This window comes from Patagioenas fasciata, chromosome 1 (assembly GCF_037038585.1).
Source record: "Patagioenas fasciata isolate bPatFas1 chromosome 1, bPatFas1.hap1, whole genome shotgun sequence".
NCBI classification, from domain to species: domain Eukaryota; kingdom Metazoa; phylum Chordata; class Aves; order Columbiformes; family Columbidae; genus Patagioenas; species Patagioenas fasciata.
In genome coordinates this window covers 101,648,558-101,720,646 of record NC_092520.1, presented here as the reverse complement: position 1 = coordinate 101,720,646, position 72,089 = coordinate 101,648,558, and the positions used below count along the sequence as shown (strand labels likewise).

Genomic DNA, 72,089 nt, shown 5'->3' with positions numbered 1-72,089 from the left:
CTTAAGCTATCAGGTAACAGCACTGCTATTTTAACAGTACAAGTGGTTTGGAATAGCCAACCCTCATCCTTCTGAATATAGGAACTGACAAGTCTAATACATACACTTTGACTTTTCCTGCAGAGAAATGAAACACCTTGTCCAAGGTCCCACAGAAATCTTTTGCTTTAATGTTTGAGAAATACTCTGAAGAAAGCTTAAATTTCTTGTGGCATGTGTAAAACATTGATCACCCCCTATTTCAGTGTCTGAGGAAACTTTGGTAAACTTTTAGAATGTTCATCTATGAAAAAAAGTTATTTTTAATAAATATTACAGCTAGGGAACTCCAGTGACACATCTCCAACAGGTTGCTTACTGGAAGGGCTCTGGTGATAACTTTTGGGTTTATTAGGACTCTGGCCTGATTTTAATGCAAAACTTTTTTCTTTTTTTAAAGTGTTAGGAAGTTGAATGGCAGACAGGAAACTCATTCAGCTACTGTGTAATGTAGGATGCACTCCTCACACGTGATAATGAATCACTTGGGGGAAGAACAGCTGCATATGACTTGACTCCTCTAGCATAATAAACCAAGCGCTCCTCAATTCCAGGTGCAACAATTTACAATGATAATATGCAATAGAACAGAGAGTTGATTTTGATTATCAAGGATTCTCTGAATTGCCTAGGAGAAGAAGAAGTGGCAACAGAATTGAAAATTTATTTTTTAAACCAGCTGACCAAGGAAGTTCAGATTGCTCTGTAAATTACATGGTTTCCCAGACAGAAAGGGAATGCTCTATGTGTAATCACCTAGTTTACTAAACATGCACCAAGGCCTTCCTTTTAATCTTGTGCTCAGTGAGTATGGAGCTAAAATGTTTTCCATCTGCTCCTATTTTCCTCAGATAACACCACTGAAGTTTCACAGATGGAGGTGCAGACATCAGGCAAAAGTTACTTAAGCAAAATAAAGCCAACCCTTCACAAACAAGTTTGAGAGAAACAATGGTAGAATAACCACAAATATAATTTTATGGTTTCTTAGTTCAGATGCTAGCAGTCACTGTAAGATATCATTATATTTGTTTTCCATCAATACATTTTATAGTGTTTTGGTTTTTTTGTTTTTTTGTTTTTTTTTTTTTTTTCTGGCTAGTTTTTCGTTTCCTTGAAAGTAATTCTGAATGCTTATGAAACAAACATGCTGGGGTCAAAGGCAGTGAACTTGATGTGAGAAGATGTACATCATTCATGTGACCATTTGAACAATTTACCTTCAGTTTTCCTTTAACGTGAAATATCAAAGGAAGTAAAAATGAATCATTGCTTAAGAACAAATACTGCCAGCAGTAATTGCTGAAAGAACTGCAGGTCAGGCAAACAGTGTCCAAGCCTCTTGGGAGCAACTGAAGCTGGATTTAAAATAAAAGAGTGTTCAAAAGATACCAAGTGATTCTTGATTGGATATTCAGATGTTCACCTCCAGACACGCTAGAAGGTTGGCAATGGTTTTTGGATTCTCACGTAATTCCCCTAGCCACAGATAGACTTTCTCTCCTACCATGGCTTGACGTCTGGAAGAAGATGTGACTGTGCAAACAGACGTTGACATGTTTAGCTGATATGGGGGAAGTGTGGGTTCAGATATCCTCAGAGATGGTTCCTGCCAAATGCACACCCCAGTGCTAGGGTTTGGGGCAAGGAGAGGTCACTGCCAACTCTTCCTTTCCTGGTTTGTGCTGTAAGAGGAGAAACATTTTTGAAACTTTAAGAGTTCAATAGAACAGAAAGCTTTTCTTCATGTTGCTACTGGTATTCTTGGCTCCTTCAGATGCAGAAAAGAACTTTGGATATCTTCCATATTAAGACTTAAGCTTCTGGGACAAAAATTGATAAGGTATTTTAATATTCCACAGTGGAATTCCATGTCACGAATTCTTCTGCTGGAAGCATATGGTATTTGAGACAGTGAGAAGCAATCTACTCTGTACAAGGTGGTCACAACTTTATGACTTCTGAATGATAAAAAACCTGTTAATTTGACTAGATGGCTGTGAATTTGATGAATCATATGCAGTACCAGATGGCACCTCGTGCTAGACAGCACCCAGATCATACAGAGGGTGGGGTAGCAGCTTGATATGTTGGCAGCCGTGGATGAGAGGGAACAGTGCTGGTGGTAAAGCTGCAGGTTGCTATCCTCACCAGAGCACCCTATGAAGCTGGAAAAGGCTGGCTGCTACTCTGGAGTACCTGGCACTGCTTGTCCGCAGGGAGTTTCTCTCTCAAAAAGTTGGGTTGTTGTTTTTTTTGTTTGTTTGTTTGTGGGTTTGTTTTTTTTTTTTTTTCTGGTTTTGGTTTCACTTTTTTTTTTATTGTTTTGTTGGTTGGTTTTGTTTTCTTTTTGGTTTGTTTGTTTGTTTTCCCTGGCAAACAGTAGGAAGACACCAACTGCTCCTTCCTCTGACTCCTCAATGAATCCCAGAAAGAAGGCCAGGAGCAGGGGCCACCAGCCCCTGGGTCCAGGCTGCAGGGGCTGTGGTGTGGTCTTGTGCCTGGGGACACCCCCTTGTCTGCTCTCTCTCCAGGCAGGATCCCCATCTCAAGTGCCCTCTGGTCAGGAGTGGGGCTGAAATCAAAGGGCTGCAGACCAACCCAGGAAGGCCTTGTACCCACAGAGAGTGCCCTTTCAAAAAGACCAAAACACTTTTATGACAATATTTTCAAGGCCTGATGATCATCACTTTTCCACGCTTCTGTTGGTAAAGCTCCTTCCACGGTGCCCTACATCAAAGGTGAATGAGCACCGTGCAGCTGCACACTTCTGTCCCTCTATGCTTTGAATGTCTGCTTTGGTGGGACTGATTGACAAAGAAGGTGGGTAAACAAACTACATGCCAACTGAAATTTCCCTTTCATCAAGGATATTCTTAGTTGGACAGATGCTGCCAGAGGCTGATTCTTTTATGCTGCCTAAGTAAACTATTGGACCTGATTCAGTAGAAGGGATTTTGCCCTATATATGTGCTATTTAAATAGCTTTCAAATTTAAAAGCAGTCTCTTGATTATTTTTCAAGTGCTTAATGAATGTGACTAAGAAATGCAAAAGTAATTTCTCATTATTAGGGGACTTCAGTGTGTGCCAGGGATAGCAGGCATGTAGTAATTTTACTTGACAAAGAATATTCAAAAACAGCACAAAGAATAAATTCCCAGACTTCATTCTAAGACATTGCTTTGATAAATAGTGCTACTTAGCTAAAATACTGCCTGGTTTAGGTTCAATATATAGCCACAACAGAAGCAGTTGCTGGTAAAGACTTAATTTTATAGTTATTTTCATTTTAAAAAGAAGACAGGGTAAGATTGGATATAATGGCATGCCTTTATGGGAACATCTGATATTCAAACTATTAAGAGTAAGGGCATTTTTATGGTTATCTTTTCATGTGTATTTGATGTCCTACTTTTATATTAATTAAAAAAAAAAAAAAGTCATTGGATCAGCTATCCTGATTATAACTGAAAAATTCCATGGCTGTCTCTTTCCTTTTTTTATTTGGTTATATACTCATACAACTAATTGTTCAGCAAGTTTGCAATAACTGAGATGCTCTGGAAAGACGATTTTCTAAAGCACTTAATATGAACATTCTTGGTACCTGGCAATCTTTTTTATTACCACTTCTCTCAAGGTGCTGACAATTCAGCCCCACCATCCACAGTTTCTTTGCAAGTACATTGATGCAAAAATATGAACTTGAGTTTATCTAGCATGTACTAAAATTGTTAAATATCTGTTTTGAGGCAGCCTAAGCAATGCCATCACATAGAAGATAAAATTCAACCCAAAAGAGTCTATGAGAAATTTTACCAGAAAAACAAAAGAAGGCCATGCATGAGTTCAAGAGCATTTAGAAAAAAGAGTGGGAGAGGAAAAGATGGAACTAAAACCTAAATATTATATTAGAGAAAATGCTGATCTAATTTCTGACCATTTACTTCTGAAAGGCTATCTGCAAGGGATGAGACGCTACAAGGGAGAGAGACACGTAAGAATACCAAGAAGAAGACACATGTGGGAAAAGGGAGAAAAGTGCTTGTACTGGGATAGTGAGCATCATATAAGCAAAGGGAAAACTCCAGTACATTTATTTTTGGCAAGGATCACATCTTCATTTGTTTCCCAGGGAGGACTTGCCTTAGTGCTTCTCCCCACACAGACCCTCTCCCCAGGAATCTCTCTGCCCAGCTTACCCTCCCCTCAGGCAGGCATGGAGGTAAACCTCCACCACACCTCATGTCCCGCTCTGTTTCCGGTCAAGCCAGCTCAGCTGGGAGCTGTGAGGAGGGGCTGCAATGGTTGGTTTTGGCACGCTGCACCACCTGCCCCTGGTACATGCTCACCCCAGCCACCACTCTGTCCCCTGGCCTCTCCTGTGTCCCTGGCTGCATCCCTGTCCCATCAGCAGTGCCCTCTGTCCCTCTGCCCACCCATTGGCAAGTGGCACCAGGCCCATTGCTGGCACTGTGACCTCCAGCAGGCCTGAGCCAGCCTGCAGCAGCGTTACCAAATGAGCAGGCACAGCCCAGTGCCATGGGTACAGGCACACAAGCTCCTGACAAAAGCTAAATACTGGAGTTAACGTGGGTGCAAGACATCCTGGCATGATTCAGGCACTGTTGCCCACAGCTGCTCTTAATCCAACACTGACAGCAGACTGAAAGGGTTTCCTTACCAAGCCACCTCTGATGACACCCAGAGCTCTCTCGTGCCTGCCAGCGTGCTTTGAGCCACAAGCAACACCATGTGCACTCTGCTTTCATAGGTTATTTAATTCACAAAAAGAGTGAGTTCTGCCCCACTAAATAAAAATAGGAGGGAGGTGGGAACTGTACCTCTCATGGTCCACATGAGTCATTCATTCATTGCTTAGCTCAGTTTTAGATGTTTCCTTTAGCTTCCTCTAATCTCAAGCTTAGTTTAGTTCAGTTTATTTCTTACCTCATTGACTCTTCAGTTAATATAACCTCACTTTGCACACATTTCCTAGCACACTGAGGCATAAGAAGTGGTTCACTGCAATCAAATATGATTACTGACAGCTTCTTATCCACCAGGACACCCAGGTACCTTTCAGCAAGACTTCTCCCCAGTCACATCAGATCCTGGCTTGTACTGGGCTCTTTAGTTATGTCATCCCACATGCAGGACCTTGCATTTGTGTTCGTTGAACTTCATACAGTTCTTGCTGGCCCACTCTTCCAGCCTGTCCACATCTCTCTGTAATAGGAGCGTTAACACTGAGAAAAGGTAGACTGATCTTGATTGCAGTACTAGAGACAGGAAGTCAAGCTGGGATCCAACCAGCAGGGTAGTACAACTTTTTGGGGTAGCTCTATTTCACATTTTGGTTAAGTAGGAAGATAAACTGTTTGTGTTCTCCCTCGATGAATCCTGCTGGCACGTGATATGTTTACAGCCTTAGTCCACATAATGGAGAAAAGATTAATTTATCAAGCAAATGGCCACAGTGTAAATCAATGACTGTACTATTCCAATCGCTTGCACAGTTTGGGAGCTAAAAAGTAAGGGTCTTCAACTACTGTGCTTTGTGGATCTCTCTCTAACAACAGATGTTTTGCAGGAGAGTTAAGGGTTGAGCCATCTTGTCTCTGCATTATCTGCATAAACAATACCATCTAACAGAATGGAGATCCAACATACCTACTGCAAACAAAATAATTTAGTTACAACATTGCTCATCTTAAAACTTCTCTTTTCCTTCCAAATCATAGTAGGATCCAAACAGAAACAAGTTTCAGACTCTGTAAAATGAAATTTATGGCCTGTTGAATGGCATTTAAACTTCTCAGATTTATGCCTGAAGTCAGTCTTCAAGGAATCGTGAACCTATGGTGAGACAGACCATCATTAGAAACAGTAAGATTCTTGCTTGTCCTAAAAACTGGCAAGGTGTCATCTCATTTTTCCATTCTGGTGGAAGTAGATAGAGGATTAAAACAAGGAGGAAAACAGTCTTAAGTAAAACAGATATGATTCAGGGCTCAAACCAGAGACATATCAGTTATCTTGTGACACCATGCTGGAAATCCTCATAAGCAGAAGCAAGTTAAGCCACTGTTTAGTACATGAACCTTGGGCCTGTAAAAACCGACAGTCTTCAAAAATATTAATCTCAGTCTAGTATCTTCCTCAGAATATCATTTATGGGATGTTTATCTTTATTATGCTATGAAACCCAATTAATAGCTTAAAAGAAAATGTATAGGGCAGCAAGTTAATCAATATCCTTCATCACCAGTTTATGTACATGTATCCCTTTCATCCCATCTGGGAAGTGTAAACTCTTATCAGTCAAATGCTTTGCAAACACTGACATCCTGTTTACTGTTCAAGTCAGTTCAGATGCAACGCTGAATTTTAGGATTAAATGTGTCCATTACAGAGGTTGCTGTGGCAACAGCTATGCTTTAAAACTGAAATGCTAGTTTCATTATAGTCTCCCTTTCATTTTCTGTTTGTAGCCAGCAACCATTTCATCAGGCTGAATGTTTGGAATATGCCAAGAAGACTGATTCAGTTTTGGTAGTTTACATAGTATCCATCCAAGCACCCCTGAATTCTATGCTTTGTTTCGAATACAATGCAATACATCCCTGGCCTGTGCATATCAACCTCATTTGTACTATACATTTTCATACAATGTTTCATGTAGAGTCCAAAATCTAAGCTCAGTTTGTTTTATAGATCTCAGTTGAAACAGATAGCTTGAAAAACCTTTGAGAAAGAAACAAAACCAAACAATTCTGAACCAATTTTTCTTCTGATGTTAATGTCCTGGCTGTTTCAGGGGCCTCTCAGAAAATCAGTTAGGTACCTACTGCTTGCATTTTGAACCTTGCTGATTACTTCTGCATCCCATCTCAGTGCTTTTGATGCTTGAAAATCTCTGTATTATTGGTACTCACAGCATTGATGGTTCTCCTTTTCCTCTCAGATCAGTTGCACACAAACAACTTTCCTTTCCAGCTGCTAAGTCACACAGATTGTCTAGGGTGGCTAACCAGGAAACGAGACATTTACGAGAGCTTAGGGGCATTTAAAACTAGCAAACTCTTGCTGTTGAAAATTGCAGCAACTCCCCCAGGCCTTCCAAGTAAAGGCTGGCACAGGCAGTCCCTGGCATGCCAGCAGGGTTTGGTTATAACTAGTCCCGTGTCCATTTAGCTGTTTCCATCCTCACTTTCCTCTCCCCTTCTTCTTGCCTCTCTTTCCTACACAAATCTGCCAAGCACCACAGCTTCCTGTCCGCCAGGACGGCATGGCTGCCTCAGGCCAGTGACCCCCAGCCATCACGGCCAGTTCTGCCACAGGCTGCTGCTGCTATCGGGAGTGTTCACAGAGTCAACAAGCTGATGTAAAGATTTGCCATCTATCTAAGAGCAAAGAGGTTGGGCCTCCAACATCCCCCGAGCCAAGCTAGCTCCACGTGTGAGCTCCTGAGACATCTCTGCCAGTATGTCTGCTGGCTGTGCTCCTGTTGGTATGGTCTAGGAAGAGGGGATGCCAGTGACATTCCTCACTGTGTCCCCCCAAGAAGCCTTAATGTCATTAATGCTTTGTCAATGAGAGGAACATTAAGAAAAATAACCTCACCCAGCCCAATTAATTTGCCAATCTTTGTATTAAATTATTAATCATACTCATTCCAAGTGCCTTTTATTTTAGATTGAATGTTATTTTTTAAATGCTCTGCTGATAAAAATATTACATTGTGTTTCTTCAAGATGACTGGTTACAAGAAATCTATTAATAACTTCTTAATGAAGTGAGAGATTTTTAATATGTCTTAATCTAAGATGTGCTAACATTTCAGTGTGAGAGGAATTAATTCAGGAACTTCAGTTTTCATTTAAGCAAAATTAAATGAGTGATCCAAGATTCGTGTATCAACACAGTTTTCTACCTCAAAAGGAATTTTACAATATCACATTTCACAAGAGCAGGCTTCTATTTTATTGTTTATTTACCTTTGAAAAGCAGAACCTATCCATTAAAAGGATATATTTGCATTTTTTTTTTGTCAGGATCTTGTTCACAATGTTCTCACTCTTCCGTTTCCTTCCCCCAAACAATGCTCTAGACATTGCTGATACACAGCTGTGGTATTCACAGGCATATTAAAGTTATTTACAAAATTGTTGGAGGCAGAGAAAGTCTGGCGTACATGTCCCAGAATATATTGCCTTTAGAAACTCCAGTTATAAAGTCATTTCCTCTAGTTTAATCAGAGCCCTGAAATGTTTCAAATGGCATTGTATAAACAAAGCAAAATATTAAACAACATCCTCCCTGTTTCCCTCTGTATTTCCCAAGGGAGAGAAGCTCCATAAGACCTGAAAGAAAATTAAGTTAAAGGATTACTATATGACCTTGAAAGAAAAACTGCAATCAGGGTATGGCCACGTTTCATTTCAGTTTCAATTAAAAACACCTTGAAAACAGAAAAAGGTAAGCTTTGTGGCTTACAGCTGAGTGCTTGCAACTTAAAAATACCGCTGTATCCCATTTTAACCTGTCCAATGGAAATATTATCAGCACAGTCTATTAATTCAGATATCTGATCTGTATTGTGAGAGGAAAAACAGTTTCCATCTTCCTCGTAAGAAGGTTTTATCAGATGATAGAAGAAATGTCAAGGGAAGAAAAGAAAACTCTACAGATAAATAGAAAGAGCCTTCCAAGAAAGCTCATGGGTAAAAATAGTTTTGAGAAACAGCAAACCCTGCAGGTTTCAGCTCTGTTCACTGGATCCAGCCTGACACACACTCCCACTTCAATGCAAACAAAATAAAAACAACCAGCAACAAAATCTTTAGCTCAGGTGTGATCCATCAGTTCAATTTTTAATTCAACCAGTAGGGTTCCAAAGCCATTTTTCTCATCAAGGAAATCCTGAGAACATTGCTTTCATATTCTTGAGCATAATCTTCATGTGTGTCAAAAATAGAAGGGAAACAGCCATATGGTGCAGCACAGCCAATATTAATGCAGCCTCTTAATGTTTACTTTTTTTGTTTGTTTGTTTCTCTGAGTAAGGGAAAAATCTGCCAGAAGATTACAAGGAAAGTTGTAAAGGAAAATTATCCTTTGCCAAAATGTATCTCTTCCTGTAGTGACTGTAAACGACTTTACAATGGTGAAGTGGGAAAATAAAGGCAAAATACAAAAATATAATTCCTTCCCATTGTTGGGATTCCCTGCATTTTTTGTTCATAGCAGAGATAATGTAATTTTTATGTATTAAAAGATAAAGTATACTGTTAGAGAAGGGTAAATCGGTGTCAATAAAGAAAGCCCCAGCTTCAGGACCACTGATCTCAGTCAGTAAGTGTTTGTTCTCATCAAAAGTCAGCAAGGACTTTGCAGTACACATAAAAGATATACAAACTAGGATAAAAGCCCAGAGACTTCTGAACACACACGATTTCCACCCACAATTACTATTACAATTGCTGACAATTATTATTGTTATTTCTCATGTCCTCAAAGGTGTACATCTCACCTAAGGATTAGTAGATTTAGTGCAAGTACATGTATATTACCTTATGAGGGGATAGTAAACAAACACTGTTTACAGTTCTCCTTAAAAATACATCTAAGATAGGGCAATTATGCATTTCCCTTTAGGAAAAACTGCCAAGTCCTTTATCCAAGATAATGTTGATATGAAGAGTATAGTAGTTCTGTACCATTTCACATACAGACCTCAACAGCATGAACCTACTTATTGCCTTCCTTACAGCCAGATGAAAGGACTCTGTAGTAAAGATGTTCTGTAATGCTTCTTATGTGGTTTTGACTGCCTTAAAGAGAAAGAGCAGGCTTACAAACTAAATACAGCCGCCTTTTCAAACGGAACAGCTCTGAATGGCTTCTTCTGAGCATGAGTAGGCACTCAAGGAACAGAAAGAGTAATCTGTGTTGCAGACTCCTGACGCAGACATCCCTGGAGAGTTCAGTAAATGTTCACTCATTTGTATAATTTGAAGAAAAATTATCTGGGATTCTACAGAGAAAAGCTCACCTCCCCCACCCTATCTCTCCATTCACAGCTGTGGAGGCACCAGTGAGTCACGCAGCAGCTCCCTACATCATGTGGAGCACCTCACAAAACTGTTTAGCCCAGTTACAGGCAAAATATTTTCTTTGTGCTGTCTAGAGAGGGGATAAATTGTTTCAGTATATTTGCACACATACAAGGCCTTTTCTGTGCTGTCATCTTCACAGAATCACAGAATGTTAGGAATTGGAAGGGACCTCAAAAGATCATCTAGTCCAATCCCCCTGCTGGAGCAGGAACACCTAGATGAGGCTACACAGGAAGGTGTCCAGGCAGGTCTTGAATGTCTCCAGAGAAGAAGACTCCACAACCTCCCTGGGCAGCCTGTTCCACTTGCAGATGACCTGAATGTGATGCTTAGCTGCCTCTGGGTTCCTTTCTCTCAGTACTGGAGACAGAGTACCTTCATTAACCTCACCCTCTACAAAAGATAATTAGCCCAGGTGGTTCAAAAACATGAACTACAAACGTAGACTTTAGGTCAGCAGATTCAGTGGCTATTTCAGAATCTCTCAGGCAACTAAGAATTTCATAAATGTAGTCTTGAAGCCATTTGAAATCATTCTATTTACTGCCATAGTCAAATAAATGTTATTATAGTTACCTGAATGTGGTCAAGGAAAGAAGTAGCTGCTTTTAGTAAAACACTAAACAAGGAACCAATTTTTATTAATGTTTTGTGTGTGAAAATTATGATAGCATTGAAATGAGCTTCTGCCTGCCTTTGAAGATAATAAAAAGCAGTACAGCAATTGCAGAGTACTTCAGGTATTCTCTCTCTGCTCTGTGATTTTTCATTTCACAGACACTTATGAATTACCACAGTTATTTCACAGCTTCAGTGCCTGTCCTCAACAACATTATGGAAGGAATATAATTTCTAATCTCTCTGGTATCATGGTGGGTATGCATCTAGGGGGAAGAGGGTTCTAGATATTCCTTAATACAGTGGTATAGGGTTAACATGAAGTACAGAAGAGTCTGAGAAACTATTGGTATATGATAATGCGGAACATCAGTAGAGGTTGTATTTTTCATCAGCAGCAGGCAAGTGTCAAACTCTAACCTGAAAATACCACAATACAAAGATTTCTTTTCAAGTTAACCGAGACAAGTAGGTCACCATAGCAGTCTTTTGATTAAATTCTCAGCTGGAATAAATGGGCGGGATCTACCGCAACCCATTCCTCTTGCTTTTTGCCCTTAGCAATGAACCTGGCCCTCATGTTTAGGTTATTATTGTGTATTGTATAATCAAATATTTTGCATAAGCTACTCCTTTAGCCAAAGGGAATATATAAATCTCACAGTGTAGCCCTGCCACAAAGAGAAAATAAATTTGTCCCGTAACATCTCAAGCAGAACACCAGCACAACTGCACTAAGAGCAGGAGGGAGTTAACAGCAGGGTAAGATACATAAAAAGGATGAGTATTGCTAGGATTATATTTCTGTCAAGGATTCACTTCTCCTAAATGAATGTATTGTAGCAAAACATAAAGAAATACTCACTCGTATTTTTTGATCTATGGTCAAGGAGTCAATAGTCAAGTACCTTTGAACCAGTACCTTTGAAACATGAGGAGTTTTGGTAGCTCTGAAATCAGAGACTGTCTGAAGTTAGGGAGGGGAAAGAGATCTATTCACCAGTGCTGGTTAAACAAAGACCCAAGAGCATGCTCTGGCTCACATGATGGAGTTTGCTTCTGGATCTGCTCTTATTAGCTTGGATATCAATAAAATATAACACGTTCTGACTGAGAGGCCTCCTTAATGCTTGGAAGCTGGTTTCTCAGACAAATCAAATATTCAGGAAAACATAAACAGCACTGGGGCATATGAAGTTTGTCTTTTCAAAATGATGAAATGTTTTTTTCTTTCTTCTGAGGTACCAGATTTACAGACTTTTCCTTTTGACTTCACTGCATTTTTCCTGTTATCAGTAATGAAAAAGATTTTGTTTAATCTTTTTAACAAGGTCTTGTCTTAGTCAGTCTTCTGTTAAATTATCATAGATGCTTTAAGGTAGCCATTTCCTTTCAAGGTGAGCAAAAATGTTCCTAAATCTTTATTTTCAACAGAGCTTGCAATAATTGTGTTGAAGTTCTTATTTAGTGAGAAATAGTTGTGGGAATTTGCTAGCTTAGAGCATACGCTTACATCTTCATTTAACTAGCATTGGTTAATATACCTCCTGCTCCCACTGCCTCAGACAACCTCTGATTTCAGAGCTACAATAGACCTTATGTACATTGGTGAAAATATACTTGAGCACTGACTCACTGCAGAAACTGTTTATAGATGACTGATATCGTGATAATTTTTTAAGGGACACCTGGAACTTTACAGCTATGAAAAAAAAAAATAAAAATCCATAGACATCAGGGAAACTTTCAGCAATATACAGGTGCGCTAAATGAACCTAGTTGTATAGAGCCAAAATAAGTATTTTTCAGCTCCATTGTTTTCAAACAGGTTTTACTTAAAAATCATAAGGACAGAGATTCCTAAATTATTCAATGAATGAGAAGTTAAAAAATCACAAAACCTAAGAGAAAGGCAAGAAATACCTAAAGCAAACAGTGAAACTGATGCAGCAATTAACGCTTTACACCTATACCAAACTATATGCCAAGTTGAGAGAACAAGATCTTGTTTATAATACAGGAAAATGGGCACCCTGGAGCAAAGACAATGAATTTTAGTCAGTTTATTTGAATAAATATTTCCATATAGCATATTTTGTTTCCTGAGATTTCTTAATGAAAATATTCTGGAGCTAAAAATCTTCATGTGGCATATCAAATTCAACTTTAGGAGGTTTTGCCTGAGAATGGACCACTTGAGAAACATTTACCCCACATTTGAATGAAGCCTGGGAGAACTTTTGTTCATTGAAAGCTCAATTAATTTAGTGAAATATGATTTTTGCTTCAAAAGCACAGTTACTTGTACTGGAATGAACAAGCTGGTAATTAAATCTTTACACCTATGTCAACACAATGGTAGATTATGGTTTTGTTTTCTAACAAAGGAATGTTTTCAATAAACATGGGGAAAAACAACAACAACAACAACCAAACAAACAAACAAAACAACATACTGAATACTATGACAAGAACATAATTTTGGGGAAAATTAGTTTGTAAGTAAGTATCAAAGGTAATTTTCTTTCCCAAACATGAACTCCACATATATTTCTAGCTACAAAAAGACAGTTGATTTATACCAAAGCCTGAAACTTCTGAAAGCAAGTGTCTTTTGACAATGCAACTTCCTTCCCTATCTAAGGTGTGATGATTTCCTACTGGAAAAGGCTGGACTGTGCTGATTCTCCGAAACACTTTGCTGGAACTGGAGGTATAGCAAATTTGAAGCAGGTTTCATATTAAAACAAAGATCATGGAAAGGAGGCAGGGCAGGGGATAGTCACCTCCATCCTCCTACTACTTTTCCACACCAACATCAATTTCTGAGCATCTCAAAGAAAGAACAACACACCAAAAATGGCATCAGGGAAGACACTCCGAACAACTGGCCAACTAAAGAGCAACTGTCATATGACTTATGGACTCTGGCTAAATCTCTGCCACCAAACATTATTAGCGAAACAACCACCTAAGTAACAGGGCAAAAATCAAAATGTAGTCTGGTTTTTCTCCTTGTTTTTCCTATTAATTTGCATATGGGAGCCCCATTTTTAGCCGTTTCTTAAGAGAAAACACCAAAATGTGAGTGTTAAGATAGCCACATTTAGTGCATTTAAATTACAGAAGCAAAGACGTCTGGGTTGTTACTAGCTGATAAAACAGAAAGCTTAACAGGAGAATATCTGCAGTCCAGAAACTGGCATCAGTCAGTAAACCTTCCAGACATATAAGGACATGCAAATGACAGATAAGGCAAAGAGGGAAAAATATGATGGGAATTGGCACCACTTCATGGCACTGACATTGCACATTTTAGGGTAAGAAGCATCGGCCTGCTGCAGCAGCCAAACAGATCCATTTTTCTCCATTTGGATCAAGTCACTTCAAAATGGCCACACTCCCATGGGCAAAAAGTGAGGTGCCAGAACAGAGGGAGACAGTGAGCAACAAGTTTGACATTTGTGCCTGCAGATAATGTCAGGCAGGCAAGAAGTACAGTAAATTAGAGAGGGACATTCTGGGACAGAGAAACAGCAGGTCCCAGGTGTCAACACTTCATAGTGATGGTTGTTGGTGTCCTGGAGAAGTTGTCAGTCTCAGGCCAGTTGCACAGTGCATACTACTGCTTTTTTCATTTTTCTTCACAATATCTGGTCCTGCCAGATCCTTCAACATTACAGCTACTGTTACGTAGGGATGACAGGAAAAAGGATGTGTGCTCAGCAGGTGAGAACAGTTCTTGTGCCAAGTCAAACTCAGATATCAAACCCACAAAACAGACTGCTTGCTTAGGAATAATTTCTCTGCAATGTGTGGCTTGCTTCATGTCCATGTCAACATCCAAATCATGGTAGCCCAATTTGCAAAATTAACTAATGATTTTTCAGGTTTTATAATACTCCCAAGTTCTTTACCAATGACAGTCAACAGCAATTGTTGGAAAAGACAGATGCAGTCATTTGGGGAGGGTAAAACTGAAATGTGTCTTGATACTAAAAGTGTAGCTTGACATGTTGTAATTTGAACAATTCAGTGCTATGCCAGAACACTAATGTAAAGAAGGGGAAAAGTTTTATTTTTTCCTTCACCCCCACTGGACTGGATTGCCAGTCTTGCTCTTGTTTTGTGCTGCTAATGATCTAAGCAGGGCAGGTGTGCAAACGAGTGAAGTATCTGCAGTAAATAAATGTTGGCTTGTAGGATGGTTTCGGGCCTAACTGAATTATTTGTCAGTGACTCAGCACATCTATGAGAAGGAATAATGCATCAGTTACAATGGGTACTGGCTTGTTTTAGCATCCAGGAATAAAATATCTGATTAAGATAAACCAGTAAATTACAGCTTATCTCCAAAGATATAATGTCTGCAAATGAACATCTACTGGCAATGTTCCTTGAATATATTTTTAGATGCCTTATGCTATGCCATTTAATCTGAAATGTATTATACTGCAGTCAAGAATGCAAAAGGGTTAATAGCATTAGCTTCCCTTAAGTTTTCTGATGTAGAATTTTTATATTTGGATAAGCACAGGACAGGGTAGGAATATCCAATATAATATTTAGTATTTTGTAGAAATAGCATGGATAATCCCAAAATAAAAGTTACTTTGAATTTAGCTTTCCTTTTTTCCATAATACCAAGAATATTTAAACACAGAGCAGCATAGAAGCACACAGATACTCGATCAGAAGTCATTCATTTTCTGTGCTAAAATGCAGTGTCTTATTGTTAAGAATTGTGTGAGCTTTAACCATGGATCATACATGCTTTTACCTTCTATGACCAAACAAAATTATTCCCTAGGTACTCAGATACAGTACTTGCCCTTTCAGACCTAGAATTTATATGAGGTTTCCTTTAAAATGGGCAAAACTTCTTCTGTTATATCATTTGCTTCAACAGCAAAGTAAAAAGTCTCAAAGCATTTGCTTTGCATTTTTCAATCATATGACACGTGTACAGGACAGCTAAATGTGAGCTCCAAGAGCCTTTCATGCTACAGAATGGCAGGTAAGGACCTTGCCTACAATCAGACCCATTTGCACTATGGTAGTTGTTTTCCATGCATCAGGTGGTCATGCAATATCTAGGTGTGGCCAAATATGCCAGTCCATTTCTGCTGTCTTACCTCACTCAGAAGATGTTCAGATGAATTCACACAGAGGTAGAAAAAGAACTGGGCCATGGTCAGGAATGTTTGCTGAAGGGATCTCAAAGTTGTTTGAAACACTGATTAACAAATAAGCTACCATGTGCTTAAAGGCTGAAGGGCCAACTCCCCTCACGGGGATGGTAGAGGTGCCTGGTACTGCCATCACAGCCATGACTGTAGTGAACTAATGCTACTGCTGGCCTCTTGTGAGCCCAGTAACATGGAGTTTGGCACCGGCTGCTAAATCTGCGTGGAAAAAACTGTTTCATCAGGCAGCAATAAACATCACATTGTCAGGGCTGGGACTATTACTGTATCAAATCAATTCATTTGAAGTGTTGTGATTGTAATGTATACATGCCTTTGTTTTTACACTATGCTCATCAATCCAAGATCAGAAATTATGCAGTCAGGAACAAGAAACTTCCAGCAATGTTTCTGACCACACACCATGATCCCAAACTGACTATTTGACCAGCATGGACAAATGGAAAATCCACCCAAAATAACCAGATGACAATTGATGCCCTGAACAAGATTCAGATATTTTGTATTTCCACCTGGTTTCTGACACCAGATGCAGACATGCAAAACAAGCTCCTGTTCACACGGAACAAAATGACAAAGAGGAAAACGTAGTATAGGGAGGTTCCCACATCCTCTGTCACCATTCAAAACCAGCACTTTCTTGGATAGTTTGTACAAATTTACAGGAAAAGAACACATCTTTTTCCTGAAAAGCTTATGGCCTATAGATCCAACGTAAAGACAGGGAGAATAGAAAGATGCAGAGAGAAGTGAAGTGATTTATGCAAGGAAGTAGCATTATTTTAATGTTGCTAGTTTTGGTTTAGACATAAGGAAACACTTGTATGCCCATAGTTTGCCCCTTTTCTGGTCTAATAAAATCTATTTGTAGACATTTCCTTATAAAGCTTGCCCTAACCAAATAATTAAAACAATCCAGTAAGGTCAGGCAGGGATCCAAAACATTTTATGCCTTACAATCTGACATTATTTCCATAGCATCCCACATAACCCAGCATCTTTTAAGACGCAGGATAGATACTATTGAAGATGAATTTATACCAGGAATTGGACCTTTTTTTCAAATAAATCTAACTGTTGAAGGGACTCTGGGTATAGGGGTGGTGGTTGTTTAGAAGTGCTAGTATGTGGATTGTAGAGAAATATATGCCTAAAACTACATAAAATAGAAGGATTCAACAGTGGATGTAAAAGAAAGCAGAGCTAAGCTCTATGTGAGAAACAAATACGTTAGTACAACACAATCAAAGCAGCCAGTGATTCCATCTGTTTTCAGCCCAGGCTTTCTCTCCCTGCTGTAGCACATGGTGGTCCTGCAACTACTGTAGTGATGGAGGTTGTTTAGGCACAATTTAAACTAGACAATCTGGGCACTTGTTAACATCATAACCACAGCAATACAGAGCTCAGCATGAGCTAATCTCCTTGGCATTTACCTGGCTTCTCAGGAGAGTTTTACAGCAAACTGTGCTCCGTGATCTAGCAGCACAGAACTATCAGCAGTAGGAAAACTCTCTTAAAGCTAGCTTAGCTATATCCCCTTGTACTGTCGTCATTGCTTCAGAGAGGTAACTTGAGACAAGCTTGACTGCAGAATGTGTTCAGCAAAGTGCTGTGATAATCAGACACCTTTCCAGAGCTCCAAATCAGCTCTCAAAAACCTAGAATATTGTAAAAATTAAAACAAACAAACAATAAAAACAAGTTCGGACCCCAATAAGCAAGAGCAATATACAGGGAAATGGCTAGTGGGATTTTGTGGAATTTGTTTAAAGCAGAATAGTACCAAACCCCAAAATGGTCGTGCATGACAGTGATAAACTAACAGCAACAGAAGAATTGAACCATCCGGACAGAAACTGTGACATACTACAGTAAATGCAAGGATTAAATCAATGGATCAATAACTTTGTGGGTTACTTTGCACAGCCTAAAGAAAAATGAACAATGGAGAGAAATCACTACACATTTAAGTAATTCTTGGGGATAGAGCTGATGAGGCAGGTATCCATCATTAGGCCAGTTCTCTAATTAAGAGCCTGTCACGGAGGCACCGCAAGGTTAGTTTAAGGGACAACAGGGTCCAAAACAACTTTTATTAAACCGTTGAGAAACAGGGTTTTAGCACTCCAAAAGTGACTTAAATACAGGTTCGGATATCAGTTGAATAAAGTTATTAAGGGGCAGCAACTAATACAACAGGAGGTCCACAGAGTGCATGCACATGGCTTCACCAAAACAATGCTGGAACCGTCTCTGAGTCTGGGACGAATACACACTTGCCTGAACACGGTGTGGGATTATTTTTAAAGAGATACACGTACTTGTAGTGAGTACGGAAAGTTAGTACACTCGTGATTCGGCAAGGGTTAATTTATAATACACTCGCAATCCTGCGAGGGTTAATTTACTTACATGTGCAAATGTGCACGAAATATTACACGCTCTTATGTGGAAGCACAGGAGGAAAATACACTCACGATTGTGCAAGGAAATAATTTAAAGTATGTGTGCAAATGTGCACGGAAACTTACACGTGCAAATGTGCACGGAAAGTTACTCGTTCTTGTATTAAGCACGGAAAATTACACGTGCTTATGTGGAAGCACGGGAGAAAAATACACCCGTGATTATGTGAGGATTAATTTTACATGTGCTTGTATTAAGCACAGAAAGTTACGCGTGCATATGTGCACGGAAAGTACAAATATACTCGCAATCCTGCGCGAAGTATTACTCACACCCGTGGCGGCCAGGCAAGCGGAGTCTCCATCCCGGGGAGAGGGGCTCTCGGCGGCAGCATCTTGCTCGTGCTCCGAGAGACCCGCAACAATGGGTGGAGTCTCGACGAGAATCCCGTTTTTATACTGGCTGACCAGATCTGACTGGAGGCATTCTAGAAGCTTCTCTGCACCCCCACCCTGGCTGTGGGGTGCTCCTGAAGCCTCCAAACATCCCCCACATTGAGCCACAGGTGCTCAGCGGCTCACTGGCACCTCGACACTCCCTTCTAATGGCACTGGCCAGGGTGCTCTGGGGCCAAACAAAAGAAGCTGTTAGCCTCAAACAGCAGAGAGAGGGAGATGTGCCTACTCCTTCCATACTGAAGGAGGGAAGGGGAGAGAGGGGGGTTTGCATCCTGCCACAGAGCCCATTAAGCCTTGCTAGCAGAAATACAAGACTGATAATCCAACATAGTGAATTTTGCAAGAATTGCTGGATAAAAATCAAATTAGGGCAATCAATGGTGAAAAGGGGGTTCCAAGGGAAAATAGCTTTTTTGGGTGTTTTTTTCATTGTTGCTGTTTTGTTTTTATTTTGTTTTGTTTGGTTTGGTTTGTTTTCTGTTTGTTTTGTTTGTTTTGTTTTTGTGAAAGTGGGAGGACCAGCACACATCAGTGAGGAGAAAAAAGCCTATTAGCTGATCACGACAAGTACCACTGGCTCAGAGAACAACACTGTGTTGATACGTTGTATATTAGCTTTTGTTTTATGAGCTAGTTTAGAAGAAGCTTTGCTCAAAATGCTTTAGGATCTACACTAAATTAGGATTGATTTGTTTAATGGCCACTGCAGAGCAGGAAAAAAAAAAATGAATCAGACAAATAGAGGACCACACAATCAGAATTACATTTTACAATACTGTTTTTTACCTGTACAGCACTCCAACTTGCAGGGAATGCCAGTATTAGGTTTCAATTGATTTTTACATGCTGATATGTCACTTAGCTACTAAGGGCACCAGACTGCACTGTGCCAGACATATTCCCCTATGTAAGATTTGTAATGCTCCCAATTAAGTGAACTGTACCGCATAGAAAACTTCTGAGAAGTCATCACAAATCACTCATAAGCCAGAAGACGTGAACAGTAAAGATGTCTTTTCAAGATCATTCACTATGAGACATTAATTTAAAACAAATCATAATTCTAGCATCATTAAGGAACAAACATTCAATAGGGACAAATAACTCACCTCATCTGACAAGCCACAAAAAAATCATACCATAATTCTGGAAACATTTCCACATTCTCTCCTAAATCCCATTAAGAAGACAGGTTTCACAGGATGACTGGAAGATCAAAATATTCAAGGGCATGCAAGAAAATAATTAATTTTTTAAAAGAGGGAAGCGGCGGGGACCTTCCTTTTAAAAGAAGAGTTAGGCAAAAACGAACCTGGACAAAGCTGAGTTTACTTTGTTTTATTCCACAGTCACTGGCTGCAGTCTTTCAATATCGTCTCCTCTGTTTGGGGATTAAAAAGAGGAAAAAGTAAGTAAGCACGTTTCTTTCAGGCAAGTGATGTTTGCTCAGCATTTATAAAGAATGCATCAGATAGGATCTGTGTTCTATACAGCCAAACAAGTGTCTTAAGAATGAAATTTTATTCCCACAACCTCGTAGCAAAAGGAAAATGTACCCTTAAAAAAAGCTTTGAGTGGGGATCTTGTTTGAGACAGTGGAAGCCACTGTCCTGTGGCATGAAATCAGGACCCTGTACTACTCTGAGAACACAGTAGAAGACCTCAGCCAACACATTTTCTATGACTGAGATGACACAGCATGGTGGAGGGATTGTAAGGACTAGAGTAGAGGAAGGCACACAGAGAATAAGTGACAATGGAAATTTATACTAACTATAATAGTAAAGGTCCCTCTACACATATGGTACTAACATTTATCTTAAAACAAAAACAAACAAACAAAGAGCTGGAGACTACACATTTAAATAATTTTACATAGAGTATTTTGTCAAGTTCTCTCATAAGCAGTTATGCAGTTTGTGATTTTAAACTGATTGTCCAGACAAGCCAGATCCTTCTAGCAATACATATAACTATGCATCACATAGCTCTTATCTTTCAAAAGCTCCCAGAATTCACGATGTTAAAACATTGCAGAATGACCAGGGACCTCTGTCAGCATTCATAAATATAAGAATTAAACCTTGTAGTTATTGACGCAGCTGTGTAAAACTTTAGGTGATGCATAGAGAAACTCTTAATGAATAATGACCAGGTGTTTTCATTTTCAGCTCATTAGAGGAGCTTTCTCTTTCCACACTACAGCTTTGCTAATGGTTTGTCAAGATACAATGTAATTCTTGGATATTACATCAACAGTAGCCCTTCTATAGATCACTCCTTCTATAAAATACTTTACATCAAAACAAAGAGTTTTCACATTGAATAGTCCTAATACATCTCTGCTATTTTTAATACTCAGTTTGAGAATGGTCACAGAGTTTTAATGAAATTCATCTATCACTTTCAAAATAATGGGTTTTCTTCAGATGGGCTTTTAAGCTTTTAGACGTGGAGTCACCTATGAAAAATGGTCATCCAAAATTTTCAAGAATGGGAAGATACAGAAAGGATCTGCCCATATTAACAGACCTAGAGGAGCAAATTTAGGAACTTTGTTGTTAATTCCTTAGACACAAAGAAAATTCACTTTCCTGCAGGAGCAGACCATCACACCAGCCAGCATAGCTTAACAATGACCAATAAACACAAGCTGCACCTCTGAGAGGAAGATGCATGGTCCACGCTCCCGGGTTACTCTCTATGCTGAAATGTCTCTTGTTGCAGCTAACAAAGGGAAGGGAAAACAAAGAGATAGCATTTGCAGTTGTGGCTATAATTTAATAATTTATCACCTGTTCACTGCAAACTAGACAGCAGGTGCGTTCATTTTGCTGAGGCCACTGCACAGCCACATGAATGTAAAGATTTTTTAACCACCTCTGACTTGGGTCTGGTATAAAAGGGAGACCTAGAACTGAATGACTCTGCTTCACATTAACAAGCCTTTGATATATACAGATGACTCACATATGCATTTCTTCTCACTAAGTGGGAATTCCTTCCTGTAAGTACTTGCATTCACAGTGGCATTTACTTATGATAAAAGTGTCATAGAAGATTAAATATTTTCTACCCAGAGATACTTAGAGAGATAGAAGCACAGTTATTTTTACTCAAGAGAAATTCTAAAAGCATAATAGGAAAACCAAAAACAGACAAACAAACATAACAACCTAAAAAAATCCCAATAATGAAAGAGAACAGTTGCTCCCTACATGTGCATATCTTTCTCATGAAGGAGCAGACTGTTCACTACTGTTTTACAGAATCAGAGAATGTTAGGGATAGGAAGGGACCTCAAATGATCATCTAGTCCAATCCCCCTGCTGGAGCAGGAACACCTAGATGAGGTTACACAGGAAGGTATCCGGGAGGGTTTTGAATGTCTCCAGAGAAGGAGACTCCGCAAACCCCCTGGGCAGCCTGTTCCAGTGTTCTGTCACTCCCACCATGATGAAGTTTCTTCTCATATTTAGGTGGAACCTCCTGTGTTCCAGTTTGTACCCATTGTCTCTTGTCCTATCACTGGTTGTCACCGAGAAGAGCCTGGCTCCATCTTCAGGACACTCATCCTTTGCATATTTACAAACATTAATGAGGTCACCCCCTCAGTCTCCTCTTCTCCAGGCTAAAGAGATCCAGCTCCCTCAGCCTTTCCTCATACGGGAGATGCTCCACTCCCTTCATCATCTTCGTGGCTCTGCACTGGACTCTCTCAAGAAGTTCCCTGTCTTCTTGAACTGAGGGGCTTAGAACTGGACACAATATTCCAGATGCCGTCCTGCCAGGGCAGAGTAGAGGGGAAGGAGAACCTCTCTCGACCTACTGACCACCCTCTCCTAATACACCCCAGGATGCCATTGGCCTTCCTGGCGACAAAGGCACAGTGCTGGCTCATGGTCATCCTGCTGTCCACCAGGACCCACAGGTCCCTTTCCCCTACACTGTTCTCTAACAGGTCATTCCCCAACTTATACTGGAACCTGGGGTTGTTCCTAACCAGATGTAAGACTCTACACTTGCTCTTGTTATATTTCATTAAATTTTTCCCTGCCCAACTCTGCAGCCTGTCCAGGTCTTGCTGGCTGGCAGCACAGCCTTCTGGCATGTCAGCCACTCCTCCCAGCTTGGTATCATCAGCGAACTTGCTGACAGTGTACTTTATTCCCTCATCCAAATTGTTGATGAATATATTGAATAATACTGGTCCCACTATTGACCCTTGAGGAACTCCACTAGATACAGGCCTCCAACTAGACTCTGCCCCATTGACCACACTCGCTGGCTTTATTCCTTCAGTCAGTTCACAGTTCACCTCACTACCGGATCATCCAGACTACACTTCCTTAGTTTAGCTGTGAGGATTCTGTGGGAGACTGTGGAAAATGCTTTACTGAAATCAAAATAGACCACATGCATTGCTTTGTCATAATCTATCCTAGGTAACAATTGTATAAACAGAAATAAATACCAGTGAATTCTTGCAAGTTAGTCTTAAAAAATAAATTAAACATGAATAAAATCCATAGCATAAGTCAAGTAGGAATAAAACTGGAGTGCAAAAACTGAAGGAATTAATAAAGTGTTCTTAGTACTTGATAAGGTGCAGTTGACAGTAGCCTGTACCACCTTAGCAACTTAAAAGAAAAAGGAAGGGTTTTTCCTTCTGCTCAGTCTCCTTCAAATATACTTGCTGCAGAAAGTGGGACTTGTTAACCTTACAACGTTGGCATTTAAAAAGTAGAGATAATTATAAAAAAGTGAACAAATCCTACCAAGCAAATGGGTTTAAGTGAAATACTTATAAAGTCTTTTTCTTGTCATTTTTTCAAGAGCTAAATATGTGCTAAATAAGAGCTAAATATGCTAGACAGCTTTAATGAGGCAGTGCAAACAGGAATTATCTCAAAAGACATTCACCCAGAGATAACACTATTCAATTTCTGTTCGGTTCAGGATTTTACTCACAGTAGCAAACATCCTGTTTAATTAAAAGAAACATTCATATAAGGAAAATGAGATTCTTGAATATGAATTTAAATATGACAGCTTGAAAAAGCAGTTAAGATTAAGAATGGATTGTAATCCTAAATGAAATTATCTGCAAAGCCTACTCTTCAGAAAGTTCAATAGCTGTACAGATGTAACAAGTTTTGAATTCAAGGTATCAGATCTCAGCTAATGTAATCTGTTCAGATCAACTGATAGGATGGCAGTAACTGTGTCTACATAAGGAGCCTAAACTTATTCATACGGGAGCTGTTGCCAAAACCCTCAGCTACACCTGTGATTATATGACTCCTTCCACCAAAAGACAGCATGCAGTGTTGTTTTATTTTTTCTACACTAGCTGGATAACCCTGGGCAATAGTAAAAGCAAAATCTGGTTCTACTCTGAAATAGCTCAACAGATGTGCTTTATCAATATCCAGCCAGATTTTGTCACTTTGATACCAGTTGCTCAGATTTCACTAAAATTAAGGTGTAAAGCTTTAATTTCTTGTTTACTTCCAAGTACATCAAGGCCAAGAAGGTGACTGGAAACAGCCAGATTGAATTATGAAGAACAAATCGTGCTTGACCAACCTGATGGACGTCTATCAGTCGCCTAAAAGTTGTGATGACTGGTAGCGTGGGTGAAGGGAGAGCTGAATTTGTTGTTTTTCTTGTCTTTAGCAAGGTTTTTTATGTGTTTTTCCACAACAATTTTATAGACAAATTAGGAAAACACAGACTAGAAAAACAGACAATAAATACAGTTGAAAATTGGCTAGACAGCCTGCCTCAAAGGTTCACCACCAGGATCAGTAGTACGAAGTCCAACTAGTCACCAGTAACTAGTGGCATCCCTCAGGGACCAACACTGGAACCAATAATGTTCAGTGGACTATTGGACAGAAAGCACTCTCACCAAGTTGCAAATTACACCAAACTGCGAAGAACAGTAAAATACACTGGAGGGCGGGACCGCAGTTCAGAATTACCTCGATAGGCTTGAGAATCTCACCAACTTCAACAAAATCAAAAGCAAACCCTTACACCTGGGATGGGATGGGATGGGATGGGATGGGATGGGATGGGATGGGATGGGATGGGATGGGATGGGATGGGATGGGATAGGTTTGCAAGATTGGGAAAGCCTGGTCTGGGAATAGCTTTGCTGAAAAAGACCCTTGGGTCCTGGTGGACAAATTCAGTACAGGACAACAGTGGGCCCTTGCAGGCCAACAGCATCCTGGGCTAGTGAAAGTGCAACCAGCAGGTCCAGGAGGGTGATCCTTCACATCTGCTTGGCACTTATGAGACCACATCTGGAGCACTGTGCATTTTTGGGCTCTGCCATGCATGAAAGACATCAGCATACTGGAGTAAGTCCACCACAGGACAACCAGGATGGTCCGGGGGCTGGAGTACTTATCATACAGAGACAAGCTGAGGGAGCTGGGTATGTTAATCCCAGAGAGAAGACAGGTCAAGGGATATACTGCAGTCTACAGCTATTTAATGGCAGGGTGTAGAGAAGACAGACTCTTCTCAAAGATGCACACTGGAAAGATGAGATGCACCAGGGACAAGTTGGAACACAGGAAATTCAGATTAGACACAAGGAAAATGGGTGGTCAGACACTGGAACAGGCACCCAGAGAGTTTGTGGGAACTCCATCCCTGGAGTTATTCAGATCTCAACTGGGCATCCTTGCTTAGCTGACACTTTTTTGATTAAGGACTGGACCAGCTGGCCCACAGAGAACCCTCCAAACTACAAGATGACTAGGATTCTACCATTCTAGCTTTGTGGATTTAACAAATATAAAAGAGGTAAATGAAGTACCTCTCTGCAGATGCCCATGTGTCCAAGTGTTTCACCTAAACAATCTACAGAGTTGTTTTCTAAAGTTCTGGTTAGTTTTGCCCTTAGAAATGATCCTCTTTAGTATGCTTATCAGATCATATGGTATACGTTGCCCTACTGCTGGCTCATAATCCTGTTAGTAGAAAGGTACCAAAACATCATCCCAGCATAAGAATCAGCAAGACTAATGTGAAAAGGTTCATGAATGCTACTGAAATCACACAAAAAATTTTGGGGAGACCTAGGAATCTACATATGCTCCATGAATCTTACAGTAACACTAAATTTTAAGATGTTTTTTCTTTGTACTGAAGGAAGTGGATGTAATTTTACATATGTAAAACAAGTTCTGAAAAATCTACAGGTCTCTCAAATTACCCAACAAGCGGTAATTTGGTGGCAGATTACTGCAGGTGTCAGTATGCGACTGCCATGGCCAGGGTGCAGGGCTAGAAAATGGCAGGTAAGAATAAAACTAATGCATAAGCAAAGTGAAAGAAGTGTCATATGTGTAAAGTCCCCCTACTATGCTGTTATGGAATCAATTTCCAGAGTCTAGCCTCATTTTACGCATTATATAATATGTTGAATTGGCCAAATAGTCAAGGCTGCCATGGTGTGAGTGTCACTGTTTTAAAACAAGAGTTGTGGTTTTTGATTCTGCCTTTCAGTCGGATGAGCTGGCCAAATGCACACATAGCACCATGAGGCCACATCCTTTTCACTGCACGTGATAATGTGAAAAACTTTTTAACATATAATACACTAAGCTTCTAGCTGCTAATCAGCAATGATAAACCTTTTGAGTACATTACCTGGAATACATTATCTACACTCTGCAATTCCCACAATAAATTAAAAACTGGATCTATTTGAATTGTATGTGTGTGGGGAGAAAGCTCAAAATCAGTGAAGTGTGACTGTATTGTGTAGTTAAATGTGTAGATAGGTCTCATCTTAAAGTTTGATGATCTTGCAAAGATTAGATAATACAGCAGAACAGTTAGGAAGAGATTGGGAATCCTATATGCAGTTCTTCTCCAGCAGGCTCACTTCTCAGACTGACCTGCTAATAAAGGCAGCCCCTGGACCATGGAGAGAACTACTGAAGCAGAGCAAGATGTAATGGCCAGATGCAGTATTAATACCAGTAGTGAATTACACATTATTTAGGCCAAGCAGTAACATAGAAAATTATATTTCCTGTGCTGGTTAAATGAGGAGAGAGAGGAGGAAATTGCTGACTTTAATCATGACTTGATATGCTGAAAGAATGTTTCTTTTCCTATGAACAACAGGGAAAAATATACATTTCTCACTTAAACTTATTGATATGAAAAAAGCAGACCAAGATGTCAATAAAAAAACATCACAAAGCAAGGCCATTCATTTTAGTATACTTTAGTGCTTCACTTCACCTGGGAAACATAAGGCTCCTCTAAAGAGTATGGTCTTTGTGCTATGCAGTATTAGTAAACTTAGAAAACTTTGCCAATGTACAAAAAGGAATTCTCATCAGACTTTTATGAAAAAATATTTTCAGCTCTAAGCAAGCAAGATAGCAGAAAAGCTATGGGATAAAGATTTGAAACAGTGCACAAAGCAGCAAAAGCTATAAAATCCTACTTAATATACATGAGAAAATAATTAGTATGCATTGAAGCCTTGGGAAGAAAGCAGATGCACAAGCATTTTTACTGTAGATAAATGCAGTGTGGCTGCTGCTGAATGTAAAATACAGAAGACAACTTTTTTCTTCTTATTCTTCGTCATGCTTGATGATCTTGCAGCAGTTTGTGATGGTAATTTAGTACCAAATTCAAGGAAATTAATGTTTTACCTAGTCCATTTAATCTTATTTCCAGGATGTGACTGTATGGGTTGGAATCAAATACTCCTGTTGTATCCCTGTTGTTCGAAGGACACTATTGCAATGTGCTGAGAAAAGATGCAGACATAATAACTCTCCAAATTTAGGATAAGAGAATACTGTGGGAAGGGTGTGGAGAGATTCTATACTAAAGACCAGTAACTAGCTCTGGCAGTCATTATCATAATTATAAAAAAGCAATAATAATTATTTGCTTTGTTTTTCCCCACTTTCCTTGTTTTAACTGCTCCATTGCTCACATTCACTAGCACTGTTTTGAGGACAGTTCAAGATATCAGTCTTCTAGCCTTTTGAAAGAAAAGTGGATAAATCATTCTAGCACCATAAAATTCTATGGAGAAGATAATTTCCTTTCCTATTCTCAGAAAATTAATCTAAACTTTACACAAGGAACAGATATTCCAAGGAAGTGCTGATATCTTGGTCTTTAGGCTTACTATAGATACTCACAGTATCTGGAGTCAAGTGAAATCTTTTGCACTCTCTTCACTGTAACCATTGGATCTATAACTAAAAAGTGGTTAAGCCACAGTGGCTTTCTTCTCTGGAATTTACGGTATAAAACATCCCAAGCAGAAGTAGGATTTGGCTTGTTCCAAGATCTGAAGTGCAAGAAATTCATTGTGTGCTGCAGTAGTGGGAAATTTTAAAAGCAGGTATAGATCCAAAGACGCAGCCGACGACATGATTAAATACTCAGGGACTGTTTAAGGCTGGCTTTTCTGATACATAGCATAAAAGAGGATTAAAGATTTGGTCTGTTCTTTATCATTCTTGAAGAGAGACTAATGACAAAGCAAATGTAGAGCCAGATTGTAGCCTACATTGGTAATTATAGTGATTGTTTTTATATCATTTGCAAGTGCTTGTGTTTGAACCCCAAAGTAGGTCTTGAGGTGAGGGGCTTTAATTGAGTTCTTGTCTGATGAGGCTGTCCAGCGTGTAGAACATCAAGAGCTCAGCTTTCCCCCTCCATGATTGATGGTAGTGCTCTGGAAGAAAGGTATAAGCCAGCAGAGGCAGAGGGCTTCTGTGTAAAGAAAGTGATAACATGCAGTTCTCTGAAAGACTGTATAAATCTGACCATATTTCTGATTTCTGTGTGGCCCTAGCAAGAGGAGCAGCATCAGAATCTGAATAGACCCACAGTCCCTCTCAAAACCAGCTCTGAAATGCAACCAATTGTATTGCCAAAAGCATCCTTTTCTCTGTGGTAGTCCAAACCTTCTTTCTCTCTCTCCTTGTCATTAAGTGAACATTACAAGCCCATTCAGCACTTTCTATTGTTCCCAGAAGCCCATTTCTACAACTGAGTTATACAGCAGAAGAAGTACAAGTAGCCACATGTTCATCAACCGTCTTAATTTACACTCCCTCCAAAATAGCACATTTCTGAAACCTTATCAGTTTCTAAAACAAATGACGCATCAGTTCTGACTTACATCAAAACTGAAGCAAACCTCAGCAGGACTCATCAATTCTCAGCAAAGACTAAATAGTATAGTGAGAGTTCTAATGCCTGTTTAAAGGGTTCTTAAAAATATGGATATGAACACCTTGAACTAACATATTTCATCATGAGTAACTAAAGACAAACTGCAGTTGTCAAAATCAGAGAACAAATAACATCTTTGTGATATATTAATATTTTGTGATAAATTTCCCACTAGGACACATCATGTCTATCTTATCTTTCTGATATTTCAAGTCAAATAGCACCATATAGGAGCTAAATTCTATTGTCATTCTTTGCACCCCTTCAAGTATCAGGAGAAATCTGTCCTGCGGCTTTGGGGTACAGAGAATTTGTCAGTTTCTTGAAATAAAGTGACAAAGGGGAAAAGAGCTATCACATGGTCTTTGTGTATGTATTGCAAAGAAGAATCTGCAATTATGATTCAAGATACCACCTGTCAGAACCAGAAACAACTGGAAGCAAAGTTCACTAGCTCTTCCAAACATTGCCTATTCTTTATTTTCTCTTTTTAAAAAAATCTTCCTTCAGTATCAATGGAACAAAAAGATAATAGAGCACACCTTTTTAAAATCAACATCTCCATAGAGTCAGCAGCCATTCCACATTGTCTATACTTTGACATGAGAGGTCTCTATTTTCCTTCTAGTTTTACAATCACCTTTAGACTCTTCAAATAGTGATGAAGGAGGCTGAGAAGAGGAAATTTCTGCCCATTGAAGATGTTCCAACCAGACTCAGTCATACGAACAAAGAATACTCCTGATGTCTCTCATCTCTTTCCTGGCATTTGCTGCTTGTTCTTCCTAAAAGGATATTTTTCTCTTCAACTATACTCCTGAATGCTGCTATTCCAATGCACAACCTGTTGGGTACAACTCGGATCAGCATTTAAGGTTAGAATAATTTGAAAGTTTCACTCATATCTGTGAAGTGTCGTTCTAAGATGGTGGAAAAAAAAAAAAACAACAAACCACCATATAGCATCTAAGCATTTCTGCTCAAAATTTAGTTTTTTAAGCCCATGTTTTCCAGGCAGCCCTGAAAGTCAAGGTGGGAGGATATATGCATGCACATGCCTCTGTGGGTACACACAGGCTGGATGTAACCCCTCCTATCTGAGATGAGCTGTTTAATTAAAGATTGTAGGTTTTTTTCTGTGCAACTAGGTTCACAGAAGAAAAGTCTAGGAAGTAGCTACAGTTCATTTGTGCCAGCCAGAAAATATTATTTGCTTTGGTCTAGGATTGTGTAACCAATTTACATTGATTGTTCAACTTACACTTCACAGATGTAAGCTGCTCTAGAACCCCCAAAGTCAAAAGAAATCTTTCCATTGACTTTAGTGGCTTTGAACCCAGTTAATACTCTACAGTACAACCTGTATTTCCCCCTCAGATCAATAAAGCACAAACCAAAATATTTACTATGCAATGTAATCCATCCTGTTCCAGCTCTGTAGCAGACAAACAAGATGCCCTTTATTGAAGTTCACAATGGATAAATGAGTCTCTGCAAGTTTTATATGTTCATCAATGTCCATTACTTCTCAATTGATTTTCTAAGGTCCAAAATATTCTTCTATCTGCATTTAATATATGCCTTTACTCTAGTTTCTTTGACTGCAATTGAAAGTCTCCAGGCTCTGATTCCAGGCTGAAAGTTCCCTATCTTTTATGACTATAAATGAAGTAGTGTTAATTGCATCCTTCACTAAAGAAGGGTGGATACCTTATAAATCATCAAGAATTTGTAGGCCAATGAATGAGTTTACCAAGTTGAGTATATGCACCAATGAAAAAGTTTAAATTAGCATTACAGAATATTCAAAGAAAACAAAACTTGAATCCAGCCTTAGGGGTGCATTTTAGAAATCTGTTTCTATGAATTATTTGCATTCAATCAGGGAATGAAAATGGCAGCACTGCGAGTCACACAGATAATTTAAATTATCTTGAAATTTCAAAACCAAACATTCAGGATGGCTATCCAACTTACACTCTTCAGACCAACATTTAGTTACAAGAATTTTTAATTAATTATTGAGAGAGAAGCTGGTTTCCACATTTTCATCCACTGTACAGTTTGTGGAGGCCACTAATGCAATAGGATACGTGTAAAGAAAATGGCAGATTTCTATATGAAGTATGTGAAGCTTTTTGGGGGGTATGTGGTAGCCTGCAGACAGTTAAGACAGTCACCACAGGTTTCCAAACATGCGGCTCAAAGCTGTTCCTGCCACAAATTGAAATATCTGCGGGCATCTTATGAACTCCCAATGGTGCTGCTTGCGGAAGGTTGTGTTTCAGCCAGTTGCCCTCCTGAGGGTGAAAAATTTTCACCTGAGGGAACTCCCTGCAAAACGCCTGGCTCTCCACCCAGCTGTACGCTGCCTCTCCTGGACCTCCTTTTGTCTGGCTGTGACAAAGCTCAAATCTTTAAGACACTGGGGCTGTTGACTTCAGGCCTTGACTCATCTTAAACAGGAACCCAGCTGAAATCTAATGACTGTGGGTTTCATCTTCCCTGGGATTAGGTGCCGCAACATCCTAAGTGCACGGCAGCACAGATGCAAATATGTGGGAACACAAGAAGTTAACTGAACAGACGGGCACTGCTTGATGAGAACTGTCCCTTTGGTAGCAAATGAATATTTAAGCCACATCATGAGGCTATAAGCAAGACGGATGTTGCAAGGTTGAGCCAAAGTTACTGGGAGCAAGGCAGGGGCTGGAGGTACTGCTCAAATGGAATTTAAGCAATTGCTGCAGAAATTATTGGGGGTGCCTCCTGAGACTGTTAGGAGGTGAGACTATACCAGAATAGATGATTCTTGCTTCAGACTCCCTAATTATTGCTTTTTAACATTTTTCAGGGCTTCTGATTCATCTCACCTCAAAAGCAGAAATTATTTGGGACTGGCAACAGCTGCCATGAAGAGAATATCTGCTCTCTTCAGTAAGGGGTCGCAATACAGAAACTGAGGGTGTGATAATATGATGCACTGGCTGCAGCAAGGCAGCTGGTGCCAGATCTTCCCTGCCCACTTGCTGGTGCTTACCCCAGTTGTTCTGTTGCTGAAATAGTCTGGACTGGGAATACTCACTTCTCAACTGCTTCACTTCAGTGACTCAAATTTATCATGCAGTCCTGGCAAAATATTGTATTAAAACAACTGATGATGTGGACGTGGCTATGATGAGCACGAACAAGAAGCTTTGGAGTTAAAGGGACAGCTATATGTCATTACACCCTTGGGAAAAAAATCTGCCTCAAGAAATTGAGAAAGATCAAAAGCCTATTTTGTAGATCTTCTCTTTTAGCCTGAAAGCCATTTGTCTCTCCAGATGGTAACTAATTAATACCAAGTAAATGTCAATAAAGGTAGTTAAAATGCTCTTTGGAACAGTCAATCCACACACAAGTTGCCCTTTTCTCTTCAACCAACATGTCTGTACTTAGAGACCAAATCTCATTGCAATCTGAATTGCGAAGCTTTGACTAGAAACTTCGCAGTACAGAGGAACTGGAATTTTTTAAGGGCTTACCTTTGGTGTTGGCTCAGTGCTAGCACACTGGGGTCCTAGTCTCAGTTGGAATTCCTAGCTATGGTGAATATACAAGTAACTCCAAAAATATTCATTTCAGTAATAATAGTACCCTTATTCTGTTTGACCTTAATCCAAGAATACAAGTCCCAGAGATACCAGAGGAAAATTTCAACACTCCTTTTTAAACAGTGCTGTATTGTCCTGAAAATAGATTCACACAGACACTAAAAATATATTCACCATAAGGTTGTGGCATAATGGTCAACAGTTTGTTGCACTGCTTTGCAAATAATTTCAGCTATATTGCTGACTCTTAAAAGTGAAACCAATTTAATTTAAATTTCACTTCATTTTGCTTGGAAACATTTTTTGATATGAGGTTTGAGATTTTTTTTTCTTTTTTTTTTTTTTTAAACTACTACTGTTTCATGTTTTGCTGGCAAATAGTGCTGAACTCATTCAGTCTGTTTGTCAGAGTTAAGGTCACTGCAGCTTTAGTTTTACAAAGAACACCATTTTTCTGTTTCTCTGTTAATCTTGGCCTGAAAAGACCACACATTACCCTTCCCAACTGAACAGTTTAGCCTTTGTTCCTTTGTTTGGGTTATACTATTAATCTGCTAGGTCGATCGTAAAAATGTGTGAACTGCTAGTGTGCCAGATGATTGACAAGCAATTAGCAGCTTCCAGAGAACCATGCTTTGAATTCTGCAGATATGTGACTGCATTGGGAGGCAGAGGCTGCTGATCTGACTTTTTTGTAAACTTTTGCTGCAATACTAAAGATGGGATCTTTAATAAAACTAGTGTAACTATTCTCAAGAGCTTCAGTTGCTGGAGACCCACAAAATTGAATCACAGGTGTGAAGAGCTTTATTGTAAGCAAATAATTTACCTGTATCTATTCAGATCTCTCAGAAAATAAAGTTTGTGAAACAGCATTAGGTTTAAGCTTTATCTGATGAGCAAGAAAACTTCCTCACTGAAATAAGGATTTGAGAAAATGTTCTTCTCCAATTGCCGTTTTTTGTAGAGAGGTGTTGCCCACGAATAATGAAACTTTCAGCTTGTTAATTTTTTGTAAGGGTTGTATTTTTACTCCTTGTTCTTAATTTCTGACTAAGATATTCTCCATTGATATACATTCTGATTTTTTAAGTTTATACATGGAAAGCATGTATGTGTGTTTAATGGTATTCCATTTCTTCATATATAGAATAAGTCTAGGATATGAGAGTCATCTATCCTTCCCTGACAACATTAAAATATTTTATTTCCTGAGAAGATTTTGCCTGTACAAAAAGCTCTATCATTACCAGTGTGTGATTGTAGGTCATTTATTACAGACACACATGTGCACCAGAGCACTGCTCACTTAGTGGGAATTTCTAGATTTTTAAAGAGGTTGGGCCTTGGCCAGTCACCACCAGAACAGCTGGTTACACCTTCACATTTTATGCACAGAAATCTCAACAGACTCAAGCAGTGTAAAAAATCAGATATTTCTGAGTTCACAGTTGCTTTGTCAGCATGAGAGCAGCTGCCAAAGCCCCTCAGTAGTAGCAGTGCTGGACTGCACATCCCTCTGATTTGCAGAGTCGGTGCCCACAAACACACACAGGTCTGCATATAACTGCGGGGAGAGAAGGAGAATTTGAAAGAAAATCAAACCAGCTTCCTCCCAGCACCCCCTTCTCACGCCTGCTGCAAAGGTTTCTTTTGTATAGACACAGAACAGTCAGAATCTTGTGGGTTTAGCTTTTGTCCAAGACACTCAAAAACTGCAAGCTGCAAGTAGCAGCAAACGCACTTTGCCAGGATGAAGGCATGAGCTGAGTGTAGTCTGAATTTGCACCTTTGGTTCCCAAGAGAACTGGCATGTTAAAACCTGAGGCCAAAACCATTTTGTTGATACACTCTTACAGCTTTAAAAACAGCCATAAAAATAAGAATGTTAGAATTACAAGATGTTTAGAAGGGAGTATAATGGTATTGCTCTTCAGTCAGGTAAGGATTGTTTTCAAACAAATGGAGTGCAATCTGTTCACACTTAAGCTTCTCAGCTTTTCTTTGCCTGTTGCTTTTGCAAGTTGCATGGTCTTTTATGTTAAAATGTCCATGTGTTAAAAAACTCAGAATAATTCAGTAGTTTTTCTTTTAATTCAACAGCTGCAAAGCTTTTCAGATGCTCTGCAGTGAAAATAATTTTCTCCAGCTAGGGCTTCTTATTTCATTACATGAATCCCTTATGGCTTCCCCTCAAGCAAATTTTATTGATGTAATAATTTAAGTTGCTTCCAATTAGGTCGTGGAAATTAGGTATGCTAAACATTTCCATTAGAAATTTTTGATATTAGTTTAACAAGTACTTTGTTATACAGCTTTACAGCAGACATACTTACTTCAAAAGATGATAACCAGGACAAATCCTGAAATAAATATTTCTTTTCTTGTAGCACCAAAGGAAGAAAAGGGAACCGATAGAAACAAAGTTAATGTGTAGAGAAGAGGGGTCGTATTTCTCAGTTGCTATTCATTTCACTTTTTCTCAGCCATTTTCATTACTGAGCTATCAGCTGATTTTAAATTAGTCCCACCCTGCCCTGTTATTCCAAGATAAGTATAACATTCAGCCTTGCTTTCCTATTCTCTTAACTTCCAAGTGATTCAGATGTTTTAATTTTCTTTTTCCTATTGATCAGGAAAATAGATAAGCAGTTGAAAGGGGAAAAAAAGAAGAAAGCAAAACCTAAACCAGCTAAGAAATTATTTTTTAAAAGTTGAAGTTTCACAATCTGAATACGTTTAACTATTTCAAATAATTCTAGTGTTAAAAATTGTCAGAGAAAAAACTACTTATTCTCGATGAAGAGAATTTAAGATAATGGTTCTGATTCTGCCTCCTGTGATAAGCTTTTAGAACAGCAGCCTGGAAATAAAGGTAAGTATTTAGGCCCACAGCAGCTCTGAGTCACTCAGAAAATATTCCCTTTATTTAGGAAGGCATTTATGATTCCATTCATCATTGTTATACACCAAGGCTTTTCTGCTACTGCAGAAATTGTTTTGCACCCCGTTGTAGCATTATGATTTATCTCAGTTAAGGCTACTTTCATATTCACCAAGAGACACAGCTGCCTGCATCTAATCTTGATCTAATCTGTGGCAGGACTCAGGGCCATCCCAAATCCCACCATGTCCTGCCCATTTTAAGTTTCATCACACAGTGGGTGACACTTCCCTTCAGGACAGGGCTTTAGTTGTAGTGCACAGTACAGCACACAGAGATGCTCAGAAGATACACAGTGACCAAATGCACCTAAAAGGGCAAAAGCGTTGCAGGAAGCTCACATTTGGTGGGAATGTGTTCAGGGCTTGAGCTGACAAAAGCCTCCAAACCTGCTTTGCAGTCAGGCACCTCTCAGGAAGCTGAAACTAACCCTACATATCTTTTGGGAATTTTGTAGTATTCGTCACCCTTGAAGCTTGGCTCTGGGTCTGTTTCTTCTGTAGGCAGGAAAGACTTAAAGTCCTATTTGGAGCTAATGCCTCTTGGAATAGCCCAAGAGTACTGCTTTCCATCAAGAGAGTGACAGGAAGTCACTAACACAGCAGAAAAATCTTCTGTATCTCCAAAAATCCCACTGGACAAAACAACAAAAAATGTTGACATGGGAAGCACTCCTTCAAGGTACAGAAAAGAACAAGCATTACAACTCCCTGTCCACAAACAAAACACCAAAGTGTCAACTTAAAAGAAGATTATTGTAAAGTCCCAAAGAGTTTTGCTTTAGCTATGTTTGACCGAGTTTGAATGCCAGAGTTTCCAACATCACTTACAGACCTCAGTCCATTTGTTTCCACCAAGTGCTCTGTGGCTTGCTGATGTTCCAACTGCATTTTGGTAGTAACAAACTTGGGTTCACACCAGCTTCTACACATTTTCTCTTGTCCACAACATGTCATACATCCAGCTACACAGCAGAGAGCAGCCCTACTTTTATGGTGGATACCAAACACGTTGTATGATCCTGCACAAACCAGTCAAATCTACTGGGACATCTTTGATACACCAAGTGCACCCCAGTTCATGCTAGGCCAGTGCTCCCATCATTCAGCACATATGGATAGACAAGGTATGACTAGGGCACCCTCATCCTATGCTTAATTTCTTCCCCTGGCGAGCCAGTGGGCCCTTCTGACCTTGTGTCAGCATGTAGGCACACAGATGACCTAAAATTTGGGGATTAAGCTCAGGTTAAACCCTTGGGCAATATGCCCCCTAAAGCCACACCTACTACAAAAAGAATGTTAATGCAGATTTTAAGAAATGTGCCTTCCACCACCTCTTTCTCCCTCACTCCCCAGTGGCTGTGGGTTCATAGTTTCCTATGAACTTCCTCCTTCATTGTACTTGCAGTTCAAACCAAACAAACCTTCAGACACTCCACACCCTTTCCCCCATCCCTGCCACCCATCATACTCACTCTTGCTCTGAATTCTTTTTCCATGACTTGATTTCCACTCTGTGCACCCCACCCTCACGCCCATCCTCACTCATTGCAATAGCCTGCTGAAGCCAAGGCTTTTCCCCTCAACTCTCCTCTTGCTCTCTGCTGGCAGCCACTTCTTCACGTTGCTGCCCGCTCACATGAGAGGTACCCAGTGATGCAGAAGATGACAGTGCATTATCAAACAATACAGTATCACACCTTGAGTGTTTTAAACATGCTTTCCCTATTTTTCATCTCATTTCAGGTGCAAAACCAGTACATGTTGTGGGTTTTTTTGTTGGATTTTTCAGGGTGAAAAGCCTGACTTTCAGAATCAAAATGGAAAAAAGTATTAGTTATTGGAAATGTGAAAAGAAATATGTATATAATGAAATCTCCCCACTGGAACAATGTGTTCCATATAGATTCCCATTTCAACACATGGCCTTGTTATTTACCACATTAAAAGTAATTTGGTTTTCTGATGTTAAAACAATGGAATTTTTATAACCGCATTATGGGCTGTGTGACACCCAGACACCTACCCTGTGTTATTTATTCTGTGGCCAGGTGAGACAGAGGGGTTACATCAGCAAGATCCTGCATCTCTCCTTCTCTCTCTCAATTCTCCTATATATTTTGATAAGACTCTTTTAGTATGGTAACTGAATACCAGACGTGTCCATTAACCTAAGTGAACTGTTCCTTCTCAGCCTGGCCAACAGAAAACCAGGGCAGTTTCAGCTGTGTATAAATGTATTTCACTCAGAGCAAAACAAGCATATTGGGCTAGTGTAACAGCTTTTTTTTTTTTTATTATTATTTCATTTACTTTTTCACATAGAACTTTATGTAAACTACAAAAATCATGAAATGCAGAAATGGTATTAAAACTGCAAACTTAAAATTCTTGTTAAAAAAAAGTGTCTTTCCCTGCTAACAATGACAACTTAAAATTAACCATATTTTGATGGATTCATTTAATAAACATACCATACACTTCCCAAAAATAAATAAAGAACAACATCAGAAAAACCATCAACAACATGAAGCATTTAGTTTTCTTTTTTTCTTTTTCTTTAAAGACAGAAATGAAATGTCTAGGCACAGTTTTAGGCATTATAGAGGACACAGAGGCAATAGGTTAGTGTGCACTGCTCTGTACAAAAATACAGTCTGAATAAATTACATTTCTAGCCGTAAGATTAGACTTCACTTACCAGTCAGTTCATTGCATGTTTAATAATATACACTTACATGCTAATCCATATATATCATTTATATTTCAAACACATAAGTCTCTCTATATTTGTTTTTAAAATTTACAAAAGCTAAATGAAGTTGTGCAAGAAATCCAGAATTGGTGCTAGGTACTTGTCAGCACCGGACGGTATACTTTAAGCTTAAAAAATACAAATAACTAGCCCTGCTTGCAAGTTTGCTATATATATATATTTATTCATATATTTGGAAGAAAAACAATGGGTTTGTTGCGTGAGAGAATCATTCTGCCCGTGGAATAAAGCTGAACAACTAAAATAAAAGTGGTATGACACAAGCACAACATACAAAATGATTAATTTGTCATACATACACTCAATACACAGATATGTATCCTTTTTGTGGCTAGGGGAAAAAAAAAAAAAGGTGCATAATGTTCTATTTACTTTTAGGTCAGTGCTGAGAAACTGCATGTTTGCCCAATCTGGCAACGGTAAGGGGGGGAAAAAAAAGAAATGGCAGTAGCAACATAAGCTAAAGGTAGGTACCTAAAACCATGTATTAGAGGCCCAAACACAAAGGACTTGAGTAGTTTGAGAGGTGTGTCCTAATAGATTGCATTATCTTCAAGAGGAAAAGCAGGTGTTGGAACTGAAAATCAGATCTCTGACTCAAATATGAATGAAGAACCTTGTCATTAGGCATTCACATTTGTAGCTTTTTTTGCCTGAACATCTTTCATATTAAGACCCAGGTGACCTTCAGAGTGCACACCATTAATTTGCATACGCCTTAGGCCTGACAGTTGTTTTTGCACAAACTCTGCATAAAGAAAAATTACTTGATGAATTAGTAGATATGATATGGGTTCAGTACTGTACCTTCTTGTCAGCATAGGCAAAGTGCCAAGCAATGTCAGCACCAAAACATCGTCTTCCTAGAAAGGTACAGAAATCTTCTCACAGTGGGCTTCTCTAGGTTAACCTAATTCCCATGCCAAACTACAACGTTCTCCATGCTGCTAAATAAAAGCAGAACTACACAGCTGTTCAGAAAGATACAGAGCTAACTATATACTGAATATCCGCCTTAAGTCAGTCTCAGGAAAAAAAGGAGAGTTACAAATGTTCTCTGGTGCCTGTGAAACAAGTGGACATAATTTTCCCTCCTATCCTTTTTGTTCTCCAGGCATTGCCATACAATCCCTTCCAAGTCAAGCTATCATTTTGCTCCCTCTAATCTAATTAATCACCACTGGTCCTGGAAAGACTGCTGATATAGAACATCCTGCCATAATAGTAAAGATTTAACTCCAGAGAGCCCCAGAGCTTTATAAACCATCTCCGTCTGTCAGCAATACTTTCACAACAACCTCCTAAAAGGCAGCCCTGTGGTCCCACAGTCATTGCAGAACCTCTGCGTCCTGCCAGCCCTGGCACAAGCAGTAACACTGTAGATGTGGTCTTAACATTGAGTAATTCAGCAGTCTTTTCCATGGAACCAGCAAAAACATTTGTGTAGAGGTGGATGTGCAACCCCAGCATATCTGCTTTTTGCAGAGGTCCGTATAGAATATATTTTAAATTTCTCATTAAAAAAAATAGTTATTTCTAAAGATTAGAATTATACAAAAATATGTTCATAATTAATTGAAAATATCCAAATAAGCAAATTGTAAACAAAAATAAAAGTGATGCAGATTAAATTCACGTGAAAGTTTGCCCTAATTTATCTTGGGTTTCATTTCATGTGTACAATCTCTGGATCTTTTAAGTGGGAAACATTCTAAGCAAAGAGTGATTAGATGTACATAGTCACCAGCCAGTCCATTATAAACTCAGCTCTTAAAAACAAGAGTTTAATTCCTGAAGTACTGATGTTTTAATATGGACATGATGAGGTCTCAGCTGTATTCTTGATGATCATAGACACTCACAACCTAACTAGATTTTTTTTAATGGCAGTTTTTTTTTCTTTGCAACAGCCTTAAAAACCATTTTTAGTAAGTAATTAGGTTACACATGGAATAGCAAGTACCTATTTTGTCCATTTCTACCTTAACTTGATGTGAACTTCTAAGCACTTCCCATAACACAGAGTCTGTACAAGGGCATATACAGAAGACAAACCATTCTACGTTTATTTTGTAACACCAATCAAAATTGAAGGTATCAATCCAAGACTTTCAAGAATGTGTACAAAGTTAGTACTTCAACCACTGCATCACAGCTCACATTACGAGATGAATCATCTCTCTCCCTCTGCATTTATATTTGTATTATATATATTCATTTATACTAATACATTTCAAAAATATAACTGAACTTGTTTCATATGCATTATTTTTGTGATGATGTTTGGAAATTGAATGGGTAATTAGGACAACTGTGATTCATTCATGCATTTTAGATGCCTCAGGGACAGATGAGGTCTTTTTCTACCTCCCCTTATCTCCACCCTCCCAGCAAAACACTCAGAGCCGAGAGAACTTCCAATGGCACAGTCAGAAGCACACATCTCCACGTTTGGACTTCCTTCAAAAATCTGCTACGGCTGGCACAGTGATGTCGATTACCAATTCATGAAATCCTGTGTGGTTGGTGGCTTGGTTGCTTGGCCTTTTTTTTATTATTCTCCCAGAAGACTGTCGAATGCAGATATTAGACAAGTCATTCACCAGTTACATTCACTGCCCTCAACACAGTCACTTGCAACTAATTCCTTAAGAGCTTTTTTGAGCAAGTAACAAGGGGCCAACACAGCCTATTGTACAAGATGCCATTGCCTGCTCATCAGACATTTGAATCCTCTATGATACAGGGAAACTTCTAAATGGAGCCTATACCAGCTGCTCCCCTGAAGGCAATGGCAGATGCTGGCATTGCATTCTCATTCCAACTAGTTTTCTCACAATGACCGCTGTCACACGTAGATCCTTTTGCTTGTTGTCAGGAAAAATGAAGCTTATGTATCAGCAGCTTGCAGCATCTGCCTATGTAAAATCAGCAACCCTAGTGTTTGCAGTTCTTTTAAATGGTTGTAAAAGCTGGTTACAGTGTTCACACCCAAAAGGCAAAGGCTATTTTATCAACAGAGCAGACTGTTTGGTGCTCCACAAGTGTTCTAAAAAAACTGTGAATTAGAAAAGATGGAGTAATCCTTTAGTTATTTTTCTTCTCATTAAATTATTCTAGTAATAGTCTTCATAGTTCTTAGGGTTCAGGCAATAAAGAATTGCACCCCCAAAGGAAAATATAGTTGCACCCCAAGCCAGGCCATAGCCCCAGTTGAACTCATGGTATATTTTCAAGCTGACCGTTTCGATGAACTTGATTGGGTAAAGGACTAAGCTGCACACCTGAAGAACAACTGAAAGAGATGGAAAAAAAAATGTGTCAGAAGAAGCCTTAATTCATTTCCATAAAACACAGAAAGCATCACAAAACTGAATTTCACATTTAAAATGCTCTTGGTACATTTTTAGCTAGTAAGTACTGCTCTTTTTGGAAAAAAAAAAAATCACCTTCATTTAATCCAAAGAAAACATAGCAGTTCTTCCATATTTCCTCAATGATGAGCAAATGTTATTGCTATGGTATAACAATGATCCTTCAGATGTCCAAGAAATAAAAGGTGAAAGCAATCTTTTCCCAGTTACAATATTTTCTGTCTCTCTTTTGTATTTTAGTTATTATGCTCCCCATAATAACAAAACTGAAATCACTTGTTCTATAGCTATTATAAATAAGTCAGAATGAGAAGCAAGAATAAACGAATATTAAGAATTATAGCTCAGAATCAAATAATTTACTTAGCCTAGAAATAATTCATTGTAGTAGGCGATACATATTTATGTTCAGTAAAAACTCGCTGAATATTTCATATGCATTACTGTGTACTGTAATCAGATTTAATGATATTGTTACACAAAATACCAGGGAATCGATAAAGTTTGATCAGTCACTAAACTTCCAACTGGCAAAACACTGTCTTCTATTACAAATTTAGGGGGTGGGTCAGAAATGCTTTAAAACAGCTATTAAAACAGATCAAATCCAAGGCAGTAAAAAGCTTGAAATCATTACTTTCTACAGCACTGTCTCTGAGCCAGATCTCCTGCAGCCTGATCCACATGTCTGCAGTGGAAATCAGCAAACCTGTTAATTATTGTGCTACATCAAAAAACCCCACATACAGTAACCTGAAAAGGAAAATACACAGATGAAGAACCCAAATTTTCACAAGAAGATTTCAGTTTCATCAGCATCCATTCCCTTTTAAATTCAGGCACACTGTTAATAGAAAATTGGGAGAACAGTTTCCAAGGTAAGCAGGTGAAAATTACACTTGGTTTGAGGACAAGAACGAGCTGTATTGATGTAGTGATTCTTCAGGCCTCTAGTTCTGCCACTCACAAAAGATTAAACATCACAGGAATGTACAAAACATCCTTTTTGCTTCTCAGATATGGTCTTTTCACAGTGCTCCCTTCCAGCATTTAAAAACTAGCATTTTTAAAGATTTCAGCAGGTGACGGCCTCTGCAAAGTACCCCAGCCCCCTGATCATGGTCAGGGTGGGCACATCCACACAGTTAAGCTTATGCTTAAGTATTTGCAGGGCTGAGACATGCTGTGATGGAAGTTCAATGGTATGCAATGTAATGACATAATAGCTACTTTCTTTAACATCAACTGAGTCATTTTTTTTCAGTTTATTAGGTATTGTTAGGAGAACGAACACTATTTAGAGAATTGTTACAAAGCCAGAGCCCATTGAAAATACCAGTGGATAACAGAAAAGGAGACTACTTTGGACTATACAAGCCCTTCTGAAATTACAGGAAAAATAAAATAACTTTATTTATATTCTGCTACTGTTTGAATCCTTCACACAGTCAAAATCTGTCATTTACCTTTTCAGTTACACAAGCCTTCTTTAGTGTTGTCTAACTGGCACTTGGAGGCTACTGCTCTCCTGGGTAGGGACCACTGGTATGGGGAGATGATCTCCCATGTTCATTACACACCCTTGGTGACAACACCTGACAAAATACTCACTGGAAATTTCTTCCTCTCCATCCCCGCCCACTTAGCCTACAGACTAGTCTTTGGACTCTTACTTGAGACTGACAACCTGAATAATGTTTGGATAGTGGATTTTCTGATGTAGATACCAAAATCCACAGGGGTTTTTTTAAATCCTGAAGTTATTGAAGTGTTACTTGGTGTTATTCCACTTTAATATAATTTTTGTCTGCCAGCTCATAAAAATACTGTGCAACACTGGAGAAATTTTGATGACGTAAACTAGGGGAAGCACCTACACTTATGAAAAGATTATGCATTCCAATTCTGTATAACAAGAGCACCATTACACCCAAAAGTACCTGACACATCTTTAAGACCACTCAAAGTCAAAAAGGTTTTCCTAAGATGAATGGATATAAGCAAGTTCTTCAGTGGCTTCCTGAACTGGGGCTGCAGCATCTCTGCTGAGTCAATACAGGAATTGCTCTGCTGTCTGCATATCAAGTTCCAACCAAGGAAGCTCTCCATTTTCCCTCAACCTAACGTAGAAAGTATGCTCAGTTTTAATCTACAGATTGGACTTGTCAAAACAAAACAAAAAATTGATTCTATTGGAAGATGAACATGTGGCTAAAGGAGCAACACCCACAAATTGGTATTTTAGACATTTTTATAGTGAGGGTTTCTGCTTTTGCTACTACTGGTCCAGCTACGTTATTAAAAAGCTCAAAGGAAGTGCTGGCAGCAACTGGCCAGGGGAAACAACCACACCTCACAACACTGTGATGGCTTTGCACTTTTTCTGCCTCTTGTGTCATTGTTGTTCCCTGTAAAAGGAAAAGGAGTCTGTGTAGGCTAGAAACAACAGTTAGTGAAGTTATGAAAAATGACCAGTATGACCCTAAAAGATCTTAAAACCAATGCCTGCAACTACTGATCTGCTTCCCATTAATTTAAAGGAACTCCATGCTATGTTGACCTGCTTATGGGAAGCATATGTAACTACCTTTCTTGGGAAATGCTAGTATTTCCCATAGAAAAAAAAGGCTGCAAAATAAATCTTAAAAACAAAACAAAATACTTCAAAATGCAACTCAAAAAAGACTAATCACCTCAAACTAGACTATTCACTTCAAATTTCGACCCATTTTTACGACTAGCACTATGATGCTTGCAAGACAATTGCACAGGAACAGGAATACTAGTTTTGTTCTATTTATATGAAATATATGCCATTATACATACTCACCATATTAAACATGCATAAATCATAACACTTTAAAACTAGGAAAATACAATATTGTTTCCTTGTTCAAATGTTTGATTATAACAGTTTTGCTGTCAAAAAAAGCTTATAATGTGGCTTTCTAATTGGTCTACATTTATGAAAAAGGTGGTGCTGGCTAGCAAGTTCTGTATTTCTGTTCTCTACATCATTCCTCCTGCCCATTCACGGGAGTAAAGTACTTCATTAATAAACAATAGGTATTGCAGTGTCAAAGATTAATGCACATGCAACTGCTGTCTAGGAAGTCATCTGTACTTAATACAACCTGTGCAATTAATTGGGAAGCAGCATGAAGAGAAAGAGAGTCCATGCTGATTTTTAAAATACTGCTAGCTCAAGAACAGACCATCCCACTACAGAGGCAGATCGGGAATTTCAGCAGGCAGCCCAGCTGGCCAAACAGGGAGTTTCTCAATGCACAAGAAAGGGGCACACAAGAGCAGGAAACAAGGATGGACAATGAAAGGGGAATAGGAAGGCACTGTTTTGATAAGTAGATACAAAATCAGGAAGTCTGAAGCCCAGTTGGAGTCCAAAATTAAGCTAGGAAATGGCAAAAAGGGTAATAAAGAAGAATTTTCACAGATGCATTAGTTGCAAAGTGAAGTTCAGAAAAACATATTTATACAATGATGGACAGGAAAGCCTGACAGGTGATGTGACAGATGTGCACCACAACACTTTCTCCAGAACCTCTAAGTGACATGGTTTGGGAGGGTGTCAACCGTGCAGGAACAAGTTAGGGATGACTTAAAGTTGCCTCCATATCTGTGAAGACAGATGGGATTGACCCAAGGGTGATGAAAGAGTTGGCTAATGTGATCACAAGCTCTCTATCATCTGTGTTTTAGGAGATATTCAGATGACTGGACAAAGTTTAATGTTGTGTCCATTTTTAAAAAGGCTGGAAGTGAAAAATCCACAGAATTATAGGCTGGTCAGTTTCAATTCAATTCCTGGAAACATTATGGAGCACATTCTCTTGGAGTCTACTTCCAAGCACATACAGAACAAAGTAGCAATCAGTAGTGAACCTGGATTGACCAATTAAGGATGAGGGTCCAGAGAGCTGCCAAGATAATCAGAATCCTAGAGTAAATCATCCTTAAGAGGAGGATGTGTGAGCTAGGTTTATTTAGACTCACGAACAGGCAGCTAAGGAGCAATTTCAAACCAGACTACAGTTACCTGAAAATGTATCTGCAGTGACGGAAAAAAAACCAAACCCAAACACTTCTTCTTTGTAGCACCAAACAACCTAAGATAATGGCAATAGACACAAATCTCAGAGATTCAGGATGGACATCAGGAAAGAAAAAAAAATCATAAGGAGGGTAGTATGGCACCAGGAAGACATGCTTGGGGAGGCTGTGGAATCTTCATCCTTGGAGTTCTCCAAGACTGGTCCAGACAAAGCTGCAGCTGACTGACCTATTGTTAGCATCTGTGTTGCCTCAACAAGAAGGCTTGACTACATCACCTACAGAGTATCCTTCTTATCAATATTTCTTTGATGCTATGACTCTTTTTTGCTGCCCTGTAGCAACTTCCACTACATCCTACTGAAGTCAGTCCTACTTTTTCAGATCATTCCATCAGTTTCTCAGAATCAATTTCTGTTCTCCAATATATCTGTACTTTTTTCTAGCTTCACTTGAAAATTTGACAAGAAGACTTTTATTCTACCTTCCACATCATTATGAAAATAGGTAATAGCACAGAACTCAGGACACAATCCAGCTGGACTGTGCTCTGACTCTTTGACAGAACAGAAAGATACATCCTCTAAGTATTCTTTAAATATTATCTGCCTTAATTTCTTTTACTCTCTCACCTATAATACTTCCACTTACCCACAGTTTACCTAGCTGACACATAAGTGCATCCGGTGAATTGTGTTAAAAGCTTACTAATTGCAACATATTATTCTTCTAAACACTATTAAAACATGGCCCCAGAAGGCAATAATCTTTTAAATCACCATTTTGTTTACTTTCATGGAGTTTTGTGGCAGGTATATTCCCTTCCTGCCCTCTTGGACTGATAGACCCTGCACAGTGACTGTAGACAAATACACCCACCTCAATCAGGGAACAGGAAAGGCAAGTTCCTCTGGTCAACAGATAGGGCCCTTGACCAATGAGGCACCTCGATTGAGAGAAGCTTTTAGACCACTGACCATATATTACCACAGAGGAGATTTCGACCCAGGTTACAAATGGAGTCTGCTGGAGACCTGATTTTGAGTAAGCTCTCCTTGGAGCAGCGGGTCTGCAGCTGGGGACTCTCCCCTTGCATTGGGATGCCGCCCAAAGAAGCTCCTCACCCTTTTGGTGAGCAAATGTTTCTTCTGGACTGTCCTTGAACACCCTCATCCTACCAGTAAGATCTTCTGGGTTACCCTTGAGAGTCCTCCTTTGTGACTGAGTAGGTGCACATTTTGAGTCATCGTTCCAGAATTTTGGGAATTCCCTACATCCTGTATGTTGGCTGTGTAGTAATGAGTTCCCAACCTGTATCCTGAACCTGTGGTTATAATGTTGTAGGAGTACTGAGTGATTTCGACAAACCTTGTTTCTAGTTTGGTTTCTGCTGAACTATTTTGGCTAGAATAAAGTTTGCTCTGAGTTTGTTAACTGTCTGTTTTGGTTTTGGTGTGCCGCTGTGACAACTTTGAACAATTACACTTTCTGCCCTTAAATTAGGCTCGGTTATCACGCAGTTACCAGGTAACCATATCACGAGACTCCCACACTGACAAATTTGTGAGCTTGTACTTTGAGGATGCAGCTTTCAGCGTCAGTTGTGTTCGTGAGCACTAAGACACCCCAGCAAGTATGTTAGCTAGTGACCTTTACTAGACCAAAAATGCTGGAAGAGCTGTATGAACCAAGGTGACTCCACATAAGAGTGTTCAGCATCTGCCTTTCTGTGTGCTCCATTTTTCTATTACCTGAGGTATACCTGTTCGTCTACCCATTACACAGAGCTGACAGTATGTGCTTTAAACACATTCACTTGACGGCTTATTCTTAGTATCTAGGTTGAATTATTTTTGTGCTTTCTCATCCCTTCCAGTCCTAGTCAGTCAATCTTCTTCCTCACCTACAGAGCTGCTAACTGACACCTGAAGCTGAGAACAAAAAAAAAAAAAAAAAAAATCAAATCAAAACTAGAAAAAAAAATGCTTGGAGACAACTGTTTGGACTCTAAAGGGCCTGGAAATCACTTTTCCACTTTGTCCTTTCTCACACACAACAACGTTTTCTACCTGACACCCATACAGATCGTTAAATGCCTCTGGGCAATTCAGTCTGTGTCCTTCTTCCAGGGGCAGCTGGTGGATTCCTACCTAGAGCCATACAGAATATTTGGTCCTGTCAGCAGATTCACAGGTCAGGGTGAGGTTTATCCTCAAAGATTTTCTGTGAAATCCACAGGTGATAGTTTGAATTCATGGACAGTGGCATAAGATACAGACTCCACTGTGCTGCAACCTCAACTTTCCCCTCTTCAGTAGGGGACTCTTTCCATAATTCTTTCAAGATATGCCAGCCCATATTCACTTTTAAAATAGCTAACATCAAAGATAATATCTGTAGAAAATGACACTAACTATGTCAGCATCAAATCCCAAAAGGATTCTCCTCAGGTTTGTCAGATAATGAAGAAGAATGGGGCAGGTTGTCTCAGCCTCATCATCTCCTTATCATATTCAGGTCATGGCTATTTAAAATGCATGTGCATACACACACACGCAGAGGCAAAAGAAAGGGGTGAACATCACTCACAAGCTAAAGCACCAATATATTTTCCTTTTTGATGTGAGCATTAAATCCCCATTCCTCTTCCCAACTTTTGTAGTAAAGACTAAAACTAATTTTATACAGAGGAGAACAGATTAAGCTTTAAGCCAAACAGCAGGATTTGGGATTTTTTTTTCCTTTGGAAAATTTGCTTTTTTTTTTTTTTTTTTTAGTACAGACTTAACTACATAGTAAATGAGCAATATGGCAAGATAGTAATTGTTCAGCCATTCACTGCCTAAGTTAATTTCTCTTAACATTGTGTAGTAAGTCAAAAGCCAAATAAGATACAACTACAAAAATTCAATAATCCCATTTCCTTCGAAGTTAACTGCCCAGCATGCTTTACAATCTCAAAATTAATACTAAATTTTGAAACAACGGCACCAGTGCCTTTATTCATTCAACCAAGCAAGTAATGTGTCACATAGCACAAAAACTACAATTTCCGCTCAGGAAATCTGATTCTATGTTGCATTCATTTTCTAAAAGCAAATGAAATGTGACCTACTAACACCTCTTGAACAAATAAAAGTGCATCTTCAAGCACAGCGGCTCATTCAAGGCATCACTAACAGCAGGGGGCAGCAGGAGCCTTCCCCGGAGCTTTGTTTCGCTCCTGAACACCCTGCAAATTCTGTGCTCTTGTCTTTTCATATCCTTGTAAGTGGCTTTTTTTAAATACATCCTGAAAACTAGGCTCTGTCATCCTCTTCATTATGGGCTACCAGAAGGGGCTTAAGCTGCTGGCCCCAATGCAGAAATGAGTGACAGGATGAAGGCAAACCATGCTTGGTGAATCTCAGAAGAAACCGAAACATCCATGCTGACTGAGTCCCAAACCACCAGAATGTACAAAAGGAGATGATGTGATATTGTAATTACATCTCACTAGACCAGTCTTACAGACAATTCAGATTCACAGGTCTCCCTTAAGATTTTGTGACAGTCTATATAAACTGTTCCATTTTCTTGTTTTTAAAACCAAACAGGGACTAAACTGTGACAGCTTGTTAAATTAATAACAAAGTAAGCAAGCTGACACAATGAAATTAATTCCTTGTGGCACAGGGGCATATATAAACACCTTGCAACATAATCCTATTTATTTTCACACATAGGGCTTCAAGGGTTCACATTTAAGCATTAATTTCTCGTGGTTTAAAACTGTAAAAGGAAGAACATTAAAATAACAGAAATGGCTTTGCATGAAGGATAAAAATGCGGAAATCAAGCAGCACAAAGTCACAGACTGAAAATGGTACTTTGAGATTTATCCTCTGTAGTTTCCCCTGCTGCATGCACTTCACAAAACAATAAATATAATGCAAATAAATATTTTTTTATGAACCAATAATACGGCAACTGCAAAAATAATTAATGCTGTGCAGAACCTGTATCCTGACAAACCTCACTGGAGTTAACACTGAAGTAAACCAAATGTCTCTGAATTAGCATGCAGAACAAGGCATGTCTTCCATCACAGAAGTGAAGCTCCTCTCATGAAATTTTCATAATGGTGCCAGTAATCTGCTTACCTGCCGCAAAGAGCATGACTGCAACTGGTCTGTAGAACCGCCTCCGAGATCCCACGCAGATCGAGATCAACCCAACCAGGAAAGCTATGAGAATGATGGCAGCACCACCCAACAGCAAAGCAAGAGTAGCTATCTGCCAGTCTAGGGAAAAAAAAATAAGAAAAAAATAAAGGGAAAAATATAATAATACAATTTCAGTAAAACAAGCCCATAGGCTTGAAAGAAACAGCAGAATATAAGGAATGCAGAGCCTGCACCAAGGCTCAGATAAATAAACAACTGTGCTTTGGATTTCTTTTCTCCTAATTAGCGAAACACCTTTATATAACAGATGTAACTCAGGAGCAAAGTGCCACAACCTCCAACATTTTTTCAAGGCTTAGTTGGCCTCACTGGGATTGTGGCTCAAGTAAGACTGAATAATTTGGTCCCTCGGTTTTTGTCCAATTTAGAAGGAGAAATTCAGGCTGGTTCAGGATTAGCTATTGTGTGAGCAGTCTGTTGTAACTTTCTCACAGAAGAGAGTGAAAGTCAAACCTCTGCTTGAGCTGATTAGGGTGACATAGGAAGGGAAATGCACAGAGGCTTATCATATACACCTGTCACTTGGAAAGTACTAAGGCCACATGATGTGAATAACAAAACTAAGGTAAAGGCAGGAAATGCTCAAAAGGATAATAACTAAAAAAAGAAAAAAGGTGGAAATCAAGCCCCTATAAAGGCAGTAATGATCATCAGATGCAGACCAAGTCAAATCTGAAGTCAATTTTAAAACACCAGTTATCCTGAAGTGTCAGTTTGTCTTTTTCCCCCCCCAAAAGCAACTTCTGGATTTGGCCCCGTGTATTTTCTAGTTATATTCATACATAATGGATGCAGCTATAATCAACATCCTTACAGTCTTAAGTCACACGAAAACCATTTGCAAGTTGATGGCCATCATGGGCCTATACAACACCCAAGACCTCACACAGGAGCTTCTGAAAGATTTTAGAAAGGCACGGGCTTCGTGCTGTCTCTCTTTGTGAAAGAGTATGTAAGACCTTGTCTCACTCCAAAAATAGGCATCAAGAAAATGAGTCAGATCACTATTTACTGTTTATTACTATTGTATAGTAGTTCAAGGAAGATCATATAAAATCAGCTTGTGGGAAAAGGACATATGAAACCAATGCATCTCTTATTACTTTGAAAATACTAGCATGCATGTGATATTCAGAGCAAAACATCCAAATGCATTACATAGTTCGAAGAAAATAAGTTTAATTATTTCCAAAATAAAGTTAGAGATCTTAAGGTTACTAAAATAAGAACAACAAATCCCCACATTCTCTTTTTGAAAAGAACAAAATTCAGTGTTTTAAAAAACAGTACATCTAGTTTCATGAGAGATCTAATCTGCTGAAGATATTGCCAGTGCAGCTGTGGGGTTTGAGAATGGAAGGCTGGCAGCTATTATCACTAAAAAGCTTTCATATATTATATGAAAAAGGATGAAGGAGATTAAAAGAAGAAAGTAGATAGAAGAGCTATAAAAGCATTGCTAAAAAATAAAGTTATTTTAAAGTAGTTTTTGAGGAAAAACACACATTTATTTTTATTCTTTTTAGAAATCCAGGGATGTTGTTTACTAGCACTTTAATTACTAAGTACTCAACCTTTCAATCTCTTTTACTTCTTGTCTTCTTACCAGACCAGAACCCAAGGCTGGGAGCAATCTCTCATTCTCCTACCTTCAGCATGCAACTTCTAACATCAGTTTGCTGTGTGTCCTACTGCTTTACTCTTACTGGGATGGAAATACGACTTTAGCTATGGATGGGAATGTTATCAGGAGTGGTTTTTAATACTGACATGATCCTTCATGGTTAGTGTACTGAGGATTTAGAAAGTATTCTTCCAATATCAAAGTGCATTACAGATATAAAATACAGAAATAAATAAAGAGAATGGACCACTTCAGAACAACATGAAAGGAATCCTTGCACCAGAAAATTACAAAGATACAAAAACTGGACACATAAATCCATACCACCCCAAAGTTAAAAGCCATAAAAAATTGACAAAGTAAATCAAAGTACCAGATTGGAAAACTCAGAAACTAGGATTTTTGAAAGCCACTACAAATAATAAAATATTAAATCTTCACATTGATCAGATGCCAAAGTCTAATGCAAACAAAAAGCATGCAACATTGGAGCAGCAACTACATGGAAAAAAGTTGAGCACCTTATTGCTTTCCAAGACTGTATTGGCAAGACCACCAATCAAGTGAAAATAACTAAGGCAAAGATGATATAAGCTTGGGATTAGAATATAGCTTTACTTCCAGGACAGATATATCTATAGATTTTTTGGAACGGTTTAAAAATAAACAAACTACTTTACTATAGTACTGATGTGGGAGGTAAAAGGACAAATCAGTGTTGGAAGACACCTACACTCCCAACTAAAAAAGAACTGACTTAGTTAAAAAAAACTAATGTACTGAGTAAGAGAACTTACTCAGCGATGCTGGCAGTAGGACAAAACCGAGGCTCTTACTGTTCCTCACTGCTAGCTGAGGATCAGATATTGAACACTGTGCTCTGGGCCACAATGTCTGGAATTGCCTCTATTTTAGCTCCAGTATCTGTTTACAGGAGCATACAATGCCACCAGCCTTTACCTTAAGCTGCAGCTGGGAGGGATTTTGGTTAAAGAACATCACGAAAGTCAGACATGAGTGCACAAAGAATACTAGAAGGAGTTTTCCTATACTGCCTACCATGGAAACCACATGTGTAAATCTCCTTGTCGTCTTAGAAAAACCTTAACTTTCAATTCTGAAAGCCATTTGATCTGGTGACAAAATAAAGCTTATGTTGGATTAAGGAAGTAAAACCTTCTGCACGGGCATTCTACTTAACAGCAATTATTTTTTAAGAAAAAATCCAGGCCACTGTACTTCATACAGAAGAAAAGAAACAGTCAAAGAAAACTGAATCACTGCCTCTGAAGGAAGAACACCCTGTAAGTTAGACAGCTACAACAACATAACCACATACAGCAAACACACTTTTCTGCAATAAAAATATTGTAATTTTCCTCAGACTACCTGGGACTGATTTAAAACACACAGCATCAAAATGGGAACAGCAGATTGCTCTGTTACGTAGTGTTACTGGTACACAGAACATAAACATCATAAGCCCATAGAGTATCCAGAATATGCCTGCACCATTTCTAGGCATGCACCAATCTTGCAAACAAGTTACTATATACCCAGTTCCGGGACTGACTGTTCTCATAGAGATAGGAACGTGCATAAACATGAGTAAAATGGGAACTTATACATTATCATTATTACTTTCCTGGATTAAAACCACAATTTGGTTACACTTTCAGAACACACATCAGAATTTTTCACTGTACATCACTACAGTTTATTTACACAATACATCCACTGTCTAAGAAAAATGTTAGGAACTAATAAAATTGCACTCCCACAGATCTTAATAAACTTTTAGATTTTGGAAAGCCCTGTTGTCTTACTGCCACACCAAAATTAAGTTGTTTTGTAGGTTTATAACCATAGATCCAATATAACTTCACATTTTTACAGTGTTCCATCATTTTAGCAACACGTTAAGAATTGCACTGATAATGCCACATATCCCATCCAGACAACTACAATTAACACATTTTTGACGATTGTTAAGTAACTTGAGACAGATTTTGTAAGAAAGTCTCCCTTAACTTGTACTATTTTTAGGTATGAAAATCTAAATACGTTTTTGCACTGTACAAGACGCAACACAATGTCTATAACGATGGGAAACACATACTGCAGTTCAGATGGTGATGACACTGTTTGCGTAGTTCTTATTACAACAATCTCCCTATTAGTTTATGGGTGGAGTTTTCAGTATTTGGAAATGCGAATATGAACATAGGTACTTAGCACATTTTCAAAACATACATGGTGGTGTAAAATTTATTAGAATTACCGTGGTCAGTAAAATAAATAAATAAATAAATAAGCACCCCCCTCCAAACTATGACGATAATGTTTCTTTTCTTTTAATTCCTCATGTATAAGTCAGTGTCTTTTTGTAAGGACAGCTTGGTCTCATTGCTCTTTAGAAATTATGCCTGTTTCTTAATGATATGGAAGCACAGTGTTAATTGCACACTGAAATATGTGACCCTCCTCCCTTCTTCCCCTCAAATGAAACGACCCAAGGCTTTAAGCTGGATATTCATTTTTAATTAAGAGCAGCTCTATCTGCTCTATTTCTTAGGCGAAATAATACTTCAGCGCTAGGATAAAATCAAGAAAAGCCATAAAACAAAGAGAAAACAGCTCAAAGTTCTGAAGTGGTTTTTTTTAATACCTACTTTGTGGGTTTTTTTTAAACTCGAGAAAGAGCAACACAAAAGGCTAGCACTGACATAGATTCCATGTTTTCAGCAAGTTCTCCCCAAAATTAAATATTTTATCAACATGGTATTCCACAGTAAAAGTAGTGGTGGACATAAAAACATGTTGTGGAATATGTGTATAGGGCTCTTTCAGACAGTGCAACTGAACTGAGTTTGACTCTTAAGAAAGAAACGAGTATTCTTCTCTCTCATACAATGGGTCTCCACCAAGTCCTCTCCTCATAGATGCTGAAGTAAGAAAATACATGCAGGTGTTACTTGATGAAGTAAACAACTGACCCTCGTCTAGCACAAAACAAAACAAAACACACCTCTCTTAGGCAACTTTTTCTGATTCATTGCAAAACTTCTATTTATCACGTACCTGCCCTCAGCCAATACATATTCTTAGAAATTCTAATACAGCATTTAAATTCAAGAATAATGAATTTGAAAGAATGTGTCAAGTAAAGCATAGAAGCTGAGGCACCCACACATAAGAAATTAAATATAATCCACTGCATGTCATAACAATCAACTAAGATAAATAAGATACCTAGAGATATTCCTAATTGCTTTATATTCAAAACTATTTCTAAGTTCCTAAACACTCATCATCAACTTAGCCATCAAATAGCCAACGGAAGTTTAAAAAGTGTACCAATTACATGAAAACAGAAAGGTAGAATCTAGTTTCTGAGAGTGTATTTATTTGTCATGGAATCACTAAGATTTCCTCTTTCTTCAGCATGATCAGATGCACAGACGTTTGCAAAAGTCCAAGCTCCACTGAATTCAATGGAAATACCAAGAGAAAGATTGGTATAGCAGTCACCATTAAGTTCTCAAATTAAATTATTCCACAGAGAAGTCAGACCTTTGGAACCTCACCTGAGCCAAAATTATTGGGTTTTTAAGTAGCTGCTCAAATGAATTCTGCTTTGGATGAAGGGGATATTGGCTAAAACTGGGAAGAACAGTGTCCAGAAGTTACTGGGTCCATACACCTCCACTCTTGTGCGGCCAGCACCACAAGTACCATCTTTTGAGACTCTGCAGCACACACTTCTGCACACCATTGAGAGAAGCATTTTCGGGCAGTATCTATATCTAGCCTTCAGTAAGTTGCTCTAGCCACAAATTTTCATGGCGAAATCTTGTACAAAAATTGCAACAAATAAATATATTCTCCTCATTGTCAGTTTGTATAGTATGCTTATTACTGCTAGTTGGTGCACAGATGCACTCTGGCTTTTAAATTTTATTTTACGGATTGAGAGCAAGATTTTTTTAGGTATCAAAATGACTTGGTGCATGTGGATCCCCAGTCACACAGACAATTAAAAAGCATTACCAAAGTTGCAGGAACCAGCCAGCTGTGGCTGAACGTGCAATTTCCTTAAGACAGAACTCAAACACTCTACACCAAGGCTTTCTTCTGAAAGGCATGAATTTGAATGCACGAAATAACTCTGTGAGGTCACAGATACGTTAAAAAGCTGTTTGTGGAAGAGAGAGAGAACAATTTTCTGCTTCTTCTCTGACAAGAGATTTACATATTGAGCTGTTCCCTAAGAAATTGGTCTTCATCCATACACAGTAGCACACCGGACAAAGCCCTCAATAAACCAAGTCTTGCACAATGCAGGTGGGCTTGACAGTGAGGCTTTCTCACAGCTCTAATTCTATCAGGATTTTGACAACACCCAAATAGAATTTTGAGGATTTTATGCTGGGTGCCAAAATCCCTAAGTACCTCCTAAGGATAATTTGGAGGCTCCATATTTTTCCATTTACTGTACAAGATGTTTGTAAGATGATTTACCATCCCTGGTGACAAGTGGAGAGCCAGTTAGAGCCAGTCAAACAAAAAGTGAACAAACACAGAGATGTGTCCAAAACACAGCTAAACGGGGCAAACCCAGCATGCCTGTGTCTTGCTGAGACACAGAAAGCTAATGGCTAACAATGGCAGATGACTAACGAAGGAGGAAAGGCAGGTGTCTCCTTAGCTGCAGTATACCAAGGGCTAGAGGGCTTATCAGAAACTGCAAGGTCTTTGCTTCCCAGCTCTGTCTCCAGGCTTGAACCTCTGCTCCCATTTCACAGAAAAATTTCTTAACCACTACAGTAGACTGAAACTGCTCTCCTTTTCTGTCCGCTAGACCCGACCTGGAAAAAAAGAAACACGAGATCTACATGGTCTGTGAACCAATAAGCAGGAGGGAATCCAAATCCACATCTGAGTCTTGCTTTGAAATGCCTCTTACCTAACCGGTCGCTTCCAACTTTCTGGTGCTGTTTATACTCCTTTCCACAGACACACAAAAACATTTGAGTGTGACTGTAAGGCAGCCCAGACTCAAGGCTCTCTCAATGGGGCAACAAAGATGAGTAAGGGAGTGCAGCATCTCCCTTATGAGGAAAGGCTGAGGGAGCTGGGGCTCTTTGGCTTGGAGAAGAGGAGACTGAGGGGTGACCTCATTAATGTGAGTGTCACGAGGATGGAGCCAGGCTCTTCTCAGTGACAACCAATGATAGGACAAGGGGTAATGGGTTCAAACTGGAACACAAGAGGTTCCACTTAAACTTGAGAAGAAACTTCTTCTTAGTGAGGGTAACAGAACACTGAAAATGGCTGCCCAGGGGGGTTCTGGAGTCTCCTACACTGGAGGCATTCAAAACCTGCGTGGACGCCTTCCTATGTAACCTCATCTAGGTGTTCCTGCTCCAGTAGGGGGATTGGACTAGATGATCTTTCGAGGTCCCTTCCAATCCCTAACATTCTGTGATTCTGTTATTCAATGTTGAGGAAAAATTCCTTAACAGTCACCTAAAGAGCTGCATCCCTCTTGCTCACGCTCCTCCTGTAGCTTTCCTTTTCTCCACAGCAAGATAACCATGATCAGAGGGGAAGAGGTCAGCTCTGTTCCAGGGATGATAGCAGCCCGCTGGCAGGATGCAGTAGGTGCTCCACCACCTCCCCTCCTCAGCCAGGGAAGGACATGCTCACTAGGTCAGGGGACTCATAAGGCAGCCAAGGTGCAGACTCCATTCACCCTTCAATGGCAAGCAGAGATCCCCTGCCTTCCACCCAAAGATGCCAGTGAGCATGCAGGGCGCAGTTTGGTTCCCAGAAAAGTGAGCAACACACAAAGCAGAAACAGTCTCAGTTTCTCAGGATGATCTCTACGGCAGTCTTGCATAAGCTGTGGGCTACATTAATCTGCCTGATGCCTCGGTTTCAGCTGCTGTGGTCATCAGACCATGTGTGTCCTCGAGATTCCTGGACTGAAACTTTCTGCGTGCTTCAACACCACCTCACGTTTTATCTCCCCTCTCTACAGGAGATCAGGCCGAACAACAAAAGCAATAAAAATATGGTAAGCAACTCTGCTGTCGTGCATAGAAGACAGATTTTGCCAGGCAACAAGGCAGTCTAATGCCTGGGGGGGTTACAGATGTATGAGCAACTTGAAACATAGCAGGTGCTTGCTCATCTGCCCATGACACACATCTCTCCAGAAGATTAAAGCTTACATTCCTTATTTATACAAAATACATACATTTTGATTTTTTTTGTACAGCTGCTATCTGAGCCGTGGCCTGCCTGTATTTCTAAAGTCATAGAGCAAAATCCTTTAAATGAAGTGCATCCTCAAATAAAGATTTAAGTGCTGCCATTATATAGATCTTTATTTTATTATTTAAAGGCAACACGCATTGCACATCACTTTTACCAACAGAAGACTTCAACACAAGCACAGCATTACAGAAAGTCATGTAATCTATAATTCATTCACAGAATAGTACAGCATGTACTCAGGCACTTCTTTCATTGGATACGTGGCATTCTTCTGAGATTAGCTCACTACTATGCCATTTTAATTATTGGATATCCATTCATTCAAGAAAAAGAAACCAAAACACACACACCCACAGCTCCAAGAACCTCACAAAAACCTGGAAGTTTTAGAATTATGTCATTAGGAGAGAAGTGTGGGAGAAGTGTTATACAAACTTTTCAAGAAAAGTTCACCTTTTCTGACCTCTTCTATATATACTACCGCATTTTAGTAATCTGAAGAAGGAAGAAGTACGCTTTGCACTGGAACAGGAATGTGATTATTTCCCACAGTTACTGATGTTCTTCAAGTGAATCGGCAATCTTTTGTAATTTTCAGAACTCATTCCATTGTTCCTTGAGAAGAACAATTAGCATGTAAAATAGTTCAATGAGTATTTCCCATCAAAACAATGCCCTTTATATTACAAAAATGGAACAAGTAAAAACACATTAAGCAATACAGCTGGATAGACTTTATCCCCTCTCCTGATGTTACCTTGAATCTTATGTGGTCATCTTTGGCCACAAATCCGTAAGAGAGGCAAGGTCACTCTCTATGTGATTCTAAATATAAAATCTCATCAAATATTTAAACCACTTATATTATTTCTAACACAAGGAACATCTTTAAACTTACTGGTGCAAGATTTCTTTATTAAATAAACAAGATTTAAAGCAACAGGATACACTACTGATTTTTAAACTGCAATGAACAGCAGCTATAACAATAAAGGAAGACTTCTAGCCTTAGTGAGGTTTTTTTTTTTTTAAAAGAGTATTATCAACGATAAAGTGTATGACACTCTCCATCTGATCAGATACACTTGCACAAACTTCATGTGTTACACACAAATGTACTGTAACCATGTCTCTTAGCTGCTTGGAGAATGGTGGCTGAAATAGTAGCCCCCATGATACTAAAAGTTCCAGACTAATGAACAGGAATCTTAGATTTGCTGTTCCCAGCGAGCATGGCCTTGGGAAGCCTGAGGCTAACTGGTCCATTTGTAAAAGAGGGAACACACCTTAAAATATTCTATCTGGGGCTACTCTGAGGTGTAGTTAACAAATCTGAGGCATTTTGAAGCCTTTTGAAGGAGGCAGGTAGGCATTAGGTGTAAACAGTGTATCAGTCATCATAGAATCACAGAATAATTTAGGTTGGTAAGGACCTCTGGAGGTCATCTAGTCCAGCTCCTACTGGAAAGCAAGGCCAATCTCCAAGTCAGACTCAACTTCAAAGTTAAATCAGCTTGCTCAGGGTCTCAGACGGTGAGTTTGAAGTAGCATAGCTTTTGATTTTATATTCACCTTCAGAGAAAGCGTTTGGGATGAGTATTAAAGAGAGTAATATGCAAAACGACAGACTATAGTTTTCAAACCCAGAAGAAATGTTTTATTAATTGCTCCTTACATTGTATGAGCCAGTTTCTTCAGACTTAGTAAAATTACATTTGCTGCTCTTATGTTATTTTACAGCAAGCTATCAGCCTTGCTTAGCTTTTTACAAATATGTGTCAACATCAACTCTGAGCAATGATCCACATCTTCTAACGAGGAAGCTGCTTTTGAGCTAGCAATTTCCCCTTGGAACAACCCCTTAGATTCAAAACAAGCAGATACCATCCAAGACTATTGAGCCATGTTAATTCGGATATCTGCATCTAATGTATAATTAAGGTTAAACCCCTTCAAGCGCTACCAAATGAGTAGCCTCTGATGCTTTTTTATTTTAAGAACAAATTAGAACAGCATTATAACGACAAAACTAGACTGCTTTACTGCACTATGCTGTAAGTTAAGCTTACCACCAAGTTTAAACATGTACAGAGACCCTGTTGCACTTATTTCCTTGAGATTGCTTTGTCTTTCAAACATTCACAGACAGTTCATAGGGTATAATGATCTTCTAGAAAACTGAATGTTCCATAAACAAATACACAGGTTGAGAAGTGACAAAGTCATATGCTCCCCATAAACCAGAATGAATATGGTTAACCAGTATGAAACCATTCAAATGTATTTTTATATATGCTATATTCACAATAAACTGAAATGCTGTGAAGAAGCCATTGTCTTCTATGAATAGCATATACATATATTGAAGCCAAAAGACAGAATGTCTACATGCAGATCAGATTCTATGGAACCATTTATGTCTTCAACACCGTATTTACTTATATTTGATTTAAAGAACTGTAATGGCTGCAGTCTACTGCATAAATGCAAATTTAGTGTTATTAATTCTGCAGGAAGACAACAACTTCCTGCACAGGTACTGACACACCACACAGTGGTACATAAGATACATTTAATTTTAAGCAGATGCTGTGATAGAAATAAATATTCATACATAACTCTTAACTCCTGATAAATCTGCAAATGATCCACCACAAATTAGACATAATACACTTCAAATGAGGTCTAAAAAAATTTTTGTTTAAAGACACCAAAGGAACACTCCAAACCTCGTAAGTTGTTTGGTTTTTTGTTTGTTTCTGTTTGGTTGGTTGGTTGGGTTTTTGTTGGTTTTCTTTTGTTTTTTTTTTTTTTTTTTAAGTTTAGCACATGAGTTTAAAATACAGCTGACTTAACAACAACTTGTGCATTAGCCAAGATAAGCTTTGATCATAGAAAATAATTTTATGCCTAGACATCTGGTGAAACTGTAAGGCAGCATTGCTGGATCTCAAGATTTGCTTTTCATACTGGCAATTTTATTAGTTTTTCAGCTCCTGAAGTTGCTATTAGTGGGAATTTTAGAATTTCATCAAGAGAAGAGGGAAACAAGGGATACGCAAGAATACCTTTCTAGCTCCTTCAATTACAGGAAAAAAAAATGAATAGCTGATTTCCATAGACCCTAAAGACTCAAAAAGAATAAAATCAATTTAAGATGAGATGTTTTATACTCTTCAGGTTTCTAAAAATTAATTTGACTTACTATTTTACATACTTGAACCAGCAATATTGTGACGTATTACACAATTTAAAAAAAAGTACAGAAGCTGAATAAAAAATAAGAAAAAGGAAAAAAAAGAAAAAAAAAAAAAAGCCCTCAAAACACTGAGTGGATGAATGAATGCAAGAACACATGCTCCAAGCACTAGCAATACTGAAGGAAAACCGAGAAGGATTATTTCCTGCTCTAACAGCCTATGCAATCATGCTCTGTACATTTCCTTCTGCTCTCCACCACTAAGTTGCCCTTTTGATAGCAGTCAGGGGTCCTACATCTAATTACAACAAAGGTTTTTAATTAAACCTCAAATATGTTTTAACAGCTTCTAGCATGAGCTTGCCCTTGATGGTGCCACTTGAGGTGCTCTCCTTTAAGGGACGATGAAGTAAATCTCTTAAAACCAGGGGTGAAGATGCCTTTTTCCTGTGTGTACTACTGCTTTTCACAGCTAGCCAGCTACAAAGCTGCTTGCACTGGTATCGAGCTAAAAAAGCTTTCCCTGTGGGAGCTCTTGGCTATCTCCAAAATATACTGCTTGCTAGATCCTTGATGTAAGAGGAAAATGCACTTAAAATATTAAGGCAAGCACACAAAATGGTCTCAAACATGAGCCAAATCCAACTTGGTGAACTTATTGGGAGCCTTCCTATTGACTTAAATGGGAATTGTAACACACTCACAGAAGGGGAAGGGAAAACAGTACAGTTTCTCATATTTCAGGGCTCCTCAAGTGCAGCATTGTGTGTCAAACATGGAGAAAATAAAAGGTTTATTCCCGTCACCTCAAATAAAACAATCATTCACTTCTTCCCCAGTAGCTTGTGAAACCTGGCTCCACTAGACTGGAAAGTATCTAAGGAAATGAGTAAAGCTCATTCAAGGAACTTGAATAAAACTAGACAGGCAGGAATTTTTGCTCAAGGTAGAAGAAAGCACCAGGAGAGGGCAAATTTTCAACACACAGCATCCAACAGTACTACATTTCATGCCCATCTATCCTCACCCATTCATCTTCCACCTTCCCACAGACAGGTGACCAATTAGGAAATGAGAGAGATTAGTGTCCTTTTATGCTGTTCCATAAGCTGTCCCGCTCTTGTTAATGTCCCACTTTTGTGAGTGTGTGTACACGCATGCGCGGTGAGGAGATAGAATGACGAGGGAGTCAAATAAAAGTGTGTGTGGAGGTGGGGGGGATTTGAAGCAGGTTCTCATTCAAGCCATCTGAAAAGTCTTTCTGCAATCAAGTGGATAGTAAGTATTTCAGGAGACAGGGAGAAGGGGCAAAGGATTCACGTTGCTAAGGAGACACGTAGAAGCTGACATTCCTACATAAATTTCCATTTATACTGGGGGAGAAAAAGAAAGCTCTCTGAAGTTTCTGTAGATACCCTGGTAACTGATTGAAACTGACATTTCTTTACAGTTTGTTTTGGCATTACCTGACTCAAAACCCCAAACAACATTCAAACCCTCCAATATTACTCCACACAATAACAGATTAAAAAAAATAACCAGAGCAGCAAAGGAACCTGTGCAATTTCTGCTCAAGCAGAGATCAGTTATTTCCCAGAACCTACACAAGGATTTCAGAAAAGTGAGGCAAAAGGAAAGCATCTAGAATATACAGTCAGCCCCTTGCCTTTTTTTCCCCAAAACAAACATCTTGTTCCTGTATGATCTACCCAACCAGAGAGCACAGTGATCCAAATGGATGATTTAGCAATGCAAGCATGTGTGTTGGGAGGACAGGGATGGGGATGAAAATGGGGCCAGGGCAGGGGGGGAGAAGAGGCTGGCTTCATTTGTCAGTGTTTCTATTGGGACTCCAGAAGTTGCTATCAGGTGTAAAGTAAATAAAATAACTGATGAAAACCTAAACAATCATTGTGCTACAAAATAATTGACTGAAAAATATTCAACAGGCAGCTTGTTTATATTATTCACAACCCATTTTTAAGTACTCCAAGCAATAGTGAAATGAAATTTAAAAAAAAAAAAAAAGAATCTATGACTAAATATCTTGAAAGCTGAAGAACAAATGAGCATCAAGAAATCAAAACAGGGAGTGTGGCAAGAGGGCAAAGAAGTATGAAAGACGATGGGAAGATTGATACTTGTTAGAGAAAGACACACAGAAACACATCCAAGAGGACGGACAGAAGGCCAGAGTCCAGAACTCCTCACTTGGGACAAAAATAACAGTTGGCTTTGGTTAGGAAGCCCCAGTTTTCCAAGGCTAGTGACTTTGGGGGATGGCGGCAGAGAGAGGGAGAAATTATAAGACTCTTGATCCCCAACAGCTTCTTACTGTATAAGGACAACTGCCACACGGATAAACGATCAAAACTAGCGCAAACTCGGGATCTTTCATGAAAATACAGGCAAAGGCAGATATTAAATCAGTCACCCCTTTCGCTCGCGGAAGCAAACCGCTCATCTCTCCTGCACCCTACACCATCTCGTAGGCAGACGGACGAGCCTAGCACGGGCTCCGCGGGCTCCCCGCCTCCAGCACACGCTATTTACAGAGACCACCGCCGCCTTCGCCCCAGCCCGCAAGCCAGGGAGAAACCGGTTCGGGGCCGCGAAGCGCGGGAAGGGCAAGCGCTGGGACCAGGGAAGCAGGGTGGAGGTTGAGGATGGACGAAGCAGCTCAGGAACGAGAGGAGTGTGGAGGACGGGAGAACAAAGGTGCTGGGGATTTCTTCCCGGCGGTGATCGGAGGGTGGAATCGGGCGGGGAGCAGGGGCGGCAGCGGGCGGGACAAGGAGCACGGAGGGGGACCGGGGGATGGCGGGGCAGAGCCCCGGACACTGCTTCGGTCCGGGGGAATGCTGGTCCCGGGAAGGGGTTGGGACATAGTTCCGGAGGAGACAAAGGTGAAGGAAAAGCGGCTCAGGGGATCCTGGTAGGGCAGCCAGGGCACGGAGGCTAAGGGGGTCTCAGCTCACGGGGTGCACTGGGGGAGCGGGAGGCGGTCGACGTAGGGGGGGAAAGCAGAAAGAACTGAAAGAAGGACGGGGCGGGGGCCAGGCAGAGGGCGGTCGCAGAGCCGGGGTGCCGCCGGCAGGGAGCAGCGGAGCTGGGGGGGGAACGGCCGGGGCGAGCTCCGGGGCAGCCGTATCTCACCGCTGTGCAGCGTCGACTCGCAGAGCCAGCTGTCCAAGTTGCCGGGCTTGCGACAGGACTCCCAGAGGGACAGGTAGTACTGGTGGTCCGCCGTCACCCAGGCGGGGCTCAGCACGGCTCCCAGGTCCAGGCACAGCGCCAGAAAGATGCACACCAGCCCCACCAGCTTCAGCGGGGTCAGCACCGAGACGCGCACCTCCTCCATACCGCTGCCGGACGAAGCCATGGGGCCCGGGGGGAAGGAAGAGGAGGACGCTCTGCCGCCGGCCCCGAGGGGAACAGGAGCTAGAGCCCAGCTCCGCGCAGAAGGGGCGGGAGGAGGCAGGAGCAGCGAGACCAGCGGTGACTAACGGCGAATAGAGGCTTTCGCAGGCGGCGGGCAGCGCCGCTCCCTCCTTCGCCGCGCTCCCGCCCCGGTGTATCAGGTGCAGCAGCTCCCTCTAGTCCCCCCCGGCGCCGCCCGGCCCGGCCCGACGCGCTCCTCCTCCTGCCCGCCCCTGCCGGGGGAGGTGGCGGCCGCGGGAGGGCCCGGCCTGACCGGGAAGGGGCGGGAGCCAACGAGCCGTGTGCGCGCGGGCCTGGAGGGGGACGATGGGGCAACCCCTACCGGCTCCGCTCAGCCCCACCGGGGAGAAGTTTGGGGAACTTTCCCACCGCCGCAGGAGACGTCGGGAGCCGCTCTCCCTGCTTGCCGGCCCGCCCCGCCGACCCTGGCCCTGCCGGAGAGGGTGGAAGGGGGTACTGGTCTGTCCAGCCGATCCGTGATCGTGCGCGCCGTAACCCTGCGCCTGCGGCCAGGCGTCACGCGTGGAAGCGCAGGATGTCCCGGGCGGAGCGAGGCGTGGAGGGGAGCGGGGGCTGAGCAACCCCGGCCCCACCGACCCCCGCTGCCACCTTCGCCTTAATGCGCCGCTGCGGCGAGGAACGGGGAGAAAGGAAAGGCTGCCTCGGATTCAGGTTTAGCGGTGTCTGACCTTGATTCCTTCTCTGAAGTGACCTTTAAATCACCAGTTGTTAGTGAAAGGTTTAAAAAATAATTCAGCATTTCATTTGCCGTACGCGGACGTACTTGCAATTCCAGCTTCCCTCTCCCATCAGCGGCGTTTCTGATCCCAAATTAAATCTTGAGGAAAGATGAGTACTTTGCCCGGTTTTAATTTCATTTCTGTTTATTTTGCTTAATTAGCAATACGAGGAGGGGAACATCAAGGGCATATGTTTTGGTTAGTTGTTAGACATGGATACTAGTATAATTCAGTGTCTAAATCAGCTCTCTCTCATGAGATTGAAACACACGCAGACATGAAGATAGAGTATAATGTCCATTGAGGATTATTAAAAAAGAAAAGGAGAAAGATTCAACCCACAGCTTTGACAGCAAATGCTGCTAGTTATATTTGAGGTAGAACTATAAAATAGAAATAGAGAAATCAAGCCAGAAAAGTCATCATCTTGTGAAGAAAGAGAAAATAAAAATGTGTCCTGAAGTGCTAGTTATTATATCCTTAGTAATATTATTTAGTTTTGTGTTGGTTTTATGCTTTTTTTTTTTTTCCCAAAAAACTGAAGTTTTCTGAGATCTCTGTCTTTCTTCTAACTATAGGAATGTTCTTATTAATTTGAAAGGTATGAGATTAAATCCTAAGGGTTTACACAACTTTCTTCCATGTTTTATTTCACTCTGTTTGTAGTCCTTTAAGACAAAAAACAGAAAGAAAAAATACTACATTGTAAGCTCCTTGAGCACAAACAGCTTTGCTCTTACAGCTTTTTATAGGAGTTAGTGTATGAAGTCTAGTCCTGGTTTTGCAGTGGCATTGCATTGGAGAATGCTAACATGTATTGCAACAATTTCTCCTTTTCTTAAATATTAAGGTCCTGCCTCCGTTAAAACCACAACAACCCGAAGCTCAGTGCCCTGATACTGTAGTGGATGTATCAGAGCGCATATACAAACTGTGGGATGTTAGCACAAGTTTGGTGTCTTTCTAGGGGCCATTGGTGTTTATGAATCAGCTAATGCAAGTCTGTCATTAATCCTGAAGAAGAAATTAATTTCCTTGACCTGTTACTGCTAGAACTTGGAAGGAAACTAGATGTTTGGGTTTGCATTTTGTGGACTTTTTTCTTCTTTTAATGTCTGATATTACTTCAGTGGGTATGTACCAGACATTAATATGTAAGCCAATTAATTTGTTTGAGTCATGTTTCCATTGCCTCCCAATTGTAAAATGTTAATTATTTTAAGAATATAGCAAATATTATTTAAAAAATGAGAAAGGATTCAAAAATTGATAAAGTGCATGGTGTGCCAAGCAAAACACACTATGTCGAAACTCTATGAGATGCAGAATCATGGTTCTGTTCTAATATTTCATAAAAAGAAGGAGAAAATGTCAACAGTTTACTGGAATGTATGAAAACTTGGGTTATTATATGTAGAACTAGCACTGGTGCCTACAGTTAATTTAACCAGAGCTTTCTGTACAAGACTCAATTTGTTTTTACTTTATTAAACCTTTGCTGTTTGGGCTGGAGTTGCCTCTGGAAGATATATGCCTCAGGTTGATTTATTTTAAGTTCCAGCTAAAGTTCAGTAGCATGTAGTCTGAAAAAATACATATTTTCACTGTCTAAAAAAAAAACCCAACCAAAACCACCACCACCACCACCAACAACAACAAACCCAAAACCAAAACAACCAAAACCAAACAGAAACAACCCACAAACAAACCCCAAAAGCAAACAAACAAACAAAAAACCCCACAACAAACAACCAAACAAAAAAATACACTCACAAACTGCACGACTTCAACAGGTTTCTTACTGAGAAACAGCAAGTTGACGTGCAGCCATCCTCAAAACACAAACCCATCCACAACCTGCACACTGCACTGCAGTTTGCTATGCCCATGAGAAACGTGTTTGCATCCTCAGTTCTCCAAGGATTTCATCTGTAGTGAGTGTGCTGCATCCATTTACAGCTTCTATGTCCAAATGAGTGATCTATCAGCAATTGGATGCTTGGGCGTGCTCCAGCCTCTGCCTTCTGGCCACCCACTGTGCCTGAAAGTACTTGGGAGAGCCCACTGTGGGAATGGAGATGTTCCCCCCACCTCAGAATTGTTCTGCTCAAGGAGCACAGGAGAAACAGCCCAAGTGACAGGACTACTTGGTCCTAGGGCACCATCAGGCATGAAGGGTTCAAGGGGGCAAGTAGGGTTGGGAAGGAGTCAGAGATTGCATAAAATGTAGCAGTAAAGATTAAATGAATACAGGCAAAATCGGAAAAGACAGTAAGGAAAAAACAAAATAGCAGAGTTCATAACAAAGTAGCAAGCACCACTGCCTCAGAAATTTGCCTTTGACTTGAGGAGTACTGTGACCATCTTTTTTCCTTCAGTGAATGGATATGAAATCAACTGGAAAAGTCTCGGCCCTGCCTCCCTGGGGGGTCAGTCCATGGAAGGAACAGCTACTGAAACTATTAGTTCAAGTGACAGGGATCTCTTCTGTGTCACTACGAAGTTTTGACCTTTGCTGATCATATAAGTGACGGGTCAGTGTAATTTCACACGATGTGCATTTCCCCTACACAAATTATTCTTTTTTAAAATGTCTGAATGACTTACCTTGATTCAGGTTGGAGCTCATGTTGACGAATGAAATAAATTACAAGGATTTTTTTTTAACATGTGAAATATTACAAGCTTTTAAAATATTCCCAAATATCAGATGCAAATTACCCAAATTTCTTATGCCATCACTGAGCAGTTTTCACAATTCTTGATCAGTCTGTACATGAAATCCCTCTTAGGAAACAGAAAAAAATATACCATCTCCAAATCTGGCAGAGATGTTCGTTACTGTTTATGAAAACCCATGCGCTAAAGTCTAAAAGACCATAGAAGTGTCCCAACAGAATTAATACTGTTGTATTCAATAAAGAGTCAGTATGGAGGTAAAATGCAATAAATAAATAGTAAAGTTTCTAAGAAGCACTCACTGACTGCTTCATTTCCTTGGAGAGGCAGAGATCTTCTGGAAACACAGCTCATGCTCACGTGGTTAAGTTAGTATGCCGCTGTTAACAATATTCAGTACATATGTAGAAACAGCTGAATTAAATCAGTCTAAATCATGTCATTTCCATACTTCTAAGTGCTACACTTTGAAGCAACAATAGATTTTAAAATACAACATATTATTCTACACATAAATTAAAATAGAATAATTCTAATTTAAAGCATTTGCAATGTGTAGTATTTTTCTAAGATACTTAAGAAGGTTATGAAAGTAAACATTGCAGTAGTTAACTTCTAAAATGACACCCCATTTCTTAACAGAAGTATTTTTCCTTAATGATATCACCACAGCATCACCATTTAACCTTTCTCTGTTGTTTTTCTCTATTTTGTATTTTGAATATTTTAACTTTTTTTTTTCTTTTTTTTTCTCCCTGACTTCTCTATTTTTCTTTTGTCAGTCTCTTTTGCACATTATATTATACCACTACATCCATAGGCCATAGACCCAAATAATAGTTTAGTCTGAAAGGGGACCTTCAGAGGTCATTTAGCCCAACCCACTGCTCGAAATCAGGTCTAGTCAGATCAGGTTGCTCAGGGCTGTATCCACTTGAGGCTTGGACATCTACAAGGATGGAAATCCCACAGCCTCTCCAGGCTCTGGTGCCACTGTGTTTGGATGCCCTCCTGGTAAAAAAAGGTTTTCCTAGTACCTAATCAGAATCTACTGTTCCAAGTTTTCCCTGTTGCTTCGTGTCCCACCACCATGCACCTCCAGCTCCACGACTTTTGTGTCCTCTGGTCAGGAAGTAATAGGGTCTCCCTGAACCTTTATTTGTCTGGACTGAACAAACCTATCTCTCAACATCTGCTCATACATCGAGTGCTCTGACCATCCTTGTTGCCCTGTTCAGGGCTCATTTCAGTATGACAATATCTTTCCTGTACTGGGGAGCCAAAATTCTGGACTAAACACTCCAGAAATGGTCTTGCAAGTGCTTGAACAGAGGTCTCTCGACCTACTGGATACATTCTTGTGAAGACAGCCCAGGATGCTGTTAGCTACTTTTGCTGCAAGGACACGTTGCTGGCTCTTGTGGAGCTTGTTGCCCGCCTTGACCACCAGATCTTTTTGTGCAGAACTGCTTCCTAACTGGTCACTCCCCAGCCTGTACTGGTGCAAGATTTGCATTTGCATTCTTGAACTTCATGAGGTTCCTGCCAGACCATTACTCCAGCCTGAGCAGGTCCTTCAGAATCACAGTCCTGCTCTCCAGTGCATTAGCTGCTCCCACTTCAGCTCCGTGTTGTCTGCAAATTTGCAGAGAGTATTCCTCCTGCTACCATAAGTCACAGAATCACAGAATGGTTTGCGTTAGAAGGGACCTCTGGAGATCATCTAGACCAGCACACCTAGACTATATTGCATAGAAACGTGTCCAGGCGTGTCTTGAATGTCTCCAGAGAAGGAGACTCCATGACCTCTCTGGGCAGCCTGTTCCAGTGCTCTGGCACCCTCAAATAATGTTAAGTTTAGATGGAGCCTCCTATGCTTCAGTCTGTTCTCGTTGTGTCTCATCCTATCGTTGGGCACCACTGAAAAGAGTCTGGTCCCATCCTCTTGATACCCGCCCTTAAGATATTTATAAACATTGATGAGATCCCCTCTCAGCCTTCTCCAGGCTGAACAGACCCAGCTGTCTCAGTCTTTCTTCATAAGAAAGATGGTTCAGACCCCCAGTCATCTTTGTAGCCCTCTGCTGGAGTCTCTCCAGTAATTCCTTGTCCTTAAATTGGGAAGCCCAGAGAGTGATCTCACAGAATCACAGAATGTTAGGGATTGGAAGGGACCTTGAAAGATCATCTAGTCCAATCCCCTTGCCGGAGCAGGAACACCTAGATGAGGTTACACAGGAAGGCGTCCAGGAGGGTTTTAAATGTCTCCAGAGTAGGAGACTCCACAACCTCCCTGGACAGCCTGTTCCAGTGTTCTGTCACCCTCACTGAGAAGAAGTTTCTTCTCAAATTTAAGTGGAACCTTTTGTGTTCCAGTTTGTACCCATTACCCCTTGTCCTGTCATTGGTTGTCACTGAGAAGAGCCTGGCTCCATCCTCGTGACACTCACCCTTTGCAGATTTATAAACATTAATGAGGTCACCCCTTAGTCTCCTCTTCTCCAAGCTAAAGAGACCCAGCTCCCTCAGCCTTTCCTCATAAGGGAGATGCTCCACTCCCTTAATCATCTTTGTTGCCCTGAACATGATAGACACTGCATAAAGAAAACTGAGACACACCTTTTCCTCCTTCAGTCACAAACAAGGGTCTCACATGAGAACAGTAACAAGCAGTTGAAGTCCACTGCTATACGTATCAGGCTGCCTTCTACCTCTATTGCCAGCCTTCATAGAGTCAATAGGAAGAGCAGTGCAGCAGAGGTCCCCTGAGAAGGTTCCAGCCCTGCAACCTTTAAGTGTGTATCCATGCAAGAAAGACGTTGATTTCTGTGGGACTTCTTCCATTATGCACAGTATCTTAGGACTAGACTCTGCGATAATAGCAGTGGTACTGAGGCAACGCTCCAGTCATCTTTCCCTGAAGTGGATTATGGCCTGAATTATGCATGGGTTGAGGTCGCTGCTGCTAGTATACTTGGTTTTCAATTAGATTCTAAAGCCAAATAGCACCTAAACTGGGAAGTACATCACCAACTAAGAACTACTGCATTTTCCTTAACCACAGTGAACCTGTCACTATGCAGCAGAAGAAAAGCTTCAGTTTCTCAGTAGTGGTTTAGTACTGGCTGTGCCACAAAGTGCACAGTCACTGAGAAAAAAGTGAGGCAGGAACTGAAAAAGCATAGGAAAAGTTTATCCTTAATAAGAACAGAAAATAGTGTTATTTCCATGCAAGAAAACAAAATGTCATTTGAAGACTCTGGTGAAGCTGAGTATGACATATTACAGAAAACAAAAGAGATAAGTAGAAACTACTCTTTGCAACAGGTAGTAGATCTACCAAGGGAAAATGTGTGGTTAAGCAAGTGACATGCAGAAAATTCAGTGTGACTGATTTATCCAAAACTAAGAAGATGAACATCATTACTGCAGATTTTAATATCCTTTTTTCTGCAGAGGCTGGGATTGTAAAAGTGTTATCTCCCCATATATCGTCACCTCATATGGTCAAATGAGCTGCTGCGAAACCTCCCAGACATCATATCTGAGAAAGTGTATTTGTTCTGCTTGTTGATGTCTGTTGGAATTTCTTTCACAATGTTTTGAATCTTTCCCCAAATCGTTGTCATTTGTACATCTGACTGAGTGCATTTCCTGACTCATATATTTTAACACTTCTCATATGCCCTCGAGCATCAACAGAAATGCATTTTTCATTGGCTGGATTGATGTTGCTGGTTTTTTTGTTACATTTGTAACGTGACATTTGTTTTTGTTTTGTTTTGTGTGTTTTTTTTTCTCCTGGTATTACACTTAGAAAGGCAAAGGATTAAGAGAGAGCAAGCTGGTTCATTTTATTCTCTTGTAGTAAGAGAATGCCTCTAACTGCAATGTTAGAGCTAATCTAATTAAAATTAATGACAGAAATCAGCGTTTGAAAAAAGGAATATATGGAAATTTACAAAACACAGCAAAAAGTCACGATTTGCACTATATCTATGCACCTTGATTACTTTGGTTAATGTGAAGGTCACCTAAG

At 39.9% G+C, this 72,089-nt stretch overlaps 1 protein-coding gene across 1 annotated transcript; it reads right to left on the bottom strand.

Moving 5' to 3' along the window:
- Nucleotides 1-40,455: 40,455 nt before the first annotated feature.
- Nucleotides 40,456-64,811, bottom strand: TMEM47 (transmembrane protein 47). The gene is made up of 3 exons (XM_065859874.2): nucleotides 64,347-64,811; nucleotides 50,002-50,142; nucleotides 40,456-41,709 (listed from the first exon to the last, which is right to left on the bottom strand). Exons 1-3 carry the CDS (start codon nucleotides 64,570-64,572, stop codon nucleotides 41,531-41,533), a joined length of 546 nt encoding a protein of 181 aa, XP_065715946.1. The 5' UTR covers nucleotides 64,573-64,811; the 3' UTR covers nucleotides 40,456-41,530.
- Nucleotides 64,812-72,089: the final 7,278 nt, after the last annotated feature.

Coding starts and splice junctions, on each gene's coding strand:
- TMEM47 (XM_065859874.2), bottom strand. CDS start 64,572: ATGGCTTCGTCCGGCAGCGGTATGGAGGAGGTGCGCGTCTCGGTGCTG. Junction 50,143..64,346: donor CGAGTCGACGCTGCACAGCG/GTGAGATACGGC, acceptor TTTTTTCCCTAG/ACTGGCAGATAGCTACTCTT. Junction 41,710..50,001: donor AGTCATGCTCTTTGCGGCAG/GTAAGCAGATTA, acceptor CATCTCTTTCAG/TTGTTCTTCAGGTGTGCAGC.